The sequence below is a fragment of the Acinonyx jubatus genome, chromosome D3 (genome assembly GCF_027475565.1).
Source record: "Acinonyx jubatus isolate Ajub_Pintada_27869175 chromosome D3, VMU_Ajub_asm_v1.0, whole genome shotgun sequence".
NCBI lineage: Eukaryota > Metazoa > Chordata > Mammalia > Carnivora > Felidae > Acinonyx > Acinonyx jubatus.
In genome coordinates this window covers 55,817,949-55,883,411 of record NC_069392.1, presented here as the reverse complement: position 1 = coordinate 55,883,411, position 65,463 = coordinate 55,817,949, and the positions used below count along the sequence as shown (strand labels likewise).

Below are 65,463 nucleotides of genomic sequence, written 5' to 3'. Positions count from 1 at the left end.
CATTCCCAAATTCTTGTGATGCTCAGCTGTTCATTTGTATTAAAAACTGACTGGAAGTTCTAGGATATAGCAGAGACACTTTGTTTGGTGGGCTTCACTGTAGACCAGGCTGGTAGGCAAATGGATTTTTTTCTGGAGTGTCTTTGGGTCTTCTCTGGGGTAGTTTACTTTACCCAGAAAAGTTCTTACCAGTACTGTCCTTCACCCAGAGAAAGAGGGGCCCCTGTCTTAGGTTCCATGGTTTAGAGGGCCTCACCCTGCCTAGCCCTCCCTAAAGGGCAGGGAGTCCATAGCACCAAGAGTCCATGCCCACCTGGCTATTCTCTCCCTAGATTGTTCTCCAGGCAACTGGACGACCCTGAACATATTTCCAAGGCCTATGTGTGCTTTTTCCCTGGAGGCCTGAAAAGAGGCTAAGGAGTGGCTGTTTGCAGTGAAACAGAGGCAGAGTTTACCCATATGAGATCAGGTGTCCACACATCTGGGGTTCATGGCTCACAGGGGGAAGAAAAAGGGTATAGGCTGTGGCTGGCAACCAGGGCCTGGGCCAACCCTCCTAGTGTCATCCTATTCCCATGCAGAGGGCCAAGGAGTGAGAGTTCTAAATTCACATCGGTCCTTCTAAGCTGTCATAAAGGTATATCTGTCAAAGTAGGAAGAACGTACTTACCAATTTGTTCGATTCATGAATTTTAAATATTTAGACAGATGGCAAGTGGGCCGCCATTTGAAGGAGGCCATTTCAACCTACGTTGAAAGTAGACCTGCATCTTTCTGCCTCCTTGCCTCACTAGAGCTGGGTGGGAGGAGGGGCGGGGCCACTTGTTCACTCTGCAGAGCATCCCTTACCTTCCACCCCCACCCCCCACCCACTTCTTAGTGCCACACACTCCTACTTTCTCTAAATCCTGAAGCCATTCTGGCTCATATTCTTCAGACTGCGTCTGCTGCCTCCTAGGAGATAACAAGTGGCCATAAAAACAAGGGGTTACACCAAGGAAGAAAGGGAGTATATTTTTCATGTGATTCACCTGGGAGACCAAGACTAGAGAACTTGAAATAGCCAAGCCAGCATGCTATTGAAACACTGCAGCTGGGGCGCTGAGTGGCTCAGTTAAGTGTCTGACTTTGGCTCAGGTCGTGATCTCGGGATTTGTGAGTTCGAACCCCACATTGGGATCTGTGCTGACAGCTCAGAGCCTGGAGCTGGCTTAGGATTCTGTGTGTGTGTCTCTCTCTCTCCGCCCTTCCCCCTGCTTTCACTCTGTCTCTCTCTCAAAAATAAAAAAACATAAAAAAAAAAAAAAAAAGAAAATAGAGGACTCCAAAAGAATGATGGGTGCGATGCCAGTTGAAAATTAATCTGACCAAGAAATAATTCAGGTCCTAACTTTCAAAACATGCAAACGTCAATAACGAAAAGTTTCTCGGAGCTTCCACTAAGGAAGCCAGGCAGAGAGATGTTTGCCATGCTTTGGGATTTGCCCACCGAATCTGAACCAATTTTCAGCCTCCTTAAGTAACAAACTCTGCGGTTACTTAATGCTGCCACTAGGTGGTAGACGTGGCTTACTCAGCACCATTTGAGACATGCTGAACACAAACGTTTCATTTAACTCTCAATTTTATCAAGTATTGTCCTTTTCCTCACTCTTCGGATGATGCTTAGAGCTGCTCGATAGCTTGCTCATATACAATGAGGTTTGCTGAGACTTTAATTTGGGAGTTTGCAAAATGCGATACATAGAAATCAATTCTGTCAGCATAAAACAGGGGAACTGGGAAAAGGCAGGCTAAAAAGTGTCTGCCAGCTTTCTTTCTGCTTCCAGTTATGCCCTGAACCCGCCCTGCAGCGAGAAGAGGCCCGGCCCTTCTCAGAGATATCGGGTGCTTGGAACTCTGCCTGCTGAGTGAAGGTTTTATCCACTGCCTGGATCCCCACCAGGCACCTTGCCTCACAACACTCAAGTGCCCACCAGCATTTGGTTCTAACAGTGGGGCTTTGGATACACTGGATCCCCACAGCCTGTGCTCTCCTCAGCCACTCACCACCTCCCTCCTGGATGAAGGAAAGCTGAGAAAGATGGAGAACCAGTGGTCCCAATGGCTTATTTTGATCAGGGCAGGGTCACTCTAAAGAGAAAATGGCCCTCATTGGAGCCAGCCTTGCTGGGCTTAACTTCTCTCACCACAGCTGGAAGTTTGGGGCATGTTCCAAAATGGTCTTTTTATCTCTTCCCTTGCCAAAGGCCCCGGAGGCCAGAGACATTTGTGGGACATGGCCCACATGTGGACATGGCCGCTTCAGCCTGAATAGCTTTCTGTCACACACAGGAGATGGCACTGTTCTGATCACCTTCCTCCCTTCCTCCCACCCCAGGCCAATCTCCACACTCCCACATGTGCCCCTGGCCCTTGGACATCCATCCAAGCATCATGGTCTTTGTGCATGGTGTAAGAAAGTGGTCTAGCTTCATTGTGTGGCATGTAGCTGGCCAGCTTTCCCAACACCATTTGTTGAAGAGATTGTCTTTTTCCCACTGTAAATTCTTCCCTCCTTCATCACAGATTAATTGACCATAAAATTGTGGGTTTATTCCTGGGCTCTCTATTCTGTTCCTTTGATCTCTGTGTCTAGTTTTGTGCCAGTAACACACTATTTGATCACTATAGCTTTGTAACATATCATGATATCACTGATTGTGATGCTTCCGATTTTATTCTTCTTTCTTGAGATTGTTTTGGCTATTGGGGGTCTTTTGTCGGTCCATACAAATTATAGGATTATTTTTTCTAGTTCTGTGAAAAACACTGTTGGTATTTTAATAAATATTTCATTAAATCTGTAGATTGCTTTGGGTAGTATGAACATTTTAATATTTATTCTCCCGATCCATGAGCATGGTATATCTTCCCATTTGTTTGTGACATCTTCAATTTCTTTCATCAAGGTTTTATAGTTTTCAGAGTAGAGGTCTTTCACCTCCTTGGTTATGTTTGGTTATTCCTAGGTATTTTATTCTTTTTTGATGCAATAGTACCTGGGGTTGTTTTCTTAATTCCCCTTTCTGCTACATTGTTATTACTGCATAAAAATGCAACAAATTTCTGTATATTAATTTTGTATCCCGTGACTTTACTGAATTCATTCATTGATTCTAGCAGATTTTTGGTGGAGTCGTCAGGATTTTCTATATATAGTATCATGTCGTCTACAAAGAGTGAAAGCTATACCTCTTCCTTACCAACTTTGACCCCTTTTATTTCTTTTTCTTGTCCAATTGCTGTGGCTAGGACTTTTCCATACTATGTTGAATAAAAGTGGTGATAGTGGACATCCGTGTCTCGTTCCTGGTCTTAGGGGGAAAGTTCTCCGTTATTCACCATTGAGTGTGATGTCAGCTGTAGGTTTTTCACATTTGGCCTTTATGATGGTGAGGTATGTTTCCTCTAAACCTACCTTGTTGAAAGTTTTTATCATGAGTGGATGTTGTAGTTTATCAAATGCTTTTTCAGTATCTACTTAAAGGATTATATGGTATTTCTCCCTTTTTCTTCTTGATGTGATGTATCACACTGATTGATTTGTGAATATTTGAATACACATTTCTCCAAAAGACATACAAATGACCAACAGATATATGAAAAAAATGCTCAATGTTACTAATCATCAATGAAAGGCAAATCAAAACCACAATGAGATATCACCTCACACCTGTCAAGATGGCTGTTACAAAAAAAAAAAACAAAAAAACAAAATCAAAATCAAAACAAAACAAAAGACACCAAGTGTTGGCAAGGACGCAGAGCAATTTGAGTTATGCACATTGCTGGTAGGAACACAAGCTGGTGCAGCTGCCCTGAGAAACAACATGGAGGTTCCTCAAAACATTAAAGTACAACTACCAAATAATCCAGCAATCCTACTTCTGGGTATTTATCCAAAAGAACTAGAATCAGGATCTTGAAAAGACATTAGAATTCCCATGTTCGTTGCAGCACTATGTACCACAGCCAAAATGTAGAAACAATCTAGGTGACCACTGACCGATGAATGGACAAAGAAAATGTGGCACATACATACAATGGAATACTATTCAGCCTTCAAAATAAAGGGGGAAAGTCTGAAACATGTGACAACATGGGTGACATTTGAAGGCATTATGATAAATGAAATAAGCCTGTCACAGAAAAAGACATACTGTATAATTCTACTTATATGAGGTATCTAACATAGTCAATTCACAGAATCAAAGAGGTGATGCTGGTTGCCAGGGGCTGAGAGGAGTGGAAATTGGGAGTGACTGATCAACAGGCATAAAGTTTCAGTTAAGCAACATGAGTACGCTCTCAGAGATCTGCTATGCAACACTGTACCGACAGTCAACAATAATTATTGTACACGTAATATTTATTAAGAGGTTAGATCTCATGGGGCGCCTGGGTGACTCAGTCAGTTGAGCGTCCGACTTCAGCTCAGGCCATGATCTCGTGGTTCGTGAGTTCGAGCCCCACACTGGGCTCTGTGCTGACAGTTCAAAGCCTGGAGCCTGCTTCAGATTCTGTGGCTCCCTCTCTCTGCCCTTCCCCTGATACTGCTCTCTCTCACTCTTTCTCTCAAAAATAAGTAAACATTAAAAAAAAAAAAGAGGATAGATCTAATGTTAAGTGTTCTTACTGCCATAAAATAATTTTTTTTAATGCAATTCATAGGGTCACCTGGGTGGCTCAGTCAGATAAGCGTCTGACTTCAGCTCAGGTAATGATCTTGCGGTTCATGAGTTTGAGCCCCGCATTGGGCTCTGTGCTGACAGCTTGGAGCCTGGAGCCTGCTTCAGATTCTGTGTCTCCCCCTCTCTCTGTCCCTCCTCTGCTCATGCTCTGTCTCTCAATAATAAATAAACATTTAAAAATTTCTTCTTTAAAAACGCAATTCATAAGTTCCAGACAACACTATCTGCTACCAACATAGCAAATCTATTAGCCTAGTGCAGGGCACGCTCTCAGAAGTCAGACAGCAGGCTGGGACCCTCTCTTGCTCAATGTTTTGCTCTTAAGCAATGGAAAGAACTAAAGGGAAATTTTCCTGAAAACTTTTCTTTAATTATTATTAAACATTTAAGTCATTTGAAAAGATATAAAGAATACCACAACTAATTCCTATGCATCTATTATCCTATAGCTTAAGAAATAAGACCTTCCCAACAGAGTCAATGCCCCTATATACCTTCCCTATTTCCAGTACCTCACCCTCAAAATGCATAATTTATCATTCTATTTCTTTATACTTTTACTGCATATGCATGTACCCCTAAGGCAAAGTATAGGAGTTTTCTGCTTGGTCTGTTTGTTTTTTTTTTTTCATCTTTGACCTTCAATGTTACCACATGAATTCTGCAACTTGCCTCTTTCTCTCAACACCGTGGTCACCCATGCTGACCCATGTAGTTCTAATCCCTTCACTTTCCACTACCACCTTATATCCATTCTCCTGACATTTAGGCCCTTTCCAACATGGGGTGTTCACAATACAGTTATAAATATGCTATTCTATTTTCACTTAGATAAAACCAAATATGGAACGCGTATGGAGGGACAAATTCTAAAGAAGTAAGCCTGCATGACCTGGAATGCAGGTCATCTATCTCAGCCTAGAAGTCAAACTATAACACGGGGCACTAATATCCAGGAATATTTGAGTGTACTTGTGACCCTTCTAGAATCTTCTCACCAAAGGACATCTTTGGTAGCATGGTTTTGAAACATTCCTCATAACACCTGAGTATGTACTGGTCTGTCTTCCTCCCCTTGCTTTTGTTTCTGTGGTGAGATCGTTGAATGCCTGTTCTGTTTCTTGCATTTCTATAGCCTTACCTAGAGGCTGAATGGCACATATTGAATAAAAAGCAAGTGGATGGATATCTTTCAACAGGAGGAAGGAATCACCACCTGCCCCCTCGTTGTTCCCACAAGGCTGAGTCTCAGTGGGAAGAAGTCAACACCACCACCTTCCTCATAGTTTTGATACTTACCCCAAGGCATGCAGAAGAGAATCTCTCCCCCAGCTACAAGAACCATGAAGGGAACACCCGGAAAGTCAGTGTTTACACCTAACTCTGCATGCAAAATGAGAGTGCGAGGGCATGGCTCTGTCCCAGCAAACCCTGAAGAACAGAGTCAAGTGTTCAAACCCCACATAGTGCTGAAAACATCTTTCAAACCCCACATAGTACTGAAAGCATCACAAAGTTCTGCAAATGATATAATGGAAGAAACCGACCCCTAACCAAGGGATCTGAGTAAGTGAGGCAGGGAAACCTGAGCCTGATACGCAGACAACTGGGCAGGAAGGAGAAGCAGGACACTGGCTTTAGGAAGACACTGTGGGCAGTGGTGGGCAGGAGTTTGGGGAAGAGGTGATTGCACTCATGAACAATCCAGGTGGGAGGTGCTGAGGGCCTTAGCAAGGACCTGGGGCTCCCATGTGGACTCCATGCTTCAGAAGGACTTGAGCAGAGCGGACATAGGAGGATGTCATGCTTGCTCCACACGGCTATATATGACAGGATGAGACCCATGGCCGGACGTCATGGGGAGGCAGAGACAAGCTCAATACAGGGAGGAGCTTTTCAACAATTCAGAGGGATAGGTAGCTTCATTAGAGAGTGAGCTTTCCATCACTGGACGTATTCAACTGGAGGCTGCAGGAGCAGGGTCAGAGGTGGTAGGGAAGGGACCCCTGAACCTCCAAAGTTCCTCTCTGAACTGGGATTTGGAGACTGGGTGGCTCGGTCAGTGGGTGGGCTGATATGGCCCGGTGGGCTTGTCGAGGGAGCATGATTGCTCAGAGAGCACCGCAGTCACTGAGTGTGGCCTCGGGCTCATGAGCACCCCCCAGAACATCAACCCAACGCGGGAGAGGAGAAGTGAGCCGGGATAGGAAGGAAGGAGGGGGAGGTTGCCAGCCTGTGCCTTTGCTCAACACATAAATATCCTGGTCAAATCTCCCCGAAAGAACGTGACCACAACTCATCAGCCCGCCTCCTCTATGTCCACGAGAGGAAAGGGGCACATTCTCATTCCCTCAAGATCACTGGACACAAGCTCCCACCCTCATTATAGAGGGATGGACAAGCACTAGAGATTCTTTCTAAAGACAAAGTAACCATGTGGGAAAATGGCAAAATGGAGGTTCAGCATTCCCAGGGAGCGTCGTTAAAGATCTCACCTAATTACTTCCAGTTATGGAAAGAAAGAAGTCACTGGGATAAAAGGTACAGCATAGGGAATATAGTTGATGGTACTGTAATAGCTTTTTACAGTGACGGGTGTTAGGTACACTTGTGAGCATAGTAGAACATGTAGACGTAGTGAGTCCCTATGCTGTACACCCGAAACTAACACTGTGTGTCAACTACACTTAAATTTAAAAAGATAGTGATGGGGCACCTGGGTGGCTCAGTCAGCTGAGCTTCCCACTTCAGCCCAGGTCACGATCTCGTGGTTCATGAGTTCGAGCCCCGCGTCAGGCTCTGTGCTAACAGCTCAGAGCCTGGAGCCCGCTTCAGATTCTGTGTCTTCCTGTCTCTGTCCCTCCCCTGCTCATGCTCTGTCTCTCTCTCTCAATAATAAATAAATGTTAAAAAAAATTTTTTTTAATAGTGATAGAATAAAGAGAGAGAATTATAACTGGAAAAAAAACCCTCACCTAATTAAAATTATCATACTTCAAAAAAGAAATAATAAATAAAATAAAATAAAATAAATAAAATAAAATAAATAATCCTACTTCAAACGCATATGGGAACCTTGCTGGGTGCAGCACAGCTGTGGAAAGCACAGAGGGCCCAAAACTGCCCTCATGAGCTTGGCCAGTGCACACGTGGAGAGTGGAAGTTAGAGGCGGCCAACGAGAGTTCCCCTACCCCCCGAAGAGAACTCTCCTTGTTCTATCGAGCCATGTGCCAGCGTGAATTATAGCAGACATAGGTGTAAAAGAGAAATTTTAATTTACACTGAAAATACTTTTTAGGAGATAACATCCTGATGTTTCGTGGAAGCAGGTAGCTCATGGTGTTCTGTGTTTTCTTTCAACACAGGGAGCACCTGAGATCCTACAGACAGGAAAGCTGGGGAAGAAAAATCCAAAGATGTGTGCATCAGGTACACTCCAAAGTTCACCTGTGAACAAGACAGCGGCAACAACGAGCCAGATTATTTTAGCAGTTGAAATAATTTTATAAATAATAATGATCAACTAAAATCAAGTCAGATCTTTAAACACAGGTACTAGGATGTAGTGGGAAACAAGAATCCCAGTTTCAGACAAAGATTGTCATGTATAATGTTCTTTCCCGACAGTCCCCCTCCACACACCTGTTTTTCTCCTTCCTATATACCCTGAGCTTCTGGTAGGAGGGCTTGTGTCCTGCTCTCTGCTTCTGACCACGACCAGGCCAATTTCTGCTCTGTTCCCTGATGTAAAAACTATTTTGTGAAAGTAATAGCAAAATTCTGCATTTTCTCTGAGGTGATTTTGTTGTTGTTGTTGTGATGTAGGTTAAGTTCTCCAAACTCTCTGGAACAGAAATGGAAGGCCCAAAATAAAGAGCTGTGTGAGTCTACTCAGAGTTTGCCATCAATGCGAGTGAGTCAGTAAGAACTCCCTGGAGCATGTGATGCACTCCCAGATCTGTTCATTCCTGTGATAACATCAGCTGGGTGCCCCCATGTTCCACGACCCAGGCTAGGGGCTGAGGCCAAATTAATTCCTTAAGATGTGTGCACATGCGGGAGAAGGGTACACAGGAACTTTCTGTACTCTCTTTGCAATTTATCCGTGAATCTAAAATTATTCCAAAATATTTTTTAAAAAATGAAAGGTGTGTGCACAAGAGAGTTACAGTGGTTCTCAGAAGTACAGTGATTTCCTTCCGTGCATCATAGTATTTGTGCACACCCATCCCCTGTCCTCTGCAACCTGCATGGCACAGATTCAAGGTCCTCACACCCTCAGGTGACACGGCCTGCCTCAGCTGAGCGAACAGACATGTTGACAAAACACTCAAGTGAAAACCATATCTACCCCGTGTCTTCAGGGAGACTGTGGCAATTAAATGCTGTGAAACGAAACCCTGGTTTGGAGAAACATGGGAAACGATGTGGAACATTTTACCATGAGTTTACCTTCTAATTTATTGTTGGAGAGATATTGAATATTTATGTTAATTCAGTTAATTTTCAAGAAATGTTCCATGCAACCTTGATTGCTTACCGGACTTCCTAGAACTCCTTGCAAACAAAACCAGAAAGCCCTAGCCTGGACATAAATCTTCCTAAAGAATCAGTCTGTTAGAAATTCAGTTTCTATAACCTGGAATCCACAAAAACCACACCTAGTCATTCTAACCTTCAAGAAGATGATTTACAGCCTTCTCAGAGTGAAATTTACTGAATCTGCCTATGCGATTACTCTATTCACCACAGGGCATTTTACTCTCATGAGACACCTGTGGTGAAGAAAATAATGATCGAGACAATAAAATTACTTGGCTTATTTACTTATTTCTTATTTAAACCCTGTGTCTCTTCAACAAAATTTGAGAGCATCAAAAATACACATAAGACCCCCAAAAAGTAAGAAAATGGATGGAAAAGAAACCTAAGATGGTGCCATGGATGAGATCAGAACCTTAATGGTAGCCGATCAGCCTCAGAATGTCTCCGCACTTCTCAAACTTACACACCGTTATTACTCAGAACTACAGTTCGGGTGTAGATAACAAGCCAGGATCTTAAAATAGGATCTTAGGGGCACCTGGGTGATTCAGTCAGTTATGCGTCTAACTTGGTTTGGGCTCAAGTGATGATCTCACTGTTTCATGAATTTGAGCCCCGCCAAAGGCTCTGCTTGGGATTCTCTCTCTCTCTCTCTCTCTGCCCCCCCCCCCAAATAAATAAATAAATTTAAAAAACAAAACGGGATCTTAAAACAGGTGTCACAGTTTGCAATCATGCTTACTTTTCTCGCACGACTCTCAGAAAGCTTTTGGAAAACATTTTGGTTTCGCTGCCCAGTTTGCTGGTTGATGCAAATCATCTGGCATCTGTGACAAGGACCTAAAACCTAGAGGGGGCGAGAAGGGAAAAGACAGCGTTGCCGTGAAAGTGGCCAGACGCTTCTGCCAGTGCAGGGAGGAATCTGGGTTCAGGAGGACCGGTTGTCAGAGGTGTTCTCTGGGCCCACTCACACAGCAACGCTCACTACTCTGCTCTGACTGCTAGGAGCCAGAAAGCAGCCGCTCCTCACACAGTCCTGGGGGATCATCCATGTTTGTTCATCAACTGAAAGACTGCTGCTTCCGGGCTTTGTAGACAAAGAAAAGAGTTGTTGTGAATCTCGGATGGTTATCAGAGAATCTTGGAGATTCTCCCAGGAAGAAAAGAACTAACTGGTTGGAGGGTGAACTAGGAGAAGATAAACACCCACGGGCCCAGCACTGACTCATCAGAAAGAACCTTACTGTGTCCGTGTCCTTTGACCCAGAAACTTCGCTACTAGGAATTTCACTCAAGAAAAGAACCCCAAGTACAAACACAGGTTCGTGTACAATCTTTCTCATGTTGTTTGTGATCGGGGAAACCTGAGAGCATCTTAAACATCAAATAGTAGAGAACAATGGCTACACTACAGGTATATGAATATATCGTGCAGGTATTAAAATTAATCTATAAAGGGTTTTAAATGGTAAATACTTATTTTTATAAGTGAAATAAGCAGGAAAGAAAATTACATGTGTATTCACACATACACACACACACACACACACACACACACACACACAGCTTCTTAACAGGGGTCATCCTGTTGGTCTGCCACGAGCAAGACTTGCTCTGTAGCGAGAAAAATCTCCCACAAATGTTAACACAAAACAAGAAAGCCTGCAGCTTAGCAGTGACGAGACACTGCTTTTGTTGCACCTATAAAAACGGCGAAGGGACTTGATTTTCACATTTGCTCCTCTGCTCACTTGGGGGCAAACACCAAGTACGCACTGAAGCTAGAAACGGCTAAATCTGGATGTGTCTTGGCCTGTTCCTAGCACTCGCCTTCTGGCTGGTGGACCTTAAACCAATGGAAATACAACCTCAAGGTAGCACCAAAGTCAAGGCTCCCAGGCCTCCGCAAGCAGCTGGGCTGTGCTGTACAGGGCTCTGCCCAGCACTGGCCTTGACACTGAGCAGACCTATGACCTCTCCAGGCCTCATTGCCTCACTCAGCCCCTTCGCTTGATTTGGTGAGGATTCCAGACACTATTTCTAGGATGCCACTCCCAGGATTCTTGTGCATGAGAATGTCTGAGATGGAAAAAGACTGCCTCAAGATAGAACACTAAGCCCTCCAAGAGCAAGTACAGAACACGCTACCTCCTCTGCCTAGAAAACTATGATTCCCAGGCCAGGCTCCCTCTGGCCCTGCAGAGCTATGTCCCACAGAATGGACTTCCCACCAGCCCTGGGCCTGGGCCCCAGCTGCCACCTGACAGATAGCACTTCATGTAAAACTCCTGTCGCTTTGGCCAAAAGGCTCTCTTAAAAGTTTCTCAAGCTGGCAGAGGGAAAAATATTTTCCAGACACTTTTTTCAAACACCAAGGCAAAGAAATCAATTTTCTTAAAACATCATCCTTTTTTAAGCATTTTTCTCTAGCCCTCTCATCCATTGGCATTTAAAAAAAATTGTTTACTAGTATACATGTTCTTTAAAAATAACTCAAACTATACAGAGCAGCTTTAAGAGTTAAAAAAAGAGGGGCGCCTGGGTGGCGCAGTCGCAGTCGGTTAAGCCTCCGACTTCAGCCAGGTCACGATCTCGCGGTCCGTGAGTTCGAGCCCCGCGTCAGGCTCTGGGCTGATGGCTCGGAGCCTGGAGCCTGTTTCCGATTCTGTGTCTCCCTCTCTCTCTGCCCCTCCCCCGTTCATGCTCTGTCTCTCTCTGTCCCAAAAATAAATAAAAAACGTTGAAAAAAAAGTTAAAAAAAGAAAGCACTCAGGGTGCCTGGGTGACTCAGTCAGTTAAGCGTCTGACCTAGGCTCAGGTCACAGTCTCGCGGTTCGTGAATTCAAACCCTGAGTTAGTCTCTGTGCTGACAGCTCAGAGCCTGGAGCCTGCTTTGGATTCTGTGTCTCCCTCTCTCTGCCCCTCCCCACTTGCGCTCTGCCCCCCCTCCTCTCTCTCCCCCCAAAATAAATAAACATTTAAAAAAGGTTTAAAGAGAAAGCACTCAGCAGTGGCCTCCCTCGCTGTCTTGAGAGGCAAGTGCTGCTGATGTGGCTATAGATCCTTCCAGACTGCAGCTCGGAGCTGGACACAACCACACATGCACCCGTGCAACACACTCCCAGAGCTCTCAGAGGCCGCGGGGTGTCTTCCCTGATTTCATTACTCCACAATACACACTGGGCGCCCTCCATGTCTATACACAGAGACTACCTACCTCATCCTTGGGCTTGAGATTTTCATGATGGCCTGGCATTCCTGTGGGGTGATGTTCTATGAAGCCAAGTTCTACTAGCCGGTTTCTAATTCTTAGCTGTTAATAATTTTGCAGTGAAGGTCTTAATCCACATAACCCTATTTGCTGTTTAAAACTTGGGGGGAGGGGGTTTGATCTCTCTAAATGAGATTATAAAGCCAACGGGTATAAAAGTTTTTATGATTTGATGATAGCCAGTGAAAAATGAATTTCTAAAAGAGATTTAAAACTTGGGGGGGGGGGTTTGACCTCTCTAAATGAGACTATAAAGCCAACAGGTATAAAAGTTTTTATGATTTGATGATACCCAGTGAAAAATGACTTTCTAAAAGAAATGTGCTAAGTCTTTTTGCATTGCAACAGCCTCAGCCTGAGTATTATCATCGGCAAACATCTTTTAAGCATTTAGTTTTTGCAAGGCATAGTACTAACTATAGTTCACACTTTTTAGTGCCTGCACAGGACTACACTGTATGAATATAGCATAATTTATTTAAACAATCTCCCTTTTATGGATATTTCTGATGGCCTCCAATTTTTCATATTTCATGTTTTGGTTTGGGGGCTCCTGGTTTGCAAACTTTTTTTTTTAACATTTATTTTTGAGAGACAGAGCAAGACAGAGCACGAGTGGGGGAGGAGCAGAGAGAGAGGGGGGACACAATCTGAAGCAGCCCAGGCTCTAAGCTGTCAGCACAGAGCCTGACGCGGGGCTCAAACTCATGGGCTGTGAGATCATGACCTGAGCCAAAGTCGGAAGCCTAACCAACTGAGCCACCCAGGTGCCCCTCAATTTTTCATATTTCTAAAAGCATTACAATAAATAAACTTGTAATAGAACTCTGCATACTTGTACAGGTGTATTTTATGGACTAGATTTCTATAAGTGAGATGATTAGGCCAAAGGGCAGGCATATTTTAACTTTTACTAATGAATGTTTATTAAGAACACTGATCTAAAGAAAACAAAGCATTGGGATGCCTGGGTGGCTCAGTTGGTTAAGCGGCCAACTTCAGCTCAGGTCATGATCTCGCGGTCCATGAGTTCGAGCCCCACGTTGGGCTCTGTGCTGACAGCTCAGAGACTGGAGCCTGTTTCAGATTTTGTGTCTCCCTCTCTCTGCCCCTCTCCTCCTCGTGCTCTCTCTCTCTCTCTCAAAAATAAATATTTTTAAATTTTTTAATAAAAATGAAGGAGAGCAGAACATCTCAGAAAAATTTCTTAAAGAATCTTCCTTGTATTTATGGCCCCAGGTAGCTGACAAACTGCAGATGCTATTGTTGCCAAGTGACAACAGTGTCAGAATTGTCTGACAGCGACAATAAGCTCATTCTAGTTCCTTCTCTCTCCTCTCCCTTTCTTCCTTTTCTTCCTCCTTCTCTCCATTTATCAAACAACAGGTATTAATACCTACTCTGCATCAGGCAGGATACATAAGAGCAAGTGTTTTAAAGACACAGCAGGGACAGAGAAACAGGAAATGAGGAAGAGAAGAGTAAGTCAGATGCAGGGGTGAGGAGGAACAGCAGGAGGGCTGGTGCCAGAGAGAGGCCTGTGGGCGTCAATGTCTGGGAGAGAAGAGATTGTTTTTTCAAGGAAGAAAAGCTGCCAGGATAAGAGGAGGTTTGGGGAGGTAAGTGGATAAAAAAAATTCTTTGGGACTTCTTCATGCCGTGAAATTTAAGTGCCGTCCACAACCCTAGACCTCCACCATTCTTCCAGGAAGATTTAAATGAATGCCTGCTGCTTTTCTGGATACCACAGTGGTGTTCCTTCCAAGTGCAGAGCCGGGACACAAGATAGCCCCAAGGTAGACGGTGAATACCAAGATTAATAATATTACTATTAAGATAATATCATCCCCCACTAAAGTACCAAGGACATTCTGTGCAGATGACCCATCCTTCTGTCCCTAGCTATTCCTTATCTTTCCTGTCCATTCATTCTCTCGATGGTTATTGAGCACTGACTCTGGGCCAAGACTGTTCTGGGCCCTAGAGGTACAGCTGAACAAAACATACTAGTCCCCACCCTCGTGTGCTCTGAAGGAATAAGCAGGTGCTATGCTTAAGAGCCTGACCTTCCCAAGGAGGTGCCATCTGAGTGGAGACCCTGAAGTGGCTGCAGGAAGAACACGCCAAGCAGAAGGGACACGCTGAGACAGGAAGCTTGGCGTGTTTAGGAAATGTAGAGACGGATGGTGTGGCAGGCAACGGGAGGGCTAGAGAGGTCAGAGGGATCAGGTCTCAGGAGCCCTGTTGTCTCCAAGGAAGAATGTAGGTTTTAGCCTAAGGCTCTCTCACATTTTTTCAAGCCCACAGCACTGTTTGGGGAGCCGGAGCCTGGGGAGAGAGGGCAGGGGGCAGCTTCACCTCTCTGACTGTAAGCTCCTCCACAAAGGCCAGCAAGGCAGGAAGCCAGGGCGTGGGAAGAAGGTAGAGTGGTGGCCACGGACACTGAGGGACCACTAGACATCTGGGTCCTCCTCCACCAGCACCAGACATCAAGAAAGTGCAACAGGTTCCAGGAGGAGAATGTTCCCATAGACACAAGCATTCTAAGAAAACACAGTTTAAGCCCAAACATAATTATGAGATGGAGGCGGCACTGAGCCCTGACCACCTGTAGGAGCACCTTCTCTCTGTCCCACGGGCAACTGACTGCTGACACCTTCGTAGGGAATAAGAGATGGATCCTTCCAAGGGGAGTCCCAGAATGCAGATGTCACAAACCCCCTAGCTGAGGCTTTGCGGGTCAGAGTCAAAGACAGACAGGGGATTCCCACCTGCCACCGGCCAGGCCACCATCCTGGCCACAGATGGAGGTCAGTCTCCATCGGCAACCCTTGAGGGAGGATAACTGAACATCCCTGACTCACCTGGAAACGCAAGGAACCGACTGAAATCTCATCCCACGTCTCTTCTTCAAAAGGGCTTGTTCCACTGGTAATAATATTGGCACGGAAACGTGAGATGAGTTCTTTCATCGGGAATAATTCCTCCTTTCCATTCGCATCACTGTTTAAGACATGCCAAAAGGGGGGTAGTGGGAAGAGTAGACAATGGAGGCACAATTATTCAACATTTCTAGCCCTTGATGCCTGACTTCATCAACTGTTCTCAGGCCTAAGCCTAGATGATCAGAACCAGCTTCTACCACGAGTGTAAGACCAGCAGACACGCATCCGTTAGGCAGACCTTGATGGTGTTCCACGGGAGATGATCCCATCTCCATGGACAGGCCCACAAGAGGAAGTGCAAAGAGTAAGTAGATCTTAGCAGAAGAGACAAAGGACTCTGGAAACCAAGGGAACAGGAGTCAAATGAACAAACTTCTACGAAAAGACCAGTTCTACATCGCGCGTCTGGACAAGGCGCTTAAGGAGTGTCAACAGGCTTAACTACCAAGGACCTAAGATGTTCCAAGAGCGCCTACTTTGTTTTTGGATATGAGTACGCCATAAAGCAACAATGCGTACACATGGGAGGTTTTAGTATTGATTTTCTACAGAGAACTGACTGGTGGTTACCAGAGGCAGGGGTGGGAGCGGGCAAAATGGGTGAAGGGGGCCAAAAGGCACAAACTTCCAGTTATAAAATAAATACATCATGGGGATGTAACGTGCAGTGCGATGACTATAGTCGTTAATACCGTACTGCATATTTGAAAGTTGCTAAGAGAGTACATCTTATAAGTTCTCATCACACGAAAAAAAATTTGTAACTATATAGGGTGACAGATGTTAACCAGACTTATTGTAGTGATTGTTTCTCACTATGTACAAATAACGAATCATGCTATTGTACACCTGAAACTAATATAATGTTGTATGTCAACTTTATCTCCATAAAAACAAATTTACTTGCTAACTTCTGTACTATTTGCAGTTTTAATGAGCATTCACTATTTTTGTAATTCTTGTTTAAGATTTTGGTTTATGGCCGTGAGGTCCCATAAAATGGCTTTCTGCACCTCCATGCACTAAAGGGAAAAAGAACGAAAAATAAAGGATCTGAGGGGCACCTGGGTGGCTCAGTCAGCTGAGTGTCTGACTTCGGCTCAGGTCATGATCTCTCAGTTTGTGAGTTCAAGCCCCACGTCAGGCTCTATGCTGACCACTCGGAGCCTGGAGCCTGCTTTGGATTCTGTGTCTCCTTCTCTCCCTGCCCCTCTTCCACTTGTGCTCTGTCTCTCTCTGTCTCTCAAAAATAAATAAATGTAAAAAAAATTTTTTTTTAATAAAGCATCTGAAAACGTCAACAAAAGAACACATTGTGTGATCCCGTTATATTGGGTTCAAGAACAAGCGAAATGATCGATGATAAAAGAAGTCAGAATAGTGGTGATCTTCTGTTGGACTGACTGACAGGGCATACGAAGAAGGTTTCTGGCGTACTAGAGATGTTCTCTAATTGGTCTGGGCAGTGGTACATGGGTGTGTGTATATATATATATATATATATATATATGTAAAAATTAATTGAGATATGTACTTATAATTTTTGTGCTTTGTTGTGCTTCAACAAAGAAAAATTTTTTTAAGTTGGGGGATGGGGTAGTCCCAAAGTACACCTGGAATTTTCCCAGGAAACAGAGCTGAAAAGCCCTGGTGGAGGACAAGGCTGTAATATCCCAATCCCCTTCCAGCAGGGGCTGGTGAGTGCAAAGCCGGGACCAGGATAACCAAGTCTAGTTTCAGCACTACGTGCAACTCCCATAAGCAATGAGAACTACAGTTTCTTCATCTGAAATGAGAGGGCTAGCACTTTCCAGTCCTAAAATCCTTGGATTCTGGATTTAGCCTCCAAGTTACAAACGTTCCCTTTGTGTTTTGTAAAAGGGAAAGTTTTATGTTCAAAAGATATTATGGTCATCATCAGGGAAATACACACCAAAACCACAATGAGATACCACCTCACACCTGTCAGAAGGGCTAACATTAACAACTCAGGCAACAACAGATGTTGGTGAGGATGCAGAGAAAGAGGATCTATTTTGCACCACTGGTGGGAATGTCAGCTAGTGGAGCCACTCGAGAAAACAGTATGGAGATTCCTCAAAAAGTTAAAAATAGAACTACCCTACGACCCAGCAATTGCACTACTAGGTATTTATCCAAGGGACACAGGTGTGTTGTTTCAAAGGGACACATGCACCCCAACGTTTCTAGCAGCTCTTTTGACAAGAGCCAAAGTGTGGAAAGAGCCCAAATGTCCATCAACAGATGAATGGACAAAGAAGATGTGGTATATATATATATATATATATATACATACATACACACACACACAATGGAGTATTACTCAGCAATCAAAAAGAATAAAATCTTGCCATTTGCAACGATGTGGATGGACTAGAGGGTATTATGCTAAGCGAAATTAGAGAATGACAAATATCATATGATTCCACTCTTGTGGAATTTAAGATACAAAACAGATGAACACAAGGGAAGGGAAGCAAAAATAATATAAAAACAGGGAGGGGGACAAAACGTAAGAGACTCTTAAATATAGAGAACACACTGAGGGTTGCTGGAAGGGTTGTGGGTGGGGGTTGAGCTAAATGGCTGAAGGGGCATTAAGGAGGACACTTGTTGGGATGAGCACTGGGTGTTCTATGTAGGGGATGAATCAGGGGATTCTACTCCCGAAACCGTTATTGCACTACATGCTAACTAACTTGGATATAAATTTTTTAAAAAAGATATGATCAGCATATACACTATAGAGTCCATCAAATTTGAAAGTAGAACAGAGATACAGCAACCACAGCCCCCAGCGGCCCTCCCAGGCACAAGGCACAGGCTGGTCCACTTAACCTGTCACACCCACTGCCTGCTTGTCAGCCCTGCGCTCAGACACCAGTAGGAAACACGGTCCCCTCCTGGTAGGAACCAGGATTGCAGCAAGCCGGTCTCCCCCTCCTATTTTTTCCACACAAAGAACCCTAGAAAACCACTGACCTGCTCTCTCCAGGGCTCTGGGTCCCTGAGGAGGAGTGTCACTTGATGCCGGGATAGCTCAGTGAACACCCAGGGACCATGAAGCTGCACCATACTTCTAGACCCAAGGAGAGCGAGCGAGGCCATGGCCAGGGAACTCTGTTGCACGTTTTTGCCAATGACTACAAACAGGAATCACTACAAACAGCCCATCTTTGTTATTTTTATTAAGCTACCTTTGTACGTGTTTCTGAGTGTGCACACATGTGCCCAAGACCACAAGGCACGTAAGAGTCACAGGATACCTGGCTCACGGTGACGGGCGTGTGCACACCGCTCCTGGCCTGTGGACTAGGAATAAGCAGCCGGACACAGCTGTCACATAACAGTGGGGCCATTTTTTGCCCTAATAGTCTGATTCCCTTGGGACTTCAATTTCCTCTAAATACAATGAAGGGGGTTGAACTAACTCTTTCTGGAGCTGACCCGCTAATACGTCAGGGCCCTTAGCAGCACCTCGGGTGGAAGTGAGCAGCCAGCGCTCTCGGTTCTGTCTGCTGATACAAACATATAATATCTACAGTTACAACTTTAAAAGCTTTCATAACCACCCTTTTCACTCAAAATGATTATGGAAATAGGGCAAGGCTCCTAGGGAACAGGGGGCGGTGGGAGGAGGGGCAATGAAACTGGGTCAAGTTCAATTCCATTAAAGCAAATGCTAAGAAATGGAATGATTAAAAATGAGAGTTGGGGTTCGCTAAACATCATGAAGTCATCAAGAGAGACATGGGAGCTGGACCCAAAGGGCTTTGTAACTTCTTGGGGCCTCAGTCTCTCGTCTGCACTCCACGACTCCCCAGGCAGGTGCAAGGCTCACCCTCAGAGTCAAGTGGTTACACCTGCCTGCTATTCCCAAGGCAAAGGATCTTACCTGGCATTTAATTGCTGCTGAAGCTCCAAAACGCTGGGTCTATTTATCAGCAAATACTGTGCTTCATTCACCAGAGAAAGGGTGGCTGTTGAACCAGCAGATTGATCTAAAAGTGATGGGGTATTTTTAAAAGAAGTTGCTAAATACACACACACAGACACGCACACACACACATAATGTACATATATATGTATATCTATCTATATCTATCTATCTATCTATCTATATAAATTATTCAGCCATAAAAAAGAATGAAATCTTGCCATTTGTGACAACATGGATAGACCCTGAGGGCAGTATACTAAATGAAATAAGTCAGACAGAAATGCCATATGATCTCACTTATATGTGGAATCCAAAACAAACAAACAAAACAAGCTCATAGACACAGAGAACAGACTGGTGGTGAACAGAGGCAGGGGGTGGGGGAGGGCAGGATGGATACAGGATGGAGTCAAAAGATACAAGCTTCAGTTATGAAATAAATACATCAGGAGGAGGTAATGTACACCGTGGTGACTATACTTAATAACATTGTACTGCATATTTGAAAGTTGCTAAGAGAATAAATCTTAAAAGTTCTCATCACAAGAAAAAAAATTTAACTGTGTATGGTGACAGATGTTAACCAGATTTATTGTGGTGGCCATTTCTCAATACATACAAATACCAAATCGTTATGCTGTACGTCTGAAACTAATATAGTGTTTTATGTCACGTATACCTCAATAAAAAAAGTTTAAATAAATTAAAAAGAAGAATTGCTTTCTCGGCATGCAAACGAATCCTGCTTCCATTGGCTTGCATTTTTAAAAAGGAGAGACGATTTCTATAAGGGAAAAAAAAAATGGTGGCCTGGAAATAATAAAAATGTTCTAAGCATTGCTTAAACCTCTCAGAAATAGAAAATGAGCTGTTAATAATCTGGAAAAAATAATAATAATAAAATGCCCAAGTGAAATTGTCCCCAGCAAAGAAGACCGGGAGGCAACATTTAGAGAAGGAGAAGTGAGAGGGAGGCAGGGATAGGGAGCTTCCCCAAGATGGTGGAAAGCGGGACCTTGATGAGAGCCACAGGCCCAGGAAGGTCTGAGTCCGGCCAGGGAAAGCTGTCTTTTGTCCTTAGGCAAGTGTGTGATATTGACTTCAGAAATAACTAATACGAGTTTTAAAACTACTAGAAGGGGGAAAAGCCAGCGAAAGAAAATATCAAGCGTGCCCAGAACTGCCAGCACTTTCTGTCAGACCATTCGTTGGGAGGCCGGTGCTGTCTTCACGGGAGATGTTGAGAAAAAGTGTCAGCTGGGCCAAAGCCTAGTGAGCTGTCTCCGAACCAAATGCGTGGAACCCAGCACACACAAGAATGGATACTTTTAAGACAATTGCTTTTCAGATCCTCTACTTGCAAATGTTCTTTTTGCTAAAATGGTTCTGTCAGAAGAGGGAGGTGGAATCCCAGCCCCCTCCGCAAAGGCCCTTTTTGCACTTCCCAGAAGAAAGGCTCGCCTCTCCTAAAGCACATTGCCATGGAGGCTAAAACTCCAGGGTGGAAAACAAAAGCCCCATTCAAAGCCCTGGGGTCTGTGCTGAGAAAATACAAGCCTCTAAAGCTTGGGTGAATGAGCCTCCCCTAGGTCAGATGGGTTCCCATTCCTCACTATACACAAAACTGCCCAACCTAATTAAGTGGCCACATGACAGATGATTAAGTCATCATAATGTTAGATCCCTGTGCTTTGGTCATGTGCCTCAGAAGAAAGGTTTGAGTGACAGTGCATTAACCAAATTCCTTCAATCCCCAGCTCTGTAGTGACTTAAATAGGGTTCTCCAGAAAAGAATCAGTGCTGAGCATAGGCTATTCTGGGCACAGGTGACATTCATTCATGGATACGGGAATGAATGGCAGGGGTGGGGCGGTGGGGGAGGGCTCAGGCATCTCAGTAAGAGATTCCTTCTCAACAATGTTTTCTCTTTCTGTTCATTAACTATTTTTCAAAATGTATAATGTACTTCTGTTGCTTTGATAAACTGTGTACCATTAAAGAGGGACTCAACCAAAAAGATCTCCTAACACTTAGACTCGTGATCACCGTAAACTTGGAAAATGTGTATACATTTCAATTTATATATAATTGTGGCTTCACATAAATATGGTAGAGTGAACAAGAAAAGATTTTCAAGCATACAATATATAACGCTAAGATAAAATTCCGTCAAGGGAGTGGAATGGAAGTATAAGTCGAAGAAGGGAAAGGAAAGAAAGAAAATTCCTGACCATCAAAAGACAGTTTGTCCATATATATACTTTAATGAATATTCTTGAAAATCAAACCACTAAATATTGAAATTCCACTGGCCAATTTAGATGACAGTGTAAATAACGTAGCTTTCAAAAGGTTCCTCTCGAGAAAGCAGGAAAAGACCTCTCTGACCTCAGCCGTAGCAATCTCTTACTCGACACATCCTCAAAGGCAAGGGAATTAAAAGCCAAAATGAATTACTGGGACCTTATGAAGATAAAAAGCTTCTGCACAGCAAAGGAAACAACCAACAAAACTAAAAGGCAACCAACAGAATGTGAAAAGATATTTGCAAATGACATATGGGACAAAGGGCTAGTATCCAAAATCTATAAAGAGCTCAACAAACTCCAGACCCGAAAAACAAATAACCCAGTGAAGAAATGGGCAGAAAACATGAATAGACACTTCTCTCAAGAAGACATCCGTATGGCCAGCAGGCACATGAAAAGATGCTCAACGTCGCTCCTTATCAGGGAAATACAAATCAAAACCACACTCAGATATCACCTCACGCCAGTCAGAGTGGCCAAAATGAACAAATCAGAAAACTATAGATCCTGGAGAGGATGTGGAGAAATGGGAACCCTCTTGCACTGTTGGTGGGAATGCAAATTGGTGCAGCCGCTCTGGAAAACAGTGTGGAGGTTCCTCAGAAAATTAAAAATAGACCTACCCTATGACCCAGCAATAGCACTGCTAGGAATTTACCCAAGGGATACAGGAGTACTGATGCATAGGAGCACTTGTACCCCGATGTTTATAGCAGCACTCTCAACAATAGCCAAATTGTGGAAAGAGCCTAAATGTCCATCCACTGATGAATGGATAAAGAAATTGTGGTTTATATACACAATGGAGTACTACATGGCAATGAGAAAGAATGAAATATGGCCTTTTGTAGCAACGTGGATGGAACTGGAGAGTGTGATGCTAAGTGAAATAAGCCATACAGAGAAAGACAGATACCATATGGTTTCACTCTTATGTGGATCTTGAGAAACTTAACAGAAACCCATGGGAGAGGGGAAGGAAAAAAAAAAAAACAAGAGGTTAGAGTGGGAGAGAGCCAAAGCATAAGAGACTGTTAAAAACTGAGAACAAACTGAGGGTTGATGGGGGGTGGGAGGGAGGGGAGGGTGGGTGATGGGTATTGAGGAGGGCACCTTTTGGGATGAGCACTGGGTGTCGTATGGAAACCAATTTGACAATAAATTTCATATATTGGAAAAAAAAAAAAAAGGTTCCTCTCAGGTATACCAACCTAAAATTATTCAAAGACCAGTGGCCTAGACCGTCAGGGACGTCTCCACCATAAAAGGCATCCTCAAAGTATAATGTTCTCAAGCTGACGCTCCCTGACACTGCATCATGCAGGGGACAGACCTCTCTGCACCTACCTTTGCCTCACCCAGGTCCCCATCTCCCACGAGGACAGTCACTGGCACTTCCTGCCTGGCCCCTGTGCTTCTCTCACCTCCCTCTCTGAAGCAGCCTCCACATCGCGCCAAGAGTATCTTTCTAACACGTGTGGCATCACGAAACTCCTCAGCTTAGAGTTTGCAATGAATGCCCCCAACCACAAGGTAGCACTTACTGACTCCTCAAGCCAAGCATTCATCCTTTCTCCCCAGCTCTCCCCCATGGCTCCCCTCCCACCTTCAACCCTCCTAAACACCTCTCTGGGTCCATGAAATGCCAAGGCCTGCCATACTGCTCCCGACTAACCTTCCCGCCTCTCTCTGCCTAGAAAACTCCTGCTCTCATGTTAAGACGCAGCGCCAAAGTCATCACCTCCCTGAAGCCCTCCGTGACTCACTCCCTGTGTAGAAGATACCTCCCCCCACCAACCCATGCCCTTTGCATAGACCTTTATTGTCACCGTTATGTTAGTGTCACTGTGTACTGGTAGGTCGTTGCCTCTAAGCTTAGATCTTGGAGGACCACAGCCGTTGCTTCATAATCTCAGCCAGCATCCTAAAGACCCAGCTGAGCCCCAAGTAGACAGCAGGCACCAGGAACCACTGGACCTTATTCTATCAACTCATTTAGATGGTGACCCTGGTCCCGTCGAGCCCCACTCCTTGCATGTCCCTACTCAGAGTGCCTATCTCTCTCTCCCCTTTCATCATGTCTCTAAGCTTACCCACTCCCAAACACCATCAGCTCACCCCCTCAGTAAGAGCAGCATACATTTATTCCCGTTCTCCGTCACACAGCAACTCAACTTCTTGCACAACTTATGACATGCCAAACTGTCAACACTTCTAAAATGTGCAAGTATTTTACATCCGTTGAATTCTCTATCATACGTATTCAGGGATTCATGGGTTCATCTGTGCAGGTCACTAGATCCAGTCACTGGTCCCCATACTGTCACAATGTTACTCAGATTTACAAGCCAGTCTCTCTGGGAGCTAATCACTAAGCCAGGTCATCCTTACACAAATCAGTAATGTGGCAGTGACCCCTTCATTCCTTCATCTAGTATTTACTGAGCAACTACTATGTGCCAGACGCTGTTCTGAGCACAGCGGATGCAGCACTGAACAAAGTGCACAAAAATCCCCGTCCTCCCAGGGCTTAAAATGTATCACAGTCTAATAAACAGAATAACTGAGTGAAATGCATGGCCTATCAGATGCGAAAAGCACCCCACAGAAAATAAAACAGGGAACGAGCCACAGAGGTTCAGGTGGGGGCTCTGGTCCTGAGGAGAGCAGTCAAGTAGGCTTCCCTGAGAAGCTGACACTTGAGCAGACACCTGAAAGCGATCGCTTCTTCCCATGTGGTACTGTTAACTTCCAAGTACAGTAAAACCTTGGATTGCGAGAAATTTGTTCTCTTAGTGTTCCGTAAGATGAGCAAACCTCTCTCTCTCTCTTCACTGTGGGATTGTGGGTGATCATGTCCCATGCTTGGATGGTCAGTCTCAAGCTGCAGTGTTTGGCAGAAATCGGTGATTTTTCAGAATGTGGGAAGGTGCCCACAACTGGCACTAGTGTATTTTTTTGTCACTTCAAAGCACCTATGGACAGTCCTTTGCTTTTCCATACAAAGGAAGCTTAGGAATGTTTTGCCTCATTCTAGGTCAGGCTGCCTGCAGATATAGACCTTTTCCTCTGCTGCCTTATTGCCAGTAACATTAAACATAGTATCTGACAAGAGTTCATTAATACTGTACTGTAGGGGCGCCTGGGTGGCTCAGTCGGTTAAGCGTCCAACTTCAGCTCAGGTCACGATCTCACAGCTCGTGAGTTCAAGCCCCATGTCGGGCTCTGTGCTGACAGCTCAGAGCCTGAAGCCTGCTTTGGATTCTGTGTCTCTCTCTCTCTCTCTGCTCCTCCCCCACTCAGGCTCTCTCTCTCTCTCTCCTTCAAAAATAAAAAAACGTTTAAAAAAAATTTTTTTAATACTGTACTGTAGTCAACATCTGTTAGTGATAATGAAAGTTGTCCTATACAATAACCCTCCTTGCTCTTGTCTCCCTCACACCAGTCACAAAGGTTTTTAAAGGTAAGTACAGATTTATTTTTCTTTATATTTTGTATTTACTTTATTATTTTGTATCATATCACTGTACCGTAATCATTTTTATATGAATATTTTGGGGTCGTGGAACAAATCATCTGAGTTTCCATTATTTCATGGGGAAATTCACTTTGCTATAAAAGTACTTTGGATTACAAGCCTGTTTCCAGAACAAATTATGCTTGCAAACCAAGGTTCTACTGTACTTTCTTCTCTGCTGTCTCCCTTCAGCTCACAACAGCTATGGCAGGAAAAACCACCAGCATTTTTATAAGTCGAAGGCATTGAGGTCTACACCTGTCTGGGCACCAAGAGGCTCCGCATTGGCCAAGTTCTCAGGCATGTGGTGACAGAGCCAAGACCAGCAACCAGGTTTTCTCGTTCCCACATACAAACTGAGGGCACAACAAGCTACCAATGTTTTTTTTGTTTGTTTGTTTGTTTGTTTGTTTGTTTGTTTTCGGGGAGAGACAGAGCATGAGCAGAGGAGGGGCAGAGAGAGAGGGAGACACAGAATCCGAAGCAGGCTCCAGGTTCTGAGCTGTCAGCACAGAGCCCGATGTGGGGCTCAAACTCACAAACTGTGAGATCATGACCTGAGCCCAAGTCTGATGCTTAACCGACTGAGCCACCCAGGAGCCCCCAAGCTACCAGTGTATATATACCCCCAATGAAATTGTGCTTCTAAACATGACAGACTGAGACAGAGCACTTGTCAGAGGCAAAACAGCTGGGTGGAACCCCACCTCTACCTCCTCGGGGTCATCCTAGAGACCACACGTGGGTCCTCTGGACCACCCTGCTTTCTGCACAAGAGCAAGTCACCCTGGGAATTCACTTCAGGAGCTGATTTTTTCTTCAATGTTTATTTTTATTTTTGAGAGAGAGGAAAAGGAGAGAAAAGGAAGGGAGGGGCAGAGAGAGGGGGACAGAGGATCTGAAGCAGGCTCTGTGCTGACAGCAGCGAGCCCGATGTAGGGCTCGAACTCATAAATCATGGGCTGATTTTGATGTATGCAAGAGTAAACCCAAGTTCCTGTCCCCTAAGAACCAACCAGAAATGTGATACCTTTGACCCGCTTCTTTGCACTTCTTTGAAAGTTTGAACTTTGTTTGAGCAATTGACATGGATGGCCAAAAAATCTTGACAACCAGCTTGAAATTTTTTCTCCACAATTATAAGTATTTACCCTGGGGGAAAAAAGGGGGGGTGGTGAATGTTCTATAGTATTCCTTTAAGTAATAATATAAATAGCAAAAATATTTTCAATTGTAAGATATAATACAATATAATATAATACTAAATGTAATGTAAATACAGTATTGGGCCCCAGGGAGAAGGGAGCACTCAGGAAGCTGCAGGCAAATACCCAAAGCACAGGAAGACCCAAGGCCCGCTGCTCATGCGAAACCTTCAGATCAGATAAGAAGCTTTGGAAGTTCCTCTTAAAAGACCTTGTTTATGTCCATTATAGCCACTGAATACCACCAAGCTTAGAATTTGAGCAACATTTTGCTTTAAGAAGCCCTTGAACCCAGACATATGTTCTGGGTTTTTACCACACACCAGCGAATCTTTTCCCTCATGGCCAGACCACATGGAATAATAGGTCTGGTCTGTTGAAAGAGCACTATGCCTCTCAGTTACCAGTATAAGTGCATTCATTGATCCAATTTTTTAAAAACTCTGTAATATTAGAGACTTTTTAAGTATAATTTCAAGAATTTAATTTTTTTATTCAAAAAATTTTTTTTAATTTTTTAAATTTTTAAGTAGGCTCCATGCTGGGCATGGAGAACAACACGGGGCTTGACCCTGAGATCAAGACCTGAGCTGAGATCAAGAGCCAGACGCTCAACCGACTGAGCCACCCAGGAGCCCCAAGAATTTAAATTTTTAAAAATTATTCTAAAATCTACCCATCACCAGAATTCACAATACAAAATTGCTAATAACCTACATTGGGATTACAAGATAGACATGTCCTTAATTTTTCCTGGATCAAATAGCTGCCTGTCTGTATGTAGAAAGGGAAGAGTAGAATGAAACCTCATTTAGTTTCACATTCTCTTCGATGCTTTGAGAGATTGCACTGAAGTCTGTTTTCATTCATCTGAGCACTGATGGATCTGAGAAGAGACCTAACTACCTCTTTATTAGCCAGAAAACAGCATTCCTCTCAAATGTACAACCAGGTATGCACCTTGTAAATAACAGCAGGTATCCCTAAATGGCTAGGGAACATGCTTGGTAGGTTTGAACAACAGCAGGGGGCAGTGTGGTCAGCATGGAGTTCATGAGGGGAAAGAGGCAGCACACTGGACGGGAGGGGGCGGTGCACCTGAGGGCAGATCTACAGGGCATTGCTCTTTTCCCCCTCTGTACTACCCTGCAGATGGACCTGAGATTTTTACCTGTGGCAGAGTCTCACCTGTCCGCACAGACCTTGCTTTGGCAAATCTGAGTCCGTTCACCATTTTCCTCAAGAGGCACCGCTATAGGCTCCATCCCTAATGAACAAAGGTTACAGACAGATTTACCATCACGCAAAAAGAACAACAATATAAGTGTAAGTCCATTATCACAAAGTATACAAGAATTGTCATGACCCTGGAAATTGCTTGCATCAAATAATTGGCCAGGTCTTGGAAATCTCTTTCTAACACAGAGATTCTCTTTAGCATGGTCATCACCAACAATAGCTTGTACACCAAACAGCCTTCTTACGGAAGACCCTGCACTCAGGCAGTCACATCCACCACAGTCACATCCACCACAGTCACATCCACATATATATATTTATATAACACTATAAACCCCTTAGAAGATTTCTCTACCTCTGGGTGACTCCACATACTAAAGCCATTGGTTTCCCTTACATCCTTTAGAAATAGGCAGGCATGAAGATTCATTCTGTAAAGATTATCAGCATGGAGCGGTATTTCTCAACAGCTCCTGGGAGTCAGCATCCAATTGGATTCCTGCGCCAATCATTGTTATCATGATGGATAGATAGATAGGTAGACAAGACAGACAGACAGACAGACAGAAATAAAACTGTTACTATGTTAGTAGGGTTGGGAAGCTTTTTTAAAAATTAGTTACATGTATCATATGTATGAAGGAGTATAGAGCATATGTATGTAACAGTTTAAAGAATAATAGTTAACACTCATGTACCCATTAGTCAGCTAAAGTGGTATCCATTCTTTAATAAAATCAGAGTGAGATACGTGGATGAAATGAGAGGAAACTAGCCCAATGCCATTAAGGTGTGAAAGACCTTTGGTAAAGGCTGAAACTGCCAGGCCCTCTGTCACTCTGCACTCCTTGTCCTCCATGAGCCATTAAGAGTATAGGGAAAGGCAGGAAGCCAAGGCACCTGAGCAGAATGTGTGGTGCCCTCTATTCTGCAGACACTCAAAGAAGGAGCTCCTCCTGTGTGACTCACCTGTGCCCTCTAGCCCTCTCAGCATGGCTGCCAGTCACACCGCTCACACTGTCCCTCAGGCAAGCTCATGTCATGCACGCCTGCGTCCCTGCCCCTCTTGGTCCTTCCTCATCACACAGAGCACAACACAGCACAGCAAACTGGTGCATCACAAGCTTCAGATCATGCCTGCTGCTCAGGCCCTGTCCATCACAACAGGGCTTTCACCACGACAAAGAAAGAGATGCAACGATTTGAGTATCTAGAATTCCATAGGGAACTACGTCCCCTGCTTGTCTGCACCTTACACATGCACAGCCAGTTCACACTCCTGGCCCTGTGTGGGGAAAGCCAGAAGAACTAATCCAGAATGCTCAAAAAGTTCAGAGAAGGAATGTGTTGTGCTGAGTAATTATAGATGCTGTCATGTCAAAGGAGTATAGATGGGAGAAGGATATAGTGGAGGTATGCACACACAGGGGAGAGCAGTACAGCAAGCTTGGAGCATTGGTTATGAGGAAGTAACCACAGCAGTGGGGACAATGTGGACAGTTGCACACCCTGGACAGCCAATGGTAGGCCTGTGCTCAGCCTCTTTGCATCCTTACCCAAGGCTCTAAATAAATCACACAGGGTCTTTGGCCTTTAGCTGCCTTCTAAAGGTCATTGCAGGCCTCTGGTTAAGACCACAAAGTCTGGAAGCCATCCATGAATTGAACTCAAGGGCCCCCAACAAAGTTCATGGGAAATGAGTTCATTATGTACTAAGCCCTATGCTCAGATCAGAGATACTGAGCAATAAAAAAGCCTGACCTCTGGATGCCTAAAATCTTTGGGAGTGACAAATCACACACATGAAACCATTAAAATGTCTTGTTTTACTGTTTATTATTTAGTTTGTCCTGTCATGCATTGCCAAAGGATGCCCTTACTCCACCCACAATGCAGGAGTCCCCTGAAAGTGAGCAGAGTATCTGATACATGGTGGGAGGGGGCACAACACCACCTCACAAAGTGCTGCTGATTTGGAGTGGAAGATATTGGGTATTTGTTTTCTTTCTTTCTCCCATTCTTTACATTCTGGGACAAACCCTACTTAGTCATGATATATATTTTTATGCTTCAGAGAATAGAAAGGAAGAGAAGCAATCTATTCAATTATTTTTGTAAGTTAATATCCTGGGTACCTAAACTTAAATAAGAAAAGCACAGTAAGAGAAGATGATGTATCAATCTCACTAATAAATAGGCAGAAAAAAAATACTAAACAAAATATTGGCAAACCAAATCCATCAATGTATCAAAAGATCATTGTCAAGTAGTGTTTTTCCCCCCAAGAGTCCAAGGATAATTTACTACTAGACAATCTACTAGTGTAAGACATCACACTGATAGACTATAGGGAAAAAAATATGATGACCAACAGATGCAGAAAAAGCATTCAATAAGAATTGACTACTAGTCATCATTTGGCTAAATAAAAAAGGAACTACTTTAGCCTGGTAAAGCAAATCTACCAAAAACCTACAGTAAGCATCATTCTTATTTTTGAAACTTTGAAGGCATTCTATTCAAATCAGTAATAAAGAAGGATATCTTCCATCACTGCTCCACCATTATATAAGAAGGCCTAGCCAAAGCTATAAGGTAAGAAACAGAAAGAAGATAAATAAAAATTAGAAAGATATGATACTACCATTATTAGAAGACAATATACCTATTTACACAGAATATGCAAGAAAATCTTCAGACCAACTAATAAAACTAACAAGAATTCAGAAAAAGCACTGGGTAAAACATTAACATACAAAAATCAATAGTGTTTCTATATGCATTGATAGCCATTAAAATATTTAACAGAAAAAAGATAGTATTAAAAATATTCCAATAAACTATTACATAGCAAAAAAAGTGTAAAAGTTTCTGGAAAATATTATTAAATTTTGGAGTAATTAAAAAAGTCTTAAATGGAGAGAAACACTGTAAATAAAAGACTGGATATTATATGATATAAGTTCTTTTGAAATTAATATATGATACTACAATCAAAATATGATTACAAATATATGACTGCAAAATATGTGATTTTGCAATAAAAATCCCAACAGGACACACCAATAAATATACAGAGGTTGTCAAAGTGGATAAAAAAGCACAAGACAATTGTATGCTGGATACAGGAAACTCACTTTAAATATAGTGATATAGGCAGATTAAGAGTAAAAGAGCTAAAAGGCATCCAAATTGGCCAGGAGGAGGTCAAACTTTCACTCTTCGCAGATGACATGATATTCTATATGGAAAACCCAACAGATTCCACCAAAAAACTACTAGAACTGATCCATGAATTCAGCAAAGTTGCAGGATATAAAATCAATGCACAGGAATCGGTTGCATTCCTATACACCAACAATGAAGCAACAGAAAGAAATCAAGGCATCAATCCCATTTACTGTTGCACAAAAACCATAAAATACCTAGGAATAAATCTAACCAAAGAGGTGAAAAATCTATACACTGAACACTATAGAAAGCTTATGAAAGAAATTGAAGAAGACACAAAAAAATGGAAAAAGATTCCATGCTCCTAGATAGGAAGAACATATATTGTTAAAATGTTGATACTACCCAAAGCAAACTACACATTCAATGCAATCCCTGTCAAAATAACACCAGCATTCTTCACAGAACTAGAACAAATAATCCTAACATTTGTATGGAACCAGGAAAGACTTCTAATAGCCAAAGCAATCTTGAAAAAGAAAACCAAAGCAGGAGGCATCACAATCCCAGACTTCAAGCTATACTACAAAGCTGTAATCATCAAGACAGTATGGTACTGGCACAAGAACAGACACTCAGATCAATGGAACAGAATAGAGAACCCAGAAATGGACCCACAAACATATGGCCAACTAATCTTTGACAAAGCAGGAAAGAATATCCAGTGGAATAAAGACAGTCTCTTCAGCAAGTGGTGCTGGGAAAACCGGATGGCAACATGCAGAAGAATGAACCCGGACCACTTTCTTATACCATACACAAAAATAAACTCAAAATGGATGAAAGACCTCAATATAAGACAGGAAGCCATCAAAATCCTCGAGGAGAAAGCAGGCAAAAACCTCTGTGATCTTGGCTGCAGCAACTTCTTACCCAACACGTCTCCAGAGGCAAGGGAAACAAAAGCAAAAATGAACTACTGGGACCTCATCAAAATAAAAAGCTTCTGCAGAGCAAAGGAAACAATCAGCAAAACTAAAAGGCAACCAAGAGAATGGGAGAAGATATTTGCAAACGACATATCAGATAAAGGGTTAGTATCCAAAATCTATAAAGAACTTACCAAATTCAACACCCAAAAAACAAATAATCCAGTGAAGAAATGGGCAAAAGACATGAATAGACACCTCTCCAAAGAAGACATCCAGATGGCCAACCGACACATGAAAAAATGCTCAACATCACTCATCATCAGGGAAATACAAATCAAAACCACACTGAGATATCACCTCACACCTGTCAGAATGGCTAACATTAACAACTCAGGCAACAACAGATGTTGGTGAGGATGCAGAGAAAGAGGATCTGTTTTGCATTGTTGGTGGCAATGCAAGCTGGTGCAGCCACTCTGGAAAACAGTATGGAGGTTCCTCAAAAAACTAAAAATAGAACTACCCTACGACCCAGCAATTGCACCACTAGGCATTTATCCACGGGATACAGGACTGCTGTTTCGAAGGGACACATGCACTCCCATGTTTATAGCAGCACTATCAACAATAACCAAAGTATGGAAAGAGCCCAAATGGCCATCCATGGATGAATGGATAAAGAAGATGTGGTATATATATACACTGGAGGATTACTCAGCAATCAAAAAGAATGAATCTTGCCATTTGCAACTACGTGGATGGAACTAGAGGGCATTATGCTAAGTGAAATTAGTCAATCAGAGAAAGACAAAAATCATATGACTTCACTCATATAAGGACTTTAAGACACAGAACAGATGAACACAAGGGAAGGGAAGCAAAAATAATATAAAAACAGGGAGGGGGACAAAACAAAAGAGACTCATAAATATGGAGAACAGAGGGTTTCAGGAGGAGTTGTGGGAGGGGGGATGGGCTAAATGGGTAAGGAATCTACTCCTGAAATCATTGTTTCACTATATGCTAACCAATTTGGATGTAAATTTTAAAAAATAAAAAATAAAATTAAAAAAAAGTAAAAGAGCCATCCAGAAGGTATAAAGACAACCTACAGAATGGGAGAAAATATTTGAAAATCATAGATCTGAAAAGGGACTTCTACACAGAATGTATAGAGGACTCTTACAACTCAATAATTCAAAAATAAACAAGCAAAGAATCTTAATAGATATTTTTCTGAAGAAGATATACAAATGACCTATAAACACATGAAAAGATAATCATTAAGGAAATGCAAATCAAAGCCACATACGTACCACTACACACCATTCTGATGGCTATTAAAAAACAAAAGCAACAGAAAATAATGAGTGTTGAGGACGTGGAGAAATTAAAACCACCATACATTGCTGGTGGGCATATAAAATCGTGATGCAGCCACTTTGGAAATGCTGAACACAGAGTTCCCACATGACCCAGCAATTCTACCCTTCGGTACAGACCCAGGAAAATTGAAAACATGTCCACACAAAAACTTGTACACAAATGTTCACAGCAGCATGATTTCGAATAGCCAAAAAGTGGAAACAATCTAAATATCCTTCAACTAATAAATGGATTTTTAATGGTATATCCATGCAATGGAATATTATTCGACAATATAGATGACCCTCAAAAACATGATGCTAAGTGAAAGAAGCCAGTCACATACAACACAATCCCATTTCTATGAAGCATTCAGAAGAGGCAATTGTGAATACACCAAAAAACTCCTGAACTATACACTTCCCACTAGCCACATTTCATGTGCTCAATAGCCACAGGTAACTAATGGCTACCAATCTGGACTAAATAGATACTGAACATTTCCATCATCAAATAAAGTTCCATTGCACAGAGCTGATCTACACTTTTATATATATTAGATAGTTCATAACAAAAAATCAACAAGGAAGAATTAAAGTTTGAGTACATATCATGACAGGTGATGGAAATAAAGAGAATATAAGTAAAAAGATTATTCAAATTTTATATTTCTTTATTTTTCGAGTGATTCATTAGATCTTTACCTCTCTCCAGAAATTTCTCTAAACACAAGGAGCAGAAACATTTTGTTGTCTTTCAGACATCATTTCACTTCCATCAGGATTATTTTAATATTTGGCAGAGGAAAACCTATTATTTTTCTCTCATGGGAGAAGAAAAGCTACTCTTGACAGTTAATTCGTAAAGACGAACCCAGTTTTCACACCTTTGGCTTTGATGACCATGATCTTTTGCTGCAGGTCAATGAAGGGCTGGATCAGGCAGAGCCGGGGTTCCTGCTTCTGACTCAGGCAAACGCCATTGTGATTCACAACCATCCAGCTCCGGTCATACAACAGCCCTTGGCTTCCTATAGGCCACTTGGTCACCTAAAGAAAAAGGTAAGTATTTTAGGGCAGGGCTCCTCAAAAATGGTCTTCACATTATTGCACAGTGGCTGCACAAGTACAGACAATCTTCACGAATTCAGGACATATTCTTGGAGGAGGAAATGAAGGAAAAAAAGAAAGTAAAGCAAAGAAGACAATGCAAAGAGACCGTGAGAGAGCTAGATACCTTCCATTCACCCTCCAGATCCACTTCTTACCTTTCTCCTCTTCGAGCTGTCTTTTTTTTTTTTAACTTGTTTTATTTTTTATTTTTTAAAATTTACATTCAAATTAGCATATAGTGAAACAAAGATTTCAGGAGTAGATTCCTTAGTGCCCCTTATCCATTTAGCTCATCCTGCCTCCCACAACCCCTCCAGTAACCCTCAGTTTGTTCTCCATATTTATGAGTCTCTTTTGTTTTGTCCCCCTCCCTGTTTTTATATTATTTTTGTTTCCCTTCCCTTGTGTTCATCTGTTCTGTGTCTTAAAGTCCTCATATGAGTGAAGTCATATGATTTTTGTCTTTCTCTGACTAATTTCGCTTAGCGTAATACCCTCTTGTTCCATCCACATAGCTGCAAATGGCAAGATTCATTCCTTTTGATTGCCGAGTAATCCTCCATTGTATGTATGTATATATATATATATATATATATATATATATATATATATATATATATATATATATATACCACATTTTCTTTATCCATTCATCCATTGATGGCCATTTGGGCTCTTTCCATACTTTGGCTATTGCTGATAGTGCTGCTATAAACATAGGGGTGCATGTGTCCCTTCGAAACAGCACAGCTGTATCCCATGGATAAATGCCTAGTAATGCAATTGCTGGATCGTAGGGTAGTTCTATTTTTAGTTTTTTGAGGAACCTCAGGAACCTCCATACTGTTTTCCAGAGTGGCTGCACCAGCTTGCATTCCCATCAAGCTCTCTTTTACATGGATAATGTGTGTGCATGGAGCAACATTCAGAGAGAACAAAAGTGTGCATGGAAAGTACGTCTCCACCCCACCCAGTCCCCAAGCTCCCCTTCCCATAAGCCTCCATCACTCCTGCTTTCTGTATATCCTTCCACAGTGGTGAATTCCTGTACAGGCATACCCTGATACTGCAGACATATTTCTTGCACAAATTATGGCTACACTGGAGTGGTCACTGAGTTGATCCACTTTAAGTATACAAGTTTTCCCAAATTCTTCATATTTCTACAAAATTAAAATGTAAATTACACCCACTGCCTATATAGATCTTGCAATCTAATACCACTCTCCAATATAAAAGAACTGGGATTCCTTTGAGAAATGGTTGATTCTAGGACTGGATCAGGAGAATCTGGTGGTGGTAGAAAGGTAAGGAAGTATTCAAAAAACAGAATGATGGGAGTATGGCAAAGGGATGCAGGAGTCAACTGAAAGCATGCCTCTGGCCAAGACTGCTCAAAACAATTTGAGCAAAAATAAGAATAATGATGTAGTATTGGATTATAACCCAACATACAAAATAAATATTCATGAGTCAATACCAAACTAAATAAATGCTTGAATAAATAATAAATACACAAATACATAAATAAGAAAAGTTAACTCTCCTATACAGAAGATCCTCAAAGAATCGATGTAGATGCTCCCTGCTCAAGAAGGTGGAGCCTAACTCCCCACTCCTTACATGTGGGCTATACTTACTGACTTGCTTCCAAAGAGTTCAGTATGGAAAGGGGGTAGAGGAGAAACTTTACAGTGAACAAACTTGGCAAACATCATCTCAACCTGCATGATGAGGGTTCACATCGATACTGATGTCATGTTGATAGTATGTACTAATGATATGTTTTGTTATGATATGATATGATATGATATATGATATATATGATATGATGAGAATAACACTTTACCTCTGTGGTCTTCCTCCCCCAAAAAAGCCCATAACCCCTGTCTAATCATGAGAAAAACATCAGACAAACCCAAACTGAGGGACATGCTAAAAAAATACCTGACCAGTACTTCTCAAAACTGTCAAGGTCATCAAGAATAAGGAAAGTCTGAGAAACTGGTACAGCCCATACAAGCCTAAGGAGACATGACCGTTAAATATACTATGACATCCTGGATGAGATCCTGGAACAGAAAAAGGGCATTAGGGGAAAAATCACGACATTTAATTGAAGTATGACCAGGTCTTCATAGTAGCTTTGTCCACAGCTTAGTTGCTTACAGCACTCATGGGACAGCACATGCACAGTAGCCCCATAAGTGAGGGCTCTTCTGGAGCCAGCTCTCCACTGAAGAGAAGCACAGGCGAAGGTGGAAAAAACGCTTGTGAAATAGTTAAGAGACAATCATTCTTGAACCAGTTGTGAATCAATTTCATGCAATTGTTTTCTCTGAGCACTAGATTCAGCTACCCGAAAGAACCTGAAGACTTCATTTGCGGGTAACAAAGAAAGGGAAGCAATTTTTAATGAAGGAGCATTTTGGGGAGTGGGTCTTCCAGTAGAGGACATCAGGGAAGACCGAGGCACCACAGAAAGTAAAGAAGAAGAGCTGCCTGGCACAGGGGGAGGGTGCAGAACTCAAGGAGGAAGAATACAGGAAATGAAAATGTCATGTAATGGGGGGTGGGAGTACTCTGGAGACTGAGACCTGGGTTTAAATCCCACCTCAACCATTATTAACTTTGAACAACTTCCAAACCTTCCTGAGTCTTGGCTTTGTCATAGGTAAGATGGACATTATTCTCATTTCTCATAGTATTGGCTAAAAACTAAAATGAAATATAAAATGTAAAGCAACTAAAATATATCAGATAATCGATAGATGTTAATCCCTTTACCTCTCCCATCAATTTTTCTTGTGTATCAAATACTCTGTCCATAAACTGTAGCTGATTCTGTTAGTACAACACCCGAGCTCAGCAATATTAGGGTCTATTTAAGCCTTTATGGGTGAGCCCAGAAACCATCATTAAATCATTATTTCTATAGGAAAACATGTTTTGAATTACAAATCGCTTTTTAGAAGACAATGTATTACTGGAGACAATTCTCCATGGTCTCTCGTTTCTGCTGTGTGTCTGCTGTAACAAGCAGAAACTCTCATTTCCCTTTTGTTCCAGACTACCTTTTTGAAGATGTTTGTATACCCTCTGGGGAGGAGAACAGGTTTGCTCATAGTCCAGTATTATAATGTCTTCCTCCAGAGCAACAGCCAGGCAGGTTTACTCGCATCCCATTATGAAAACAAGTCAGGTTCCCTGAGCGAGGGGTTCCTCAGCCATGTGCACAGCATCCACCTGGGCCCCTCTGTACCCCCTGTTGGGACTTGGGGGGCACAGAGAAGGAACCCGAACACGAAGCTCATGCTACCTGCTGTTCTGTGAGTAATAAAGCCCTTTATCTCTGAACCGGGAGTCTCGTGCCTTTTGCCAGCATTGAGGACACTGTGGTAGGCTATCTTGTTAGTTTACAAGGAGGGTAAACTTCAGACTCTTCACAGTTCTTCACAACTATTTGTTCAAATAGGTCTATAATTTTCTATCCTTTAATTTGTCATCTTAAAATTTAATGTGTTGGCTTCCCCCTTCTTCCTTTCTTCTTCCTCTTCATCTGAGCCAAGCTTTCAGCCAGTGTGCACGTGCTAAAGGAGAGGGGAACCCCAGTAAGGTGGGGTTTGGTTACATAAGGTGGAGTTGAGCAAATAAACATCTGTTGAAGATATGGAAGCCAGGTTTCTCACAGGGGTTGCAAGTATGAAAAGGGGGATAGATAGAATAAACTCTGTGGTGTTGGAGTGAAAGTGGAGGTGTTAGTGGGAAATCAGGAGCATGGCTAGCTGACATAGGTGATAGACGGAGAGATAGATAGATAGATAGATAGATAGATAGATAGATAGATAGATACAGATGTGTGTATACACACAAGTATGCAGAGTATTCCAAAAGTCTTAAGACATACATATATGTGGTAGACAGAATAATGGTACCCCCAAACATGTTCACATCCTAATCCCTGGAATTAGGCAAAAGGGACTTGCAGGCATGATTAAAGCTGAGGACCCTGAGATGGGGAGAGCTTCCTGGATTATCCAGGTGGGCCCAATCTCATCAGATAAGTCCTGTTAAAAGTTTACGATAATTTGTCACAGCAGCAAATATTTCTAAGCTCTGTACACTGAGAGGGCTTGGGAGTAATAACATCCCAGAAGCAAGAATCAGACCTAGCAACCAAATATATGTTTCTCAGCATCATTTATTGTCTAATATAAGAAGTGAAGTGCCTTGATGAAATTGTCAACTCCATTTCTCAGGCAGGGGAAATACAGAGTGAGTCTAGAAGCTATTGTTGCACCAGAAAGTAAGGGAATGCTCAAAGAATGATGGGGGCATATCAAAGGACACAGGATCTGACTTGAAGGAGCTCTTAGTGGCCAAGTCTGTGGCAATTTAAGCATCACAATAAATATTGATGAGCACCTGGGTGGCTCAGGCATCCAACACTTGATTTCAGCTCAGGTCATGATCTCACAGGACATGATTGAGTCCTGTGTCTGGCTCTGTGCTGAATGTGGTGCCTGATTGGGATTCTCTCTCTCTGCCTCTCCCCTGCTCGTGTGCGCATGCTCTCTCTCTCTCAAAATAAATAAATAAACATTTTAAAAAATAAATTAAAAAATAAGTACTGATAATGATGGGTTGTAACTTTTTGAGCAAAATAAGAATACATGAGTTCATGCAGATACAAAAAGAGAGACAGAAGAATTAATGATGAAATAAATATGGAAGAAAGAAAGGTCTATCCTATAATAGAATACCTACTGATAAATCTAGAAGGAATGATAGAATTTCTTAAATTACCATTTTGCAGTCATCATACCAATGACTGATTTAGGCACCGATGTAGGTTGCCCACCAATAGATGCTAAATCTAGTGAATAAGAGTTTGACAAGGAACAGGGTATAGACATGTTCTCAAACTATCCCTCCACAAATATTGATTAATTATTTATTAATGAACTTAATAGTAGAGAAACCTGGCAGACCCCATGTTAAGCAAGTAATAAAAGTTAAGTCACCAGCATTGGAACAAATCAACAGTATGTCTCCTTCTGGGATGCACTGAGAAAGCATAGTATGACTCTTACAGAATTTCTGCCCAAAATACAGAAATCATAAGGAAACCTCAGATAATACCATCACATGGGTGGTTAGGAGGACTTGGGAGGTGACGAGGTCATGAGGGTGGAGCTGTCATGTGATTAAAGGTCTTATAAGAGAGGCCCCAGAGAGCTCTGCCACATGAAGACACAGTGAGAAAACTCTATGAGGGGCGCCTGGATGGCTCAGTTGGTTAAGTGTCTGAATTCAGTGCAGGTCATGATCTCATGGTTTGTGAGTTCGAGCCCTGCATCGGGCTCTGTGCTGACAGCTCAAAGCCTGGAGCCTCCTTCAGATACTGTGTCCCTCTCTCTCTCTCTGCCTCTCCCCGACTAGTACTCTATCTCTCAAAGATAAATAAACATTAAAAAAAAAGAAGAAGAAAAAGAAAAGAAAACTCTATGAATGAGAGGTGAGTCCCCATTGGACATCAAAACTGCCAGCACCTAGATCTTAGATTTTCAGCCTCCAGAACCATGAGAAATAAATATTTGTTGTTTACAAGCCACACAGTGGATGATACTTTGCTAGAGCAGCCTGAATGGACTAAGATATCCATCCACCAGAACTCTCTCGTACACCCCACGTCTTGCCTTGTTGGCCCTTATCACCAGCGTGATTCTATTCATAGGTGGTGTTTGTTCCTGTGTCTGTTTCCCTTCTGAGATGTTGCACTCTCTGAGGGAAGAACAATTTCCATTTGCTCATCAAAATGGTGCTGGCCCAAGGCCTGGCAGGTAGCAGGGGCTTGGTATGCAGTTGTAGAATGAGCAGATGAATAGAAGACCTTTAGCAAACCTTGTTGAGTATCAGTGTCCCCATCTGTAAAATGGGACACTAATTCCCACCCAGAGTATCTCCCCTATGTGGCCGTCCTATGGAACATGACCTGTCCGTGAAAATAAGAGTGCTGACACACAGGGGAAACATGGACTCCACATCCTCCTCCATTAGAGAGTGAAGGTGAACTTGCCTGTTTATGGTCTCCTTAGAGCACAGGCTCCCATGGGGCCACCCTGAAAGGCAGGCCACAAACAGCCATGACCATGATATCTCTGACTAGGAACCAGCAAGCCTGTTATCCCAGAGCCTCAGGAGTCTGAGACCTTTGCCTGGGACTTGGGACACACTCAGATTATAGGAAGATAGCCTCGGTTTGGCCATAGAGGGGTATCAGGACTGACTGGTCAGTCTCAAGACATAATGTAGTTCATATCCACAGGGAGGGTTGAGCAGAACAAGTCACATAAAAGCATTGACCCAAGGAATCAGCAGACCTGGGCTAAAATCTTTACTCTATCATTGGTTACTAGGCAAAGTACCTAACCTCAATAGCCCTCAGGCTCCATATCTATTAAATGGAGATGACATTACCACACACTGCAAATTGTTGTTTTATTTTTTTAACTTTTTAAAAAATATTTTATTTGTTTTCAGAGAGAGACAGAACATGAACAGAGGAGGGACACACAAACACACACACACACACACACACACACACACACACACACACACAGAATCCGAGGCAGGCTCCAGGCTCTGAGCCATCAGCACAGAGCCTGACGTGGGGCTCGAACCCACAAACCGTGAGATCATGACCTGAGCCGAAGGCAGACGCTCCAGCGACTGAGCCACTCAGGCGCCCCACATATTATTGTTTCAAAGATGGAACCAAACAAAGCAGGTAAAATGCTTCCGCAGGGAACCAGCACATACACTCGGTGAAACTTACGTCCATAATTATGCAGAGTAACTAGGTATCCACCATTCAGAAACAGGGCCTCTCAGGAGTCCTAAGCAGAGCCATGTTCAAAAGTCAGCCCAAACCAAGAGAGGCAGGAGAACTACTCTTCATATGTCACAATACTCTGAATATTATTTTGATTTTCTGCATGCTTTGCTTTCTGTACTTTTTTCTTCACTTTATCAAAACAATGTCATAAAGTAAACAAACAAACAAACAAAAAAGCAGTCTCTGTGCTGCCATTAAAACCCTTACCTCAAATGCAGCACAGGATTTAATCGGGTAGAGGTAAAGGTTGGTGATGACACGTGGCCCAAGGCCCCCATCCAGGACTCCTGCTGCTTTCTCTGAAGGGGTCTGCTGGGTTCTGGTGGCCATCGGCAGAGGTGGGCACAAACCCACTGCAGCCACAGTGGTAGGCAAGTCGTTGGAAACCCCAGAGTCTGTGGGAGCATCTTTCCGAGGTGAGGAACTACATCTGTCCATGGTGGCAGGCACAGCGTCCTGAGCCTCGCTCTCTGATGGGGCTCCCACCTCCCCAGGGGTGGTCTGAGGAAGAGGCTGGCCATCACACTGGTGCAGTTGCATTGCTATGATGAACCTGAGAAAGGCCTGAGCATCCTCAAGTGTAGACATATATCCAAAAGAAATCCTCACAGATCCTGTAGGATGCCCATCTATGAGGTCCACATCGTCTCCACAGACGTGACCAGCCTAGAATAAAAGGGAAATAAGTCATTCAGAGTGACTCATTCCTCAGGGATAAATCAGAAATGGTTTTGTAGAAGAAAACTAACCCAGGAAAACAAAATGGCCAACACTAATATGTGCTGTGTGCCTGAGGCAGGGTTTCCTGAGGACAAGGACTCCCTTTCTAGAGTCTCACTTTGCTCAAGTATAAATTGGGGTCAATACCAATCTCAAGGGATCATTATAAAGTTTAAAAGAAATACGTCAGGGAAGGCATTTACCCAGAACCACACGCAATGCCAACCCACAGATCCCTCAAAAGATGGACCGAAGTTTCAGAAGCACTATGGGTCAGCTTCTTGGTCTACCCAGGGCTGTGGCAGGAGAAACACCTTCTGGCTGCTCCCTGGAGCCTCCCTCAGAACCAAAGGGAGGGTCATGTCCCTGATAGCTGCCCTTGACAACAAGGCCAGACAGACATGCTCCCTCTGGGAGTGACCAGACGAGGCCTATCCAAAGCCAAAGGCAGGCTGGGTGCTCCTACTGGGGAGGTGGAGAGAAAAGGCAAGAAGTCTCCAAGCCTCTCCAAGCTGGGCTGCCCAGGGTCGGTCATTGCTCTGCCCACCCACCTCCCTCAGTACTGAACCCAGGCCAGCCACCCAAGAGCTGGGGCCACAGTACTCTGCAGGATCAAATATTATATCTGGAACTGCATTTGTTTGTATTCCGGGACTTCCTCTCTCTTTTGAAATAAAATCCAGTTCGTGGTTGGTTGGGATCTAGTATATACAATATTTAATGACAACAAAAGAAACTCAAGTTAGAAACTACTCCAAACTAAATAAGAGTTCTTTGTCACTTGAACAATTCTTATCTTTGCCACTTGAACTATTCTTATGAAATGGTTCAAAATATTAGCTGTACCCTGAAGTGAAAAACCTCAGCCAGGAGGAGAGGCACGGATGAGAGGATTCTGGGAGATGCAGACTGGCCCCTGGAAGAGTTTGTCCCCTCGCCCAGCGATGAGCTAACTCTAGTGTGGAGATGTTCTGGTAGGACTGAACTAGGTAAGGGCCCTCTGCACATAGAAGCACATTCTTGCGTATGCTTGCCCCCTGTTAACACCCATATACTGCCTTTAAATTTTTGCCCTCAAAGCAAAATATGAATGCTACAGCGGTGCTATGTTTTCTTTTTTTGTTGACCCCTTTTCCTTCACAGATCCACAGGGTGGGCTCGGAGAAATGAGCCCAGCCCACAGAACCAGCCCTCACCCCAGCCATGAGACCAGTCTCCAGGGTGGCTGAAGATGCCACCACTGGGTCTTGCTGAGCACCATTACCAACCTCAAGATGCTTCCTGACCATCTCATCACTTATCCCCAGGTGCCTCTGGCAGGCCCCAGTGTTACAGAAGCAGCCAGTTCGCACATGGATGTTGTAAAGACTGGCCATCTTATCCACCTGTGGGGTCAATATGACACGAAACCAGTGTTAAGGATGTCGTTTTATTCTGATCACCTGCATCAGTATCTGGACCTCTTTCCTAACAAGAAAATGAAAATATGAGCTTGGAATTTTGCTCCCAAGTGCCATGATCTGTCATGGGTTTACTAAAATGTCACTGATAATTACAGTTTATCCAGATGGATTATAATGTATGCTTGATAAAACTGAAAATACAAAATTCAGGCCAAACTCCCAAGTTAGGAACTTATGTTTCAACAAATAGTACCATTAAAAATGAACAGAAGATTCGAATAAACATTTTTCCAAAGAGGACATACGAATGGCCAAGAGGTACATGAAAAGATGTTTAATATCACTAGTCATCTAGCAAATGCAAGTCAAAGGAACAATGAAATATTACTGCACACCTATTACAAAGAAAACAGAAATAACAAGTGTTAGAAACAATGTAGAGAAAGGGAACCCTCATGCTCTGTTGGTGAGAATGTAAATTGCCACAGCCTCTGTGGAAAACAGTATAAAGCCTCCTCAAAAAATTGAAAGTAGAACTACCCTGTGATCTAGCAATCCCTTGTGAGTATTTATCTGAAGAAAATGAAAATATTATCTTGAAAATATATGTGCACCCCATGTTCCTCGCAGCATTACTTAGAACATCTAAGACATGAAAACAACTTAAGTATCTATCAAAGGATGAAGAAAATTGGTATACAGTTACAATGGAATATTTTTCAGTCATAAAAAAAGAAAACAAGGAAATTTATCATTTGTGACAACATGGATGGACCTTGAGGACATGATGCTAAGAGAAATAAGTCAGACATAGACAGGGACATGAGTGGGGGATGGGCTAAGTGGGTGATAGGCATTAAGGAGGGCACATATGATGAGCACCAGGCATTATAGGTAAGTGATGAATCACTAAATTGTACTTCTGAAACCATTATTATAATATATGTTAACTAACTTGGATTTAAATTTTTTAAAAATCAGACACAACTTTAAAAAAAAGGCAAAGACAAATACTGTATGATATCACTTATAGGTGGAACCAAAAAAAAAAAATCAAACTCATCGATATGGAGAACAGACTGGTGGCTGTCAGAGGTGTGGGTGGGCAAAATGAGTAAAGGTGGTCAAAAGATACAAACTTCTAAACTTCTAGTTACAAGATAAATAAGTCCTAGGGATGTAATGTACAACATAGTGACTATAATTGACGATACTGTTATAATGTGTGTTTGAAAGTTGCTAAGAGAGTAAATCTTAAAAGTTGTCATCACAAGAAAAAAAATGTGTAATTATGTATGGTGATGGATGTTAACTGGTCGTACTGTAGTCATCATTTTACATTGTATACATATATCAAATAATTATGTTGTGCACCTAAAAGCAATACAATATTATACGTCAATTTTATCTCAATTTTGTTTCAATTTGACAGAGACAGTGCCAGTGTGCATGCAAGCAGAGGAGGGGCAGAGGGAGAAAGAGAGAGAGAATCCCAAGCAGGCTCCCTGCCCAGCATGGGAGCCTCCGATGTGAGGCTTGATCCCACGATCCTGGGATCATGACCTGAGCCAAAATCAAGAGTCAGACATTCAACCGACTGAGCCACGCAGGTGCCCCAATTTTATCTCAGTTTTTTAAAATAATAACTTAATTTTCTTAAACAGGGCCCACAGGCTCCCGTGAGATTCGCAGCCTGGATGTGGAGTGGCTCCTTGGCATCCTCTGCACAGGGTTGATCACAGAACAGTCCCCAGCTGAGCTACCCCTCGGAGCAGCCTTGTCGGGGTGCACAGCCTGGCCTACACACATTACTGTGTTGACACTGTGCATTATCAATTTGCTCTCCATCGAGTCCCTTACTCGGGGTTGAATCACAGAATTGCTGTTCAATCTATAAGTTCCAAGGCTCTTTCTTGTCTCCTGAAGACTCTGGGAGGTGATCTGCTTTCACTCAAGGCTCAAAGGCAGGGCTAGCATGAGGGATAGTTGCCGGGTTCCTCTGGCTATGAGTCGAGGGATCCTTTCTCCCAAGGGTCTAGGAGCCTGATGAGAGTCCTCAGCCTGGGTGACTTAGGCTAAACTCAAGGGAGTCACTTAACTGCATTTGGGAAAACAAACACGTCGTGCCCAGCTGGGAAAACCTTTGAAACTTTTCTCCCTGGGAATTCACAGTGTAGGGTGGCCAGAGGCAGCCAGGAGCAGTACGGTGCTCTCCACAGACCACAGGCCACCACACGACCAGCACATGCTCCCAGCCAGGCTGTGCACAGCAATGGTGCCTCCCACCCTGTTGAGACCATGGCTGTCTTCATTTTAGCTGTCTTCCCTGGACTGTCAGAGAAGAAGCCATTGTCTGGGTTGAACTGAGGGGGACTCAGGAAAACAACTCTGCTCCTTTACTCTGGGCAAGTAGCTCAGTGATGTGGAGGCCTGCAAATGAAATCCAGGTGTCCCCTGGCTCTCTGAGCTGAAACCTAGCAGCACCACTGGGTCTGGCCCACTCCATCTCCAGAGTCAGGTGGTCTCCATTCAACGGGCAGCTGCTAGGGAAGTCCCCTCATTGCCCCACCCCAACTCCTGCCAAACAGAATTAGAAGGCTCCAGTGGCCACGCCACCCCCACCCCACATTCACTGTTCCAGTTACCACTGCCGTGACACAAGCCACCAAACGTGGGGGGATAAAGTAGCAGCCATTTTATTGTGCTCACAGCTACAGTAGGTCAAGAATTCAGAAAGAGCACAGAGGAGTCACTTGACTCTGCTCCATGATTTCTCAAGTCCCAGCTGGGAAGTCTCTGAGGCTGGGAGTGACATTGTGTCTGGGGGTTGGGATCATCTGGAGACTTACTTATGCATGTGTGTGTCTGGTCCCCCAGCCAGGAAGGCTCAAAGCAGGACTGCCACCATCATGTCTGTGCTTGGCCTCTCCACATGGCATGGCTTCCTCACAACATGGCAGCCTCAGGATAGAACTTCTTACATGGTAACTTGGGGCCCAAAAGTGGATGTCCCGAGGAATAATGCTGATGTGGCATTGCTTTTTCCACCACACAGCGTCACCTTCTGTGGCACTTTACTGGTTATGAGAGAGTCACAAACCCATTGAGATTCAAGAAGAGAGAAGGCCCCCATCAAGAAGAGGATGTGGGTGCAAGAGGCTCTCTGGGCCACACCTACGCTTCCTCCTAATTCCCCATCATGAGGCAGTACCCTCTCACCTTGAGCCCTATGGGATCCCAGCCTGTGCCCAGCCAGGTGAAAGAGTTGGTTTCTGCAGCAGGATGAGCACTGCATCCTGGAAGGCAAGGAACCAGCCTGACCACAGTGCACACTGGAGCCTCCCCGCCCAGGAGCCTCTATGCTCACTGTTTATTGAGCACTTGCTTCATACCAGGGCTCCTTGCTCAGGCAGTATACACTATATCTCATTTAATCCTCATCAGCAACACTATCAGCGGGGTACTTAGTTATCCCCATTTCATGGAGACTTGGAGAGCTTACATTAACTTGCCCAAGCTCAGAGAGCCAAGCAAAAGGCAGTCAGAATCTGGACCCACATTCTTAACCACTGTGTAGAGTGACTTCCACAGTGGGGAGAATGAAATTAGGAGCCCTGGCTATCAAAAACAAGACCCTTGGAACACCTGGGTGGCTCAGTCAGTTAAACGTCTGACTTCGGCTCAGGTCATGATCTCACAGCTTGTGAGTACGAGCCCTGCATCAGGCTCTGTGCTAACAGCTCAGAGCCTGGAGCCTGCTTCAGATTTTGTGTCTCATTCTCTCTCTGCCCCTCCCCTGCTTGTGCTCTGTCTGTCTCTCTCTCTCTCTCTCTCTCTCTCTCTCTCTCTCTCAAAAATAAACATTAAAAAATTAAAAAAAAAAAAAAAAAAGAAAGAAAGCTCAATTATTTTACACATCCCGTGAAAAGAGAGCCAAACCCCACCATGACACGTTTGATCTTTCTAAAGGCCACCAAAGTCCCTGTGGAATTTCCACATGGTGAAGTGGCCCAGGAAAACCATGTTGGACTTTCCTGAGCCGGCACAGTTGGTCACACCTCAGCCACGGAATCCATTCATGATACGAGTCTCCTCTACAAACGCACAGAGGGAGAAACACATCCTGTGTGTGACCTCGGGGAACCAGAATCCTGGTAAAGTCAGCGGGGCACCCAGACAGGAAGCTCTCCCCGCCTAGGCTCTTCCTTCTCTTCAAGAAGTCTCTGGGACGATGAGGAATTCTTTCCCTGCTCCGCCTGCCACCGCACATGTCATGGTCACCTGCCTGCCCTCCTCCACACCTCGAGGGAAGTACAACTTATTTGGGTGCAAGAATGAAACTTACTTTACCCAGCACCCAGAATAACACATTTAAGAAGGCAAAACTTTTACCCTTGATGCATTTTCCACCCGCCCCCCGCCCACCACCACCAAAAGCATTCAAAATTGCCTGTTTCTTAGTGGCGTCAGGCTGCCAGCGTATAACTAAGGGGTGTCTGCACTGTAAACCCACCCAAGAGACAACCTGTGGTTGCAGAGGGTCCATTCCCAGATACGAGTAAGAATGAACACGTCCCCAGAAGAATATTTCTCAAGTGTGTTCCTCAGATAGTTTATGGCTATTGAGAAGGGCTGGAGGAATGATTCCTTGAGAAATTCTGCATTTAACAAAGGAGATAGGGAGTATGGCTTTCAGGGGAAGATGAGCACCTTCTTCCAAACTTATCTGACCATCGAACCTGCTCCTCACAGAGCTGCTCTGGGAACCCAGGCTCTGGGAACAGCCTTGCGCTCCCCATCCCCGCCAGTCTGGGACAACACATCTGGTGACCATCTATCGCCATGGCAGAGTGCTTGGTATGCCTCTGGACATTTTGATGGACTGAGCAGTGACCAGCTTACTCAGTTATGGCAAGGACCCAAGCAGTTCCCAAAACACAAACCACTATTTGCACTGTTTTCATGGGAAAAATAGATACAAAGGGTATTCTGCACAAACTATGTTATAACCGAACTACTAAATCTTTCCAACTCATAATATGCACGAACTATGGCAGAAACAAGGGCTTTTGTGGTACTAAGGACAGCACTTCTGCTTACCATAAAGAAAGAGTTCTGAATTCCAGGTTTGAATTCAGAGTTCTGAATTCAAAGACCTGGTGGTAGCAGGCCCATATAGTGTAATGCCATGATACCATCTGATGTATCCCTGGGACTACCATGCTGAATATACATGAAATGACCTCGGACGTGGTATTCTGTCTACACTGCTTTTCTGTCTACATTGTTTTAGGGTGTCTTCCCTTGCTGGCAAGCTGTCAGCTGTCACCTTCCAGTGCTATCAAGGACTCGGACCTTCTCTCTCCACGTCTGAAAATGACCATTTCTGGCTGAAAAAAGGAGAGCCGGTAAACTAAATAGCCACACCTGTTAGAACGGAGTGCCTATGAGAGTATAGAGCCTCTAAGGAAGCGCTGGGCCTCTCCAATCATGCACGGGCTGCCTTTCTCACAGCTACTGCAAGGACTCATAGACCTGGACTGCAAATGTCAGGGCTCCAAAAGGCTGCAGAGTTCCAGGGGAGAGAAATTCTGTTGTGAACAGGTGCTCAAGGTGACAAGAAAACCCACCTGGATATACATACAATGGAACACTACTCAGCAATGAAAAGGAACAAAATCTTGCCATTTGCAACTACATGGATGGAACTGGAGGGTATTATGCTAAGTGAAATAAATCAATCAGAAAAAGACGGATATCATGTGTTTTCACTCATAGGTAGAATTTGAGAAACTTAACAGAAGACCATAGGAGAAGGGAAGGAAAAATAAGTTACAGAGAAGGAGGCAAACCATAAGCGACTCTTAAATACAGAGAACTGAGGGTTGATGGGTGTGGGGGGTTGAGGGGTCAGGGGAAATGGGAGATGGACATTGAGGGGGGCACTTGTTGGGATGAGCACTGGGTGTTGTATGTAAGTGATGAAACACAGGAATCTACTCCCGAAGCCAAGATTACACTATATACACTGTAGGTTAGCTAACTTGTCAATAAATTATGAAGGGAAGGGAAGGGAAGGGAAGGGAAGGGAAGGGAAGGGAAGGGAAGGGAAGGGAAGGGAAGGGAAGGGAAGGGAAGGGAAGGGAAGGGAAGGGAAGGGAAGGGAAGGGAAGGGAAGGGAAGGAGAAAACCCACCTGGGAATAACCAATAATGTTCCCACTGTGGTCGAGAACATTAAAATTGATGACAGGACCCTGCACCTCTGGACTGCTGAATTCAGAGTCGCTGTAAATCCGCACCGCAGGGGCTCCATTGGGGTACCGGAGAGCACACAGGGCAGTGTAGGTGTACTGAGCCAAGGTAAAGGTGTGCTGCTTTATATTCTCCATTCCACCTCAAAAGCGATTGTGAAATGTCAGACAGAATCATGAACTTTCCACATAATTCACTCAGTCATTTTTAAGAACACAAGATCATTCTAACCGGCAAAGCTGGACCTCAGATTAACAATTGTAAGTATGGGTAAATATGGTGTGGTAGTGTCCATATGGTTAATGTGTAGGTCTGGGGGACTGAAAAACACCTTACTGTTGCTGTTTCCGTGGAATCTCCCATAGGAATTCCTGTCATCCTCTTTGTTTTCTTTCTTTAATAATGCCACTTAAGCATTCGGAGAATTTAGACCCTTGGGTTACAAATGGCAAAAAAGCACCACCTTATCTTTAAAAGTATCTCTTTTTTTTGCTGTATCTTTAACATTTGAATCATTTTTTGAGAGAGAGAGAGAGCTCAAAAGGGAGAGGGGTAGAGGGAGAGAGAGAGAGAATCTCAAGCAGGCTCCACCCTCAGCGCAGAGCCCAGCACGTGTTTCAAACCCACGACCCTGAGATCATGACCTGGGCCAAAATCAAGAGTCAGATGCTCCACCAACTGAACCACCCTGGCACCCTCAATGTGTAAGTCATTTCAATAGGATCCGGATCAATTAAGGATACATGTTACAGCATGGGTGAACCTTGAAAACATTATGTAAAAGAAGCCAGACACAATAGGACAAATATTGTATTATGCCTCTTAATTAAGTGCCTAGAAGAGGCAAATTCATAGAGACAGAAAGAATGGAGATTACTTGGGTCTGGGAAGGAGGGGAAATGGGGAGTTACTGTGTAGTGGGTTTCAGTTTGGGATGATGTAAAAGTCCCAGGGATGGTCAGCGGTAGATGGCTGCATAACAATGTAAACGTGCTTACTGCCACAGAAATGCACACTAAACTGGCTACAGTGATGCATTTTATGTTATGTGTACTTCACTACACATTTTTTCAAAGGAGCAATGAGGTAGGAACAATCAGGGGTTTGCCTTATTACGGACCAGGTATTGTCAGTCCGCTTTCCGAAGCACCCCTGGAGCTATCAGACCTGTATCTTGCTGTTCGGCCATCTATTAATATCTTTCTGGGGAAAGTGCTCATTTCTCAGTGCTTGTCTTTATTATCTCCTCTTTGTCCTGGATGCTGTCTGTTCACTTCCCTGTATTACCATCAGTGCCACCCTCCTCTCCCGTGAAGCCTGTCCGTTCCCTCCACGCCTGCCCCGTATTGGGCTCAGGCTGAGAACCTGCAAGGTCCCGTTACTGTGACAAAGGAGAGAAAGGAAGGACTGCCTAATCTTTAAGCCACACCCCTGGCTCACCACCACCCCGCCTCCATATGGAGGGTGCAAGCAGCACCACCCAGCTCTAGAAGCTCAGCCTCTGGAGGAGTGCCCAGGAGCATGACGGAGGGCGGGTGCCTGGCTCGTGAGGCAGAGGTTCTTCTAGTCCTATGTGTTTGTGTCAGGCCCCACACGATGGGGAGTGGCATCTGTGTGTGTGTCAGCCCACAGTGAGTGTCCCCCACCTGCCCAACACCCCAAATACTTGCCGGGACAGACAACGTGCATCACTACAAAGCCCAGCAGCAGAGACAGGGGCTCGGGGTTAGGCATTATTACGGCCTAGGCCAACCCTCCCAGTTACGAGGTCCCTGGCCCTGGAGAAGGCACTTAACTTCTCTGAGTGTTAGCTCTTCATCACACAGTCCCCCCCTGCCCCCTGAGACAGGAGGGAGGACCCAGCAAGGTAACAGCAGAATAAGGTCTCAGGATCTGTAACCATTCCCAGACCAGGGACCAAGGGTGGGTCTTCTGCTTCTGTGAAGCGACTAATCTCCTGATTTGGAACGTCTCTTACTGGTTAAAATGTTCTTTTAACTGACAAAAATTAAAACCAAAAAAATGTGGTGCAGTCTCTTGCTCTTGCCTCGGAAGTCATTCCGAAATTCTTTAGAATTAGCTTCAACTGCATTCGCTGTACAGCTGCCCTGTGCCAGCCCCTCGCACAGCCCCTGGGTCCTTATCTAAATCACACCCGTGCCGGGACACCCTCAAGGACACAGGCACCCTCAAGGACACAGGCAACGGGAGCAACTGGATAAAAGGATCCACTGACCTGTGAGGCGCTCTAGGGCATCAAACCCGTGTTTTAGTGCTATCACGTCAAGGAACGAGATGGTGCCATCTTCAAACCTGTAACAGTGAACAAAGCAAGCCGAAGCTTTCAATGGAAGGAAATATTGTGCTTTGTAGTTTAATATTCTAGGGAGAGGATTTGCTCAGAACCCTGTTACTGCAATCTTAATTTCCTTATAAAACTAATGTATTATGAATTAGCTATATGACTCAACAATTAATGAATTAACTATGAATTAACAATGATAATAAGAGGTGCCTGGGTGACTCAGTCAGTTCAGCGTCTAACTCTTGATTTCAGCTCAGATCATGATCTCACAGCCGTGAGTTCAAGCCCCACATCAGGCTCTGTGTTGACAGTGCAGAGGCTGCTTGGGATTCTCTCTCTCTCTCTCTCTCTCTCTCTCTCTCTATGTTCTCTCTCTCCCTCCACCCCTCCCCTGCTTGCACTCTTTGTCTCTCAAAATAAATATTAAAAACTTTAAAAAATAATAATGATAATGAATTAGTCAATAATGAATCAATTACTAACTGATTAATCACCAGTGAATTAATAATAATCTCTAATAATTAAACATTGTTAGCCAATAATGAATTAAGTTATCGATATATAGTAAATAATTATTCATTAACCAATAATCAATAGACTCTTGGAAAAAAGGAAGGGTTTGTTTGTTTGTTTCCATCAAAGGTTGTACATTCTTGGGTTATCAAACAATTAAGAACATGGTCGGGGTACATGTTCAAAACATATTTGGTTTGGGTATTAAATCTCTCGAGTTCTAGTCCTAAATCCACTAGAAAAAAATGAGACTTCTGGTGGTGAATAACCATTCCGCTTTCTAGGAATCTTGGTGCAGCACCTGCCGTGAGGCAACCCGCCCAGTCGAAGGCCAGAGGTCTGGTCCAGCTCAGCCCGCCCCCGTCCTGCCCGGTAGGCACTGCCCCACTTCTGGCCTCCACACATTCCTATTGGCTCCATAAAGTTTGAGTTGTCATTGTGATCTGCCTTTAATTTATGTGATGCTGTGCCTGTCATTCTCTTCCCGCTTGGTTATACTACTCACTACGTTATCACACCCAGATACAAAATGTCTTACAGCAGAGTTCCTGTTCCAGAATCCCCCAGCTATGGAGAAGTCCGAAATAAAAGAGACACCAAATAGCCCCACTGATGCCAACTCTATCTGGGCACTTCACCTATATGAGCTCTCAATAATCGTAGGCTTTCAGAGACCCACTTTATAGGGAAAACTAGGTGCAGAGATCAAGTCATACACCCCTGTCCCCACTGCTGCTGGCGCGTGGTGAAGCCAGGATTCACTCGCCAGCAATCCAGCTCTGGGGCCCACAGATCTGACCCGTGACTCTACCGGTAGGGACACGCCCCTATCCGCAGAACCCTGAGTCTCCACCTGGGTCTATGGGGGATCTGACCCCCTTCCCATCCAGGCTCCGGGTCTTCTCAGGCACCAGCAGGGTCACTAGCCCCCTGGCCCAATCCCATGGTATTCCCCGCTGTTGGACCCAGCAGAACCCTGGGTCAGCTGTCATTTTCATCCTCTCACGCATTCGACCTCATGGGTCCCAGCCATCACCCTGTGGCCTGCCCCGCACCCCGTGCCCCGCAGCCTGAGGAAGATGCATACACCAGCAAACCCCGGGCAGAGGCCTCTGCCACTTGCAGGCAAGTAGCTCCCTGCCCCCAAACTTCCCTTTGTCACTCACAGGGCTCACAGAGCCTGCTCACAGCACCCCACATGTCTGGTGGCTTCTGAATTAACTAATTCTTCTTGCCAACCAGCCACCAAGCTGAGCAGACTCCAGCTGCTGAAAACCAGCTGTGCCATCAACATGCATGCACACTTGTTCCAGAAGATGCCATCTTTTTAAAAGACCGCTTTGATAAACTGCGGCACCTCTTGCCTGTGCTCTGGGGAAAGGCCCGGTGGCGACCCTCCTTACCCTCCTGAGAGCCCTTCACGGCCTCCGCTTGCAGCCCTTGTCCTCTCACAGCTCTGGACAAGCCCACACACGGGGGCCCAGTTCACTGAGCTGCCTGGGGCACCCTCCAGCCGACCTCTTCCTCCGTTCCTGCCTCCAAACCCCCTAACCCTGGTGGCCGAGCCCAGTCCCTTGCATGATGCTAATAGGGGACACATGCCAGACCCCTGCCTGGCTGAACTCCAGCCAGCCATCCCCGTGGCGAGTTACCTTTCAGCCACCGACTGTCTTGGGATATAGAAGTCTTCTCCTGCAAGGTACGCAGCGGCCGTGCCTCCTCCAAAGTAGGTTTTCCTCAGCAGAGGAGCCACACGATTATTCACCAGCAGAGCGCCCAGGCCAGTGGGGAATCCAAAGATCTTATAGAAGGAGAGGGGGACAAAGTCGGCCTGGTGAACCGACAGGTCCAAAGGCGAGGTGCTCACGTAGGAGGCTGCGTCAAGCAACACGAACCACTTCCCAGGCACGCTCACGGGGCACATCCGCCCGGCCTTGACCTCTCCTATCCAGGACAGGGGGTATCTGGTTCCGGAAAAGTTACTCTGAGCAGGGTAACAAAAGAGGTGCAGGAGCTGGCAGTCAGGGTCACTGGCAGCAGTGCCCCGTGTCTCCGCCGCGCACACGTCCTCCGGCCTGACTGCGATGGAAGTGACGTTCATGGCCGTGGTGACCTTCCTCATGCCCACCACGGACGTGTGGCTGTCGGTGAGGTAACAGAACCGACTCCCGTTGCTCTCTGGGCCCGGGGACACCCACGGGAAGGCCTCTGCCACCAGTTTAAGAGCAGCCGTGCTCCCTGCCGTGAAAATCACGCTGTAGTCCTCTGTGGAGGTGTGGAAGTGCTCCAAAATCCTGGAAGAAGCACAGTATCATGCCAACTCCTTGGTCTCACTAGTGTTAAATGTCCAGTGGTAGCTGCGTTTCTACTGAATGTGACATCTCTCTACCTTCACATCTAGAAGACCCACACCGGCTTGGCCACCCTCGCGGAGTTAGGGCAGGGGCCAAGCGGGCCACAGGAAGAGCTGACGAGCAGGTTCAAACTGGCAAAAGCACCTCCCGCCTCCCAAGTCCGCACCCTCCTAGGACAAGGCAAAAACCCACGATTATCGTAATCCCAGGACACACTCTCATCCCGGTCGGCTCTCTGTCTCCGCCACGGCAAGTGGTAGGTCACCAACTTGTTTCACAGCACTTTTCATACGTGGCAGCCCAGCACCACTTTCCAGTTGGAAATGACTTGAAATTATAGGAATTGAAGGAACATTAGGCACCCCCCGGAAATTACTTATGAAAACTAATTATTCACCTGTGGAAAAACATAAAGAGCTGTCCGAGGCACGCATACTCGTAAAAAGGTTGGGTGGGCTGGGGATGAGTAAAACAAGGCGCCTAATGAAATGCGAAAGGAAAGCCCAGACTGAATGTTTTTCTTCTCTCTGAAGGTGAGACTTGGGAAGTGGTCGCTCCTTGTCGTTCTGGCCCCCGGGCACCCTGGCACCGGCCCGAAGCCACCTGAGACGGCCGTGAGCACCTCAGGGCCACCCACCTGCGCTTTGGCTCCGCCTTGCTCCGCACCCACTGTCTCTCACCTTCCCGTCCTCTGCCCCTGATGTTCATCATTGTGCACGTGACCATTTAGCTGACCGTGATCTTCCCAAAACCAGCTCAGAACCTTTGTGGGAGGCGGTAAGTGGTAGGAAAGCAGCCCAGCCACCTGGGGGCGCCCGCTCGGGCTGGCACCTTTGCCACTCACCTGTAGCGCACGTGCTCCACAGTGTCATGGGTGAGCTTGCTGCTGATGTTCTGGCTGTGAGGGTTACCTGGCAGGTTACAGAGAAAGGCCATCAGGCCACTACTTGTGTCTCTCTTCTTGTGTTCCTCCCAATCCTCTCCCTCAGTTTCTCAAAGAGTTAAGCATACCACCACTGTCTGACCCAGCGATGCCCCCCCATACACTCAAGGGAGGTGAAAACATACATCCACACGAAGAGTCATGCGCAGAAATGCTCACAGGCAGGTTTGTTGGCAAAGCCAAATCCTGGGGACAACATGAATGTCCATCATGAGCAGACAGCAGATAGCTGATGAGCAGATAGGCAAAATGTGATCTATCCACACAATGGGAAAGTAGTCACAATAAAAAGGAACCCACTGGCTAGGTCATGAATGAACCACAAAAACATGTTCACTGAAAGATACCAGACACAAGGCGTCACACAGTATACGATTCCATTTATATGAAATGTCCAGCAAAGGCAACTGTACAGAAAGAGATTCAGAAAGTAATGGATTTAGTGGTTGCCTGGGACTGAGGGGGCAACAGGGATTAACTATAAATAGGCATCAGAGATCTTAGTGGGGGAATGAAAATGTTCTAAGTGATTTATAATGATAGTTGCACCACTTGGTAAAGTTACTAAAAATCGCTAAATTGTACATTTGAAATAGATGAATTTTATGATATGTAAAATATAATTCAATTTTTTTTAAACCAACCAACCAACCTCCGCCCCCAACTAGTAAAGCAAGATGGGATCGGGGAAGAACATTCTGGAGCTGGAAGTCAGCTCTCAGGCAGACAGACCAATGCAAGAACCTTTTCTACAAGTTCCCTGACAGGTGGTTCTGATAATTAACTCCAGGGATCCAAGCACACAACCTCAGGAGGCTGCCCTTTCTCCCCGCCCCCTGCCGCCCACCCTGCCCCCAACCATGAGACAGAGCCATGAATGCCACTTAATCTAAGTTCCCATCTGTTGCCCTGCATTCACACCCCTGCTACCGGCATCATTCCCGCAGAAACACATCTATCTCCTCCAAATATGTGAAAGGGACCATCACATCTCCCCTTAGCCCATTCTCAAGGCTAGAGTCTCTCCTAATTTCTTTTTTTTAAGATTTGCTTAAATGTTTATTTATTTTGAGAGACAGAGAGAGAGCAAGAAGGAGAGGGACAGAGAGAGAGAGAGAGAGAGAGAGAGAATCCCAAGCAGGTGTCATGCTGACAGTGCAGAGTCCCACATGGGACTTGATCTCATGAACCATGAGATAATGACCTGAGCTGAAATCAAGAGTTGGATGCTTAAATGACTGAGCCACCCAGGCGCCCCAAGTCTCCTAATTTCACTTGTCAATTTCTAGTTCTCCTCCCCTCCTTGGATGCCCCATGAGTGTGACCCATAGTATCATTACCTCCTCAAAACATGGCCCCCAGACGAGGACACAGACCTCTCAAGGGGCCGGATGTGCAGGGGTGAGGCACAAGCATTTCTCAGGAGCAGGACCACAAGACCACATTAACACAGTCTTGACCTTTTTTGCTTTAGGGTTCGTTTGTTTGTTTTCTCATATATACTGTCGGGTCACACTGGATTTCTGGTCATTGAAGCCACCAATGCTCCTTTTCCATAGGCACTAGTAACCCAGGGACATGGTACTTACCCTTGCTTCCTCTCGCCACCCTGGTTTTTAGCTCAGCACCATCAGCACTACCTACAGTCTACAGATCGTCACCTCTCGGCACCTTTCCCACAGCTAGGACAATCGCAAAAGTTAAAGAAGACTTGTGGGTCTCTTTGCAAATCATGGAGTAAAATCAAGATAAGGTCCCTCAGTGACATCTCCCCTACAAACGACTCCCCAGATTTAAATATCTGCTGACTGCCCAGGACCTTAGTGTGGCATGATAGGATTGTCATGAACTGAGGCAGTCGGCTAAGGGATAAGGGCTTGTGCTCTGGAGCCCATTGGCCTGAGAGCCACTCCCCCAGCTCCAGCGCTTTCTGACTGTATGGCCTCTGGTTAGCTGCCTCCCTTCCCTGAGGCCCACTTTCCTCACCTGTAAAACAGGAGTGATGACAGAACCTGTACCCTCATTTGGCTGGAGAATGGAGGGAGAGAGAAGAGATCAAGCATTTGGAACAGTGCCTGAAGTGTATAGTGAGTGTTCAGGAGAGGGTGCTTGCTGCTATTACCATTAACAGCTAGAGCTGTTTTTAGTTCAAGCTCCCTTTCCACACTTATCTCCTCATCACATGGTGCTGCTGATTAATGTCCTCCAGGACTGCCAATTGTTTTCAGAATAAACATCAAACTCTGCAGAGCACCTACAATGCCCCTACCTACCTCTCCATTCAGGTCTCCCCCACCCTCCTCCCCTCCTCTGTGCTCCGGGGCTAATTCCTTAAACCACTAAAGGATCTTGGTTCATGCTACTACCTCTGTCTGGAATACCCTTCTCCTCGTGCCCAAGTGAATCCCTGCTCATCCTCCAGTCACCCCTCTCCTAAGGCAGCTTTCTCTGACACTCACACTGCCAGCCCTGTCACTCGGCAACCACAGACCCCGTGGTATCATGGGCCTTTTGTTCACAGCCCTTCAGATAGTTGGTCATTTACATTTATTTGGAGCTCACTTGATTAAGGTCCTGTCTTGACCAGATCACAGTCCACGAAGGCAGGGCCTGTGCTTCCTCTGTTTTCATTGTCGCACCGTGCCCCCCACAGCAAAGTGGCTCAACACACATTTCTGGAGTGAAAGAATAAATGAATGTCCTTCCCATCACCCCACCCTCTGCACAGGGTCATCCTGTCAAACACAGCAGCTTTGTATTTCTGTGCCCTTCTGACACTGACCCCTTCTTCTGGAAGTAAACCTGTGTCCCTGAGCCAATCCTTCCTATCCTGGCCGCACATGTATCATAGGGACGGACCTGAGTGCTTGCTTGACACCCTTCTCCCATGGGGTCTATTCAGCACTGTCCTAAATAAATCTGATATTTATTAAGCAGAGATAGATCAGCTGAATGTTGTTGGCTACTATTCATATAAAAGTCGGTTTGGGTGTGTTTTTCTTTACCATAAACATTTTCCATGAGATCATTAGTGAAGCTTGTGAGCTGACTCTGGGGGAACAATGTGGCTCCTGCATGGTCAAGGTAGACGGTTCCTGAAAGAAAACACAGAATCGAGCTGGGGTTATTTTCCAGAGGTATTCCACTCATTTTACCTAGATGTGATTTGTGTGAGCTTGAGCAGTGGGCACCACCAGGCCACTGATTTCTCCAAGCCTCTTGATATGAGCTTCTTAATCCAAGGCATGGGCAATGCAAGATTGCACTTTCAATACTGAATGACCTTTAGAGCCCCAAGCAAGCCTTCCTGATTAACCAGCTCTTTTATGAACCTGGAACAGCATCCCACACAGAGGAGGAGCCCAACAGACATTTGTGATTAATGACAGTAAAGCAATTTCACTTTATGACTCACTTCCTATCTGGGATTTCCTTGCCTCTTCCCTGGTGGGCGAGCCCTGATTATGCTTTCCCACAGTGAATTCTATATCCTTCAACCCTAGAACAGCTTGGAGAGCTTTGGAGATGACCAGGAATGTAAATGTGCTTTCTAGCTTCTCTCATAAACAGAGACAGGCAAATTTAGATGAGAGTGAGCTACGAAGGTTTTCCCATCAGATGAGGGAGACCAGATGGCTGGATAACTCACCATGTGTGCAAGGGTACTGGAACATGGGCCAGCTGGTACATGGCTATGGATAGGAGGCTCCAGTGATACAACTTCTTAAGGCACAGCAATTTGGCAATATCGTCCACACTTTATTTATTTTTTTTTTTAATTTTTTTTTCAACGTTTATTTATTTTTGGGACAGAGAGAGACAGAGCATGAACGGGGGAGGGGCAGAGAGAGAGGGAGACACAGAATCGGAAACAGGCTCCAGGCTCTGAGCCATCAGCCCAGAGCCCGACGCAGGGCTCGAACTCACGGACTGCGAGATCATGACCTGGCTGAAGTCGGACGCTTAACCGACTGCGCCACCCAGGCGCCCCTATCGTCCACACTTTAAAATGCAAACCCTCTTTGACCTAGCAACTCCTCTTTTAGGAAAATACCTATGATTTGTGAACTGGCCTGCACACAAGGACATTTAGTGCAGCATTGTCTGCAATAGCAAGAGATTGGAAATGACTTAAATGTCCACGAACATGTGTTTAAAATAAAGAATTCTTACACCTCCAACTAGTACTTTATAAGTAGACATGGAGCAAACTCTGAGGTGCATTTTTCAAGAATACACAATGTGAATAGATTCATTCCTTCTTTCATTCACTTAAAAGGGTTTTGTTGTTGTTTTATGCAAAATAGATTTTTTGGTTTCTTCTTTTTTTAATGTTTATTTACTTTTGAGAGAGAAAGAGAGAGTGCAGGGGGTGGGGGAAGGGCAGGGAGAGAGGAAGAAAGAAGATCTGAAGAAGGCTCCACACTGTCAACAAAGAGCCCACAGAGTGGGGCTCAAACTCATGAACTGTGAGATCATGACCTGAGCAGAAGTCAGATACTTAACAGAGTAAGCCAGCCAGGTGCCCTTTTTGGTTTCTTTTATAACATCTTTTTTGAGATATAATTCCCATACCATAAAATTCACCCTTTTAATGGTACACTTAGCAGATTCATAAACCATCACCACTATCTAATTTTAGAACATTTTCATTCATCCCAAAAAGAGAGCACATACTCATTACCAATCACTCCCCAATCCACTCAGCCCTAGCCCCTGGCAACTGCTAATCGAACTTCTGTCTCTACAGATTTGCCTATTCTGGGCATTTGATATAAATGGAAGCATGCAAAAGTGGCCTTTCGTGTCTGGCTTCTTTCATTTAGCATAATACTTTTAAGATGCATCTGTATTTTCAAGGTACATAATATATTAATTGCATTCCTTTTTAGGACTGAATAGTATTCCATCGTATGGATGTACCACATTTTGTTTATCCACTCATCCAATGATAAACATGTGGGCTGCTTTCATTTTTTGACTATTATAAACAATGCTACCATGACTATGTGCAAGATTTGTGGGGACATCTGTTTTCTCCCATTTGGTGGGTTGTTCTTTCTTATTGGTATCCATGGAGGCATAAAAGTATTTAATTTTGATGAAGTCCAATTTGTCTATTTTTGTTGTTATTGTTGCTTGTGATTTTAGTGTCGTAAGAAACCATTGCCTAATCCAAGGTCCTGATGATTTTTGCTTATGCTTTCTTCGAAGAGTTTTATATTTTTAGCTCTTTCGCCCATTTTTAGTTCATTTTTTAATACAGTGTGAAGTAGGGGTCCGCCTTCATTCTTTTGCATGCCAGCTACCCCAACACTATTTGTTGAAGAGACTACTCTTTCCTCTACTGAATAGTCCTGGCCTTCTGTTAAAAAGCAACTGACCATAGACATATGGGTTTATTTCTGGACTCACAATTCTACTTCATCAGTCCACACATCTATTTTTGTACCAGTTGTACGAAATTGTACCACCAAAGTTGTACCACATTGTTTTGATTATTGTAACTTTATATACATTTTACTTATTTTACTTTTATGGGAAATGTGAGTCCTTCAACTTTGTTCTCTTTCAAGGTCGGTTTGGCTATTCTGGGTCCCTTGCATTTCTGTAAGAATTTTAGAACCAATTTATCAATTGCTGCAAAAAAGTACCTGGGACTTTGATCAGAATGTCAATCAGTCTATAGGTCAGTTTGGGGAATATTGTCATCTTAACAATATTTAGTCTTCAAATTCATGAATACAGGATGCCTTTCCATTTATTTAGGTCTTCCTTTATTTCCTTGGATGACATTTTGTAGTTTTCAGTATATAAATCTTCTACTTCCTTTGATAAGTTTATTCCTTATGTATTTTGTTCTTTTTGACGCTTTCCTTTATTTCATTTTCACAGCTTTTCTTGCTAGCATCTGGATATCAAGTTGATGTTTGTGTATTGAGCTTGTATCCTATAACCTTACTGAACTTGTTTTTTAGTTCTAACAGTTTTATATATGGATTCTTTAGGTTTTTCCACATACAAGATTGTGTCATCAGCCAATGGAGATGTTTCACTTCTTCCCTTGCAATCTGGATGCCTTTTATTTCATTTTCTTGCCTAACTGTCCTGGTTAGAACCTTGATGACAATGTTGAGTAGAAATGGTGAGTCCAGACATCCTTGTCTTATTCCTGCTCTTAGGGGTAAAGCTGTCAGTGTTTTACTATTAAGTATGATATTAGCTGTGGGTTTTTTGTAGACAGCCTTTATGAGGTCATTTGATTTCCTAGTTTATTGTATTTTGATGTTCAAGATATGTTTATTGAGTACTGACCATGTGCCAGGCACTGTTCTAAGTGGAAGAGACACAAAAGTAGACAAAAGAGAGAAGCTGGTATGATAGTGACAGAGAAAGACAAACAAATGTAAACTATGTCAGATAATGAATGTTACGGCTCAACTGTGTAATTAAAAAAAAAGTACACACTTACAAAAATATAGACCACAAGTCAAAAGGCACACCAGACACGAGTAGCAGGAGCTGACCCTGGGGCCGTCACCATGGCCGCAGCTGGAGTGAGCGGGACTCCCTGGGCATTCTTTACCCTCCTTTGGCACCTTCTGAGTGCTGTGTAAATGTACTACCTAGTCCAAAAATTTAGTGTTAGAATAATGGTCTCTTTAACCAAAAATTCAGAAATACAAATGCACCACACCAAAAGAAAGGCCTTGGTCCGCCCAGCCATCAGGGACATGCTCATGTGAAGCCACAGTACACATGTGAAACCTGAGGGGCTCCCAGGGAGCACCACATGCCTTACCCACAGCCTTCTGCAGGGCCAGGAAGCCATTTGGGAGAAGGCTGCTTTGGCCTTTGGTCCAGTAGTTAATTTTGCAAAACAAGGCAGCCATGTTAGATCAGCTAGAGATCAGATCTTAGATGCAATCGGCCAGCACAGTGGTTAACAGTGCAGAATTCAAGTCAACCAACCTGACTGAATCCTCCTCCACCACTAGCCATCCTGGGTCCCTGTTCCTTCATCTGCAAATGGGATGAGGGTTAAATGAGTGGGTATAACAGAGCCCAGTTTAGTGCCTGGCACACAGTGACGCTCTAAGACTTGGCTATTATTAGAAGGAGGCAAATGACCCCAAAACCCATTGGTATTGGGTCTTCAAGAAAGGAAATTCCAGGGTCTCTTCTAGATCATGCTCTTTAAGTTCTCAGTTCCACACAGGGTGAGTGCCCATGCAGCAGCACCCTAAGGCTTCAAGAACCACTTGAACCACATCTGAAAACCCAATACTCTCCCTTCACCAAGACAAGGGAATCCCCCTCCAACTGGTTAGGCAAAATATTTCAGCACTTAAAGATTAAGCATGTAATTATCTAGAGCTACCACTTAACCAGATAAACTCTCAAGCCTGCCCAAAAACTCTGAGGGGAAGGAGGAAGGGGAAAAGAACAGGAGGTGAAGGTTACATTATTTTGCTTTGTTTTGTTTGTTTTTCCCTGCCCTAGGAGAGAAAGCAAGTGGATATGTTCTAAGACTTCCAACCGTGGGAGGGATGGGTTTAATCCACAAAAGTCTACTTCAACCCTATAGTGTAGAGGAAATGGTAGGAACTTGCACTAGATAGCCGGTAGAGAAAGAAATAATACGATAAGATAGATGTTATAGGGGCTCTGAGGGGCAGCCTGGGATCTGGCTACCACATTTAAATTTTACATTTACGTAAACGTTCTCTGAAGGACACAAGGAAAACAAGTAGGAGCCCAGAACATACCTCTGCTTTCCCAAGGTAGCGTTGAGGGGAGAGGTCAGCCAGTGATGGGTGTGAGGGATCAGAGCTGGAGGGATTAGGGGATTAAGCAGGTGTGGTGCTGAAATAATTATGGACTGCGAGAAAACAGCCTCTGAGACTTACTTCAAAAGAATGGGGAGCCTCCTTCTCTCCCTCCACACCTGTGGGTGTTTGTTGTATCAGTCTATTTCTACGGGTAGAAATTTCCACAGTAAAACGTTTCAGAGACAGCAAGTGGAAGCGGAAGGGTGAGATGCTGTCTCCTCCAGGTGAATGTGTCACTGGCAAGAATGGCAAGGTAGTAGAGAGGCCACCAGAAGGTCCCCCGTCTCCCTCCCGGGCTTCCCTACTGAAGTACAGACAGGGGACACACAAGGAGGAGGCCACAGCCCTCAAAGCTCCCAAACAGAAAACATTGTCACTATCTCAAACATGAGGAAATAAAAGAGCTGCGATCAGCTACCCTATTACTGAAACGTTAAGTCACAGCGGCCGCTGTTGTGCCGCAAGCAAGGGAGCAGTCACCAGTTGCTAATTGCGACAGAATAAATACACCTCAAATCCTGGCGCCACGACCATGCCCACTTAACCTGCGGTCCCTCCCTGCTCAACCAGCACGCAGTCCTAAGGCTCGAGGAAGACCTTCACGCAAGGTTCCCGACCCGGTGCGGGAGCCCTCCTGCCCGGCTGTGACGTCTTGGCAAGGCCACAGGGCCACATCGAGCTCGTTTAAAAGTTAACCAGCCTGTTCCGCCTTGCGGGTATCAAAAGGATGATGTGATCGCGATCGATACTCGTGTCCTGGCTCGTGTTACAGGCACGATATTCGTGTTACAGGCTCGCCCTGTATGTACTTAAAGCTCAAACTTCACGGTTTGCTAATTCCAGACGCCCAGCGAGCTAGAGTTCGAAGGCATTGTTCTGATGGCACGAATGAGAAAAATGGGCTTCGAAAATAAAGCTGCTTATGAGCTTAGTGTCCGTAGCCTCTCGGCCCCAAGCGCACACGCCCCCAGACTCGCGGTCCCCACCCGGAGCACTGGCCGCCCGCCGCCCACGCACTGCACCTGTCCGCAGGCGAGCACCTGAATAGTCATGGCCGCTGCACATTCCTGCATTTTGCAACGCTGGCTCCAGCTGGACCTTTAGAGCCGGGAGTGTCGCGGCGGGCGAGGGCAAAAGAACTCCTAAGCGTGGTCCGCGGAGAGGGAGCACAGGTGAGAAAGGAGTAGGCTAGTCCTGCACCACGGGGAAGTCTAAGGAGCTAGGGTAGCAAGAAGCCTTGGGCTGCAGGTGGGACCTCAGGAACGCGCGGACGTGTTCCTCCGGGTCTTTCGATCCAAAATACATCCCAAATGAGGTGACGCTGCTCCCACCTAAAGCAAAAGCTCCTTCCACGCCAGTGCCAGAAAACGCGTGCCCGCCACGGCCTCCCTGCCCACCCCGCACAGGTGTCCCGGCTGGCCTCACCTGCCAGGCGGCCGAATTCGCGCTCGCGCATGTCTCGCAGGCTGCGCGGCCCATAGCCGTAGGCGAGCGGCTGCGGGCTCGAGTCGCGGAACCGCGCGAAGGCCAGCAGCTCGGCCCCCCGCGGCGCCGCCCCGCCGGCCATGACCCAGGCCCGCCAGCCCGTGCCGTAGCGGCCGCCGGGCCGGGGGGAAATGCCGAGGCCGGCCCGTCCGACTCCGCCCCCGCCGCGCCCCGGCCGCGCCTCCCCGCCCTCCAGGGGCACCTGGTCCGCTGCCCAGGGTGGCGCCTCTCCCGGCGGCCCGGCCTCCCAGGGGAGCTGACTCACAGGGTTGCAGTTCTTTCCGGCCCTTTTCCCACCTGGGGCGGGGTAAGGAAGTGCCCGCTTTCATTGTCTCTTTAAACAGCTTCCCAGTGGAGCCCAGGGAGATGCCCCCAAAGACCCTTGGAACACGAAACTCTCGTTTATCTATGGTCCTACGAAAAGGCTAGTGGCAGAAGTAACGCATTGCTT

At 44.6% G+C, this 65,463-nt stretch overlaps 1 protein-coding gene across 7 annotated transcripts; it reads right to left on the bottom strand.

Moving 5' to 3' along the window:
- Window positions 1–7,986: 7,986 nt before the first annotated feature.
- MOCOS (molybdenum cofactor sulfurase) lies at window positions 7,987–65,148 on the bottom strand. 7 transcript variants are annotated; one of them, XM_053206684.1, is made up of 17 exons: window positions 64,953–65,133; window positions 62,668–62,718; window positions 62,168–62,321; window positions 55,597–55,663; window positions 54,314–54,692; window positions 54,051–54,199; window positions 51,817–51,893; window positions 49,523–49,722; window positions 43,193–43,309; window positions 41,412–41,870; window positions 34,081–34,243; window positions 27,676–27,754; window positions 26,313–26,434; window positions 19,412–19,517; window positions 15,415–15,553; window positions 10,022–10,126; window positions 7,987–8,181 (listed from the first exon to the last, which is right to left on the bottom strand). In XM_053206684.1, the coding sequence occupies exons 1-17, from the start codon at window positions 65,004–65,006 to the stop codon at window positions 8,029–8,031; spliced, it is 2,574 nt and encodes an 857-aa protein (XP_053062659.1). In that variant the 5' UTR covers window positions 65,007–65,133; the 3' UTR covers window positions 7,987–8,028. The 7 variants fall into 7 exon arrangements, with proteins under 7 accessions (XP_053062659.1, XP_053062657.1, XP_053062660.1 ...); XM_053206682.1 differs by having other exon boundaries at window positions 54,051–54,692; XM_053206685.1 differs by having other exon boundaries at window positions 7,987–8,129; window positions 54,051–54,692.
- Window positions 65,149–65,463: the final 315 nt, after the last annotated feature.

Bases quoted from the DNA above. Each gene is read 5' to 3' on its own strand.
- MOCOS (XM_053206682.1), bottom strand. From the start codon at position 65,006: ATGGGCCGCGCAGCCTGCGAGACATGCGCGAGCGCGAATTCGGCCGCC. The intron at 62,322-62,667 runs GTTGGTTGACTT...TTTTTGGACTAG, and splicing joins GTGGAGGAGGATTCAGTCAG to GTAGTACATTTACACAGCAC. The intron at 54,693-55,596 runs GTGAGTGGCAAA...TGCTTCTTCCAG, and splicing joins GTGGAGCACGTGCGCTACAG to GATTTTGGAGCACTTCCACA.